At 43.8% G+C, this 72,089-nt stretch overlaps 2 protein-coding genes across 2 annotated transcripts; one reads left to right on the top strand and one right to left on the bottom strand.

The window, feature by feature from the left end:
- Positions 1-10,922: 10,922 nt before the first annotated feature.
- On the top strand, positions 10,923-16,009 carry MNX1 (motor neuron and pancreas homeobox 1). The gene is made up of 3 exons (XM_030549298.1): positions 10,923-11,517; positions 14,520-14,680; positions 15,704-16,009. Exons 1-3 carry the CDS (start codon positions 10,923-10,925, stop codon positions 16,007-16,009), a joined length of 1,062 nt encoding a protein of 353 aa, XP_030405158.1.
- A 20,975-nt stretch (positions 16,010-36,984) lies between these two features.
- Positions 36,985-67,711, bottom strand: NOM1 (nucleolar protein with MIF4G domain 1). Its single transcript, XM_030554188.1, has 11 exons — positions 66,821-67,711; positions 65,922-66,046; positions 64,405-64,600; positions 61,279-61,602; positions 60,561-60,671; positions 59,236-59,403; positions 58,523-58,644; positions 51,912-52,044; positions 42,301-42,432; positions 38,992-39,101; positions 36,985-37,719 (listed from the first exon to the last, which is right to left on the bottom strand). The coding sequence occupies exons 1-11, from the start codon at positions 67,709-67,711 to the stop codon at positions 37,542-37,544; spliced, it is 2,490 nt and encodes an 829-aa protein (XP_030410048.1). The 3' UTR covers positions 36,985-37,541.
- Positions 67,712-72,089: the final 4,378 nt, after the last annotated feature.

Here is a 72,089-nt window from a genome sequence, read left to right as displayed (position 1 = left end):
GCTCGTCCAGGGCCAGCAGCGCTGCTAGCTAAGCACCTTGTTGATGTTTGGGGCATTGCTATCTGCAAAGTGAACTTGTCAATAAAGCATCCCTACTGCATATACAATATCCTTAAATATTAGGATACTTTATTAGCCCCATTTCCTAACAATAATTTATTGCAATAAAACAGACACCCAAGGTCCTCTTAAATTGTCTTTTCATAATGAATAAATTTAAACTGGCTAATTAATATATAAACTAACCCAATTTGTCAAGTTGATTTGTATTTTAGTTAATTGTGAAAGTAATTACCACATGGGCAAATTAACAGCTTTCTGGAAATGACCAAGGCTGGGGTTTTATTTCCTTCCTGGGTGAAGAAAATTCATTTTTCCCAGCTCTTGATGTGATGAATAAAAGTCATAAATCTGGGTGATTGGTGCAGGCAGAGTCTAAATGGCTTCATATTTCATTTTAGGTTTAATAGAAATATTCATGCTCCGTTTTAATGAAATTAAATTGAAGGGGGATGGGTTGGAAGGCTAGCGGCTGGGCTTTAAAGGGGCAGCACGGAGTTTTGTGTTCTGAAGTTACTAGGCTCTAGCCGGTTGTAGTTATTTTAATGACACTAAGGAGTTTTTTTGTTTGTCTGAAAGCAGCTTGGGCGAGGCGGCTTTGAAGAAGGCTGGATAGATGCCCCTGGCAGAGAAAACCCGGTCCATGCCCATAGGGAATCAAGGGTCTGTAAAACTCGGAAGCTGCTCCGCAAAAGGGTATGATCCATCCCTTCCCACCCAACGCTATTTACATTTGAAAGGGCAGCTGGACACAAACAGCTTCCTCGCTCCCCTTAAATGTTAACGATCACGTGCGTGGCGGTATGGGGCCCGCCCGGGCTATAGGTAACCGTGTAATATCAACCCGCTTGTAATCTAGCGGCTCAGCCTACGGCTAGGTTCCATAAACAGGAACACGGTGGACACATAACTCTCCCCGACAAAGGGGGCTTTGACCCGGCCTCCCTCCCGCGCTGCCATCCAAACCCAGGAGTCCCAGGAAATGCTGCTCGGACAGGAGCTGCAAGTGATGGGGGGCGGGGGGTGAGAAGAGTTTATTTGAATTCACACCCTCTCAGTGACCCCCTGGCAGATTTCAAGGGGGAATCTGTATCTATTTATATTCTCAGTTGGAAGATATTCACCAAACCGGAACGGTCTCTCCCCAAAAACCACCCCACGTTAGATAAATCGGTACCTTCCACCCCCCAACAAATAGCAGGTTAACATCGGGCACCTTTAGAGTCTCTGCAGATGCCTGATACAGATCTGTAATAGCTGCATGCAAAAATAGCCGCCCCGCCTCCCTCCCCTTTCAGAGAGACTAGCGAATACAAGTGTTTAAAACTGAGAGCTATTGGGTTTTTTTGTGGGTCAGCACAGTCTGACTGGTTAAGTCAATCAAGGAGTCTGGTTTGACACTCGAACCATCTTCAGCCGGAGCTGCTCCTTAATGGAGCTGATCTGTGACTTGTTGATTTCCCCTGAGCAAATAAGGCTTTGATGCAGTCCCAGCGAGAGTGGTTAGCTGATGAATTGACAAAAACTAATCAGCTTTATTGGGAAACAGGTTAAGGGCAGCGGAGTGTCAATAATTCTCAGCCTGACCCCCTCATCCATTAAGAGAGGCAGGCTGATTAGACCAAGGAGACCCTTTGCTTTTTGCACTGAAATTGCTTTCATAAACTCACCATTATTAGCAGTCAATGCAAGCAGCTAATTTAGAGGAGACATCTCTGGGATGTCACATTTATCATGGAGGTTTATGTATCATTATCTCATTTACAGAATGTCGCAGTGTAATATGTGTTTTTGGCAATATTGCTGGCCCCGTGCCTACCATTGGTTATTTCTTGTAGAGAACATCTGGGCGCTTTGTGGATTTAATTTGATATAAAATAATTCAGTCTAGTCCCTTTAATACAAACCAAATTAACCCCACACCGGGCTGAGTAGACAGTCAGACAAGGCTCTCAATAGGAACCTTTGACATTTTAATTACTCCAGCTACTATTTTATTGTCTTTTATTAAAAGAGGCAACCGGCACCTTTATTAAAGAAGCCACAATGGTAAAACTGAGCCTGATTATCTTGCTCCTCTTAATCAGTGCACATAAGTGCTGAGCGCTGAACTCATCGGGACCAGAAGATAACATGGCCTTTGAGCAAGATTCACTCGCTAGGACCCACTTGGTCGTCTGTAGCTCTGCAGACACGTCAGACTGGACTGTAAATTCCACGCCTTGCCCCTGCTTTTAAAACGAATTGATACGCAGCTGCGAAGCTGCTACTGGGGGAAACAGAAGAGAACCTCCATTAAAGGAGACCACCCAGAGACGCCCTGAGAGGTGTCAGGCATCGTGCTATCTCCGCCGAGATAAAGCCCTGTTCCCCTTATTGTTTTCACCTGGGCAATATACTGGATCAACACAGGTGCAGGAATTCCTATTGCTCGCCACAACCTGCTCTAAAGGACACTTTGCACAATGCTCAGCTGTGAGTTGTCTGGACAGGAAGCCCTACCCCATTGATTCTGCTTTGATATACGAGTCTCCCCCCGAAATATACTCCTGACAGCCGGTATTCAATAAAATGTTCTGAAAAATCTAAATTTCCCTAAGCACGAAATATTAAACACGAGGGCGGAAACAGTGGTCTGGAAAGTGAGGTGGCCAGAAGGAAGCTCTTTGTTTCTGGCTGTGAGGGTCAGTGGGGATGGGCCCTGGTCTTTGGAGGCCTATTTTGTGTTTTCAGGTCGGAGGGCTACACCAGCCCTGCGTTGCCAAAGGGCTCATTGTTTAAATGGGGGAGCGGCCCGCACAGGAACCTGACAGAAGGCAGCTGAACTCCAAGGCCCTTTCCCAGCTGAGCTGAAGAGCTGCCAGGGGTCACAGGGGACCCTTTAACGAGTTCATTAGCCAGATTATCTCTGCAGGCAGCTCGGAGAGGGGAAGGCCGCTGAACTTGCTACTCTGGTTCTAGGAACTCGAAGCAAACTGGAGGGCACAGTTAGAAGGGGAATGTAGTAAAAACAATCCCCCTAGAAAGCTCTACAGGCCAATTTAGCTACTCCCAGATAGAAAGGGGCCCCGGCCTGTATAATGTCCATAGAGGAAGGTGCAATACAGTGAATGGAAAACAAACCCCAAAGGGGAGACGTTCGGTCCGAGTCCGGGTCCTGTAAATGGGAAGGCGTTCGTGGCTCTTGTTCGGGAGATGGTATTACAAGATGCCTCGAATGAGATTGTGTTTGGATTCCCTTTTCCCAGCTAGGCAGCTGCCGTTTCTGCCACATCAGCACAGCGAAATATACCAATTAACTGAAACTTCCTGTCATTATCTGCCTTGATTGAAAGATTTTAGTGCTACTATTCGCGTCTCAGAATAGGCCTGAAGTTCAATTCCTGGAGACGACTGTGTGCGGTGATACATTAGATTGGAAACTGACTATGGACACTCTCATATCTGGAAAGGCATATCAGATATCCAGCTAGAGAGGAACATTATCCAGTGCGTCTCTTCTGATGTGTTATGTAGACTAGGGATACATGGTATGAAAGTATCGGAGTATTTTTTCTTTTTCATTCTGTTAGCATTTTTTTCTTAGTACCTAAGTTGCCAACCACCTCCACTCTAGGCCAGTTTTCTAGCTGGGGGAACTGAGGCGCAAAACGGCTTGAGGTAATGACTTGACCCAAAGTCGCGCAGAGCAAGGACTGGAAGGAACCCAAGTCTCTCCTAGCCTCGCCCAGCGCTCGAACCTCTGGGCCATCCTTCCAGTCTATAGAGTTGGACATAGGTACTTTATACATAGCCAAAGGGACGCATGCTGGCCATGCATATTAGATACATCTCCAAAGGAGACCCACGAACAGAAAAGAGGCCAATTGCTGAGAGGGTTCAACTGTTTTAATTGCTCGGCATTCGGTCACATAAATTGGAGCATCAAAATGTTCGATGCGTTTCTGTCGCCTCTTATTGATGGTATTTTACAGAGCTGTTGTTATTTACTGCGGTTTCTGTAAAACCTGTCCTGGCTACCGATCTGGGTTAGACATTAGTTACATTCGTTTTGACAGTAACCTGAGTGTGGCTGTAAAATCATATTTTCTATTTTTTCCGCTAAGTGAATTCTCCCGCAGCTTTCCGCCTTTTTCAAATCAGGAAAAAGGCCCTAAAGTGTCACCGCAACATGATGTCCATCTCTGCAAAACAAATCATGTTGTGAATTAATTTTCATTTTACAACACTGAGCTGTTGTAGGCTGACATGCCTCATGCAACCACAAACTCCGCGCTCAGAAAAGATTTCACTGCAGGTGATTTCACATTGCGAAATCTCCAGATTCCTCATTTTAAATATTAGGTGCCAAAGCAATCCTCTATCCTTCAACAGCCCCCGTAATAGCATTAAGGATTGCTTAGCGCGTTAAATTAGAACCGTGTCAGCCCTGCAGAAATTGGAAACAAGAGAACATGTCAGTTTCACACTGTAACGGAGCAGAGTAGCTTCAGTTTGCAACTGGATCTGGCCAAAAAGAAATGCAAAACTGAACAATGAGGTGGAAAAGTGGTGTTGAATATGAATATATCTTATCCCAAAAGGCTAAAATATTTCTGGCCTGCGTTTATACTTTTTCATAATGTGTTAATCGACTGGGTCTACAACTCATCTTAAAGCGATTATTTCAATGCTCCGTTAGTCGGATCTGGCTGTATAGCCCCTGTAGTATTCAATAGAACAATGCGTGACAATGGAAACAGTCTGTCACTATGTAGGGCAACGGATATCTTGTTATTTTCCCCAGTCGACAACGTTTCGCATTAAAAGTGATCACTAACGATGTGAAAAGGACACAATGCAGTTTTTATTGCCTCAGTGGAATCTAATACCCCAGTCTGAATGTTAGCATAGGGTACCCTGGGTTCTCTGCCGTCCTTGTGCTGGTTTCTTCTGAGCTTGTATATCTTCCCGAGGCGACTAAAACTAACTAACCCGTGCACTTGCTACGCCGCTCTGTGCCTTGTAGGGATACCGGGTAGAGCATAAATTAAAGCGCAACTGTCATTTCTTCCTATTTGAATAGTTCCACCGACTAGACCAGGCTAACATTTAACATTTAAAAAAAAAACCCGTGCACGAGTGAACGGGCAAATTCAGCCATCTCGATGTTGTTCGGTCTTTGGTGTAGAAACGCTCTGGTAGAAGTGAGTGGTAGATTGACCAGAGCCGGGGCTACAGTCAGACACGTTCTGAGTCCGTTCCGCAGAGCCTGTGCGCTGGCGGGACTTTGCGGATTTCCGTGACCTGTGTCGGGTTTATGTCAGAGCTCACATCGCTAGATGTGCCGGGGCACACCCGGATTCCCGTGGGAGAAGGGGCTGGAACATTTGGGGCATGGCTTGGTTCTGGGAATCCTGCCCCTTCTTGCGATGAAGAGTTTTCCACTCAGACTTTTAGGGTCCGGCCCGATCCCGGGTTAGTGACTTAGGCTGGCCAGGCAGAACCACCCAGACTGGGTGAGACCCGTCCTAAAGAGGGAGCGATAAGGGTCCTTAAATGACAGTTGACAAGCCTGTCGCTGCAGCCCCCTGAGCCACAAGATTCACTGAATGCAGAGGTGACCCCCATGCTCCATGCAAAACCTTACAAAGGGTTTCCCTGTCCTTAATGACCTAACCCTTGATCCCTCGCTATGGGCCCAGTCTTGCTCCCACTGAGGTTAGTGGCAAAAGAGTCTTCATTGGACGGCGGAGGCCGTGCGCTGTTTTGCAAACTGTGGCTTTTAGCTGTTCACCCATCCCCACTGGTCTCAGATTTAGGCAACAATCTCTGTTTATGTTTCTAATCAACCGTTACAAGCCTCCTTACGTCAGGCACAGATGGGCCAAAGCAACAGCCATGGCCGACCCAGCGCAGATCGCCCACCAGGCAAGGGACTGATCCCAGCTCTGTCGGAAGGACCCAGGGCTGACAACGGGGGCGTTCGCGCTCCTGGTCTCGAATGGAGCGGGGGCTACAACCCGCTGGGGGCTCAGCGCCCCTCAGGATTATTTGGTGGTGCGTTTGTTGCAGGGGAGGCCCGGATCTAAAGCCTTCTGAAGCCAATGGAAAGACCCCTACTGGTTCCCGTGGCTTTGCTTCACAAACAAAAATAAAGCACCAGAAAGTAGCAGGTCTGAAGCAGGCAGTAAAGACGCGGGGGAAAACTCCCAAACTAACTGCTCCTTCCTGGGAAAGGGGAAATTGACTCTCAGAGCTGCCCGGCCCCTGGGTTTGGGAAGAGGGAGGAGACTCTGACATTTATCTTGGAAACATTCCCCCGCCCCCCCCGCGCCCAAAGCATGTATCCTCCTCATTGATGCAAATACAACTTGATAAATGTGGGGGGCGAGATGCAGCTTTTACGCACCAGAGGAGCCCCATTAAAGGATCGGGACCTCCTCGCTCCTCCTGATAATTCCTCCCCTGCCGCACTCCTCCCCTTGGGGGGGACTGTCTGGCCTGTGGGCTTCCCTTATATGTATTTAGCCTACCTGGGCATCAAAGTGGCCTTTAATACTTGACAGATCCCCATATGGACAGTAATAGTTTGTGATTTGTAGTACAGTAGTTTGCATGTGCCTCTGGCTTCATCCAATCCATGCTATTTCCATATTCAAAATGCTCGGAGCCGCACATACACAAACAACATATACCCCAAATAAAATATGGCCCGTAAGAAAGGGAGTACATTATACAAATGAACCAGTATGTTTTACAGACCAATAATTTAATGCCTGTGTCAAAGATACCCATAATCCAATCCTTCACAGGCAGCCAGGCCTGGGAGGCATGAGAAGAATTCTGATGCCATGGTTCTCCTGAGCATTAAGGTGTTATTCACAAACCTAGCAATCCAGACACCGGAGCAACACGCTTCCTGTACCCAGCTGTCCATTTCACACAGGGCATGGCCAGATAATAGGTACATGGACCACGACAGGCTGTTTGTGGTTTGCAAACAGATTCATTCAGTGGATTTTCTCGTTGAAGAGGTCTTTGGCTCACACAGGGTTAGTGAATGCAGGGCTGATTTAAAGGGGTTTAATTTTCTGAGGTGTGTGTGTTGGGGGGGTGTCCCGGGGATCAAAGGAATGGGATTGTCAGGAAGAAAATGACGGACTCGGATGACAAGTGGGAGAGGAAAGGGATGAAAGCATCATTACTACAAATAGAGCGACGGATTATTGTTTAATCATTGTCTGGAAGAAGGGGTGAGTCCCGTAAATGAGCCTTATAAATCGCTCTGCATCTCAATTAAACCAACATGCTATCACTGGGGGGCAGGGGAAGGGGAGAATGGTAGGAACGTTTTTCAGTTTCTTTAATTATTATTATTTTAGTACAATTTATGCGTGAAAAAGAATGACAGGCCCAAATGTGTGTGATGATCCAGAGTGATCCAGAGGAGTAGTCAGGGCAATGGGCCATTTGGGACAAGTGGAAATCGCAAGAGGCAGAGTGAAACCTGTCTCAAAATACCTCTCCCAGGAGCCACAAAGCTCAGTTGCTTAAGTGGTGCGCAGCATAGTCCTCCATGGTTACTCGGAGGTGTGAAGGGAGGGATAGCCCAGTAGGGCCCTGCCTTGTACCCTACAGGGGTAACTGTGCATTGAGTTATCGAAGTGCCATTTCTTAAATCGACGTGAAGTGTTTCCACACACCGCTCCGCAGAAATAAACCCAGTGCATAGGAAAGCTCCACGTACATCACAAATCCTTGAACACAAACCGCACCTCAGTAGCTGGTGACTTCCAATAGCTGCATACACCACCATTAATGGGATGAATACAATTAATTAGCTTGGCTGGGGGGAATTTTGAGTTTGGGGTGGTTATACTGACATTTTCCATCAGTGTCTCTCCGACCAAAACACATTGTTCCCAGTACTTTGCACACACAGAGCAATGCACCTCTGGTTACTAGATCGTGTTCAGACTGCATCACCCCCAGGGAAAAGAGAGAGAAAAGTCAGCTCTGTAACAATTGCTTATACAATTTTATTTTACTTTTAAGGTAGCTATTTTATTTGCCCGGTACCCTGCTGCCTGGGAAGTGCACGGGAATGGGAAAAGCATCTCTATCGGGAAAAATATATATATCTGAATTTCCTAGTAAAGGACGTTGCGCTTGTTAGTAGTGTTAAACAGAGGAGGAGCGAAAGCTAGAGACACGGGCAAGATATATTCGGTCATGTAGATCATCTCCCTACCAGTGCAAAGCTGTTTCCTGTTGGACACTTGTTAGTGTTTTGATTTAAATAAGCGATGACACTTCCCTGGAGAGGTCATTCTGAACAGCCTATGGGGGAGAGTTTGATGTATGGTAACATGACTACAACGTGATGTATTTTTAAAATGCTTCATACCTGCCTGGGTTGATATTACATGGCTTTGGGGCTATCCTGGCCTTTCTACGATCTCTAGTATCAGCTGCTTTCGGACCTCAAAAAAAAAAACCAACCTAACTAACAGGTGAAGCAAATATTTAATAAATACCTGTCCCTTGGAAACAGAGTCGTTTCACAATCCAGAGCTGCAATTATATGGAAATTAAGTCCTGTGCAGGTACAAAGTCAGACACATTATCACCAGCTCTTGCAAAAGCTTTTGAAGGGAGAATGTGTTTACTTTGTGACTCTTTCTTGTAGCAGCCTGACCTTCTGTTCACATTCCCATTTGCATTATGCCTCTTTTCGCTCTTAACCCCCTTCTAGAGCTTCAGGAAATTCTTACTTTGCAAAAGACTGTAAATCTGCCTCCCTCTCGCTTTTCCTTTTATATTTCGGTGTGTTTGCGTAAGATAAATAGGACTAATAACACTATTGACAAAACTAAATTTTGGTGGCAGGCTTGACTTCCTGACTTACAGATGTTTATTCTTTCCAACACGTTAAAAATCTGTTGGCAGCGCATATACTGTAAATATTTGAAGTGTCCAGGAATGATAGAAAACTAGAGTTTAATACACTGCATACCCCAGCTCGCGCTTTCGATATAGGCAAACATATATGTAGGGCTTTAAGGTGGAGAACTGAGTCCCCATTGCTGAGTATTAGCAGAGCTGCACTATGATTTTTTTTGGTCAATATTTTTCATTCCGATTATAAAAAACAGTGCTGACGTGTCTCACGCAGGCATAGAGAATTCGAGCCGCCCCCCCACACTTTTTTTTTCTCAAGATTTTACGTGGTCTTTTATTGTAAGGCAAGTTGCCAAATGAATGGTGTGGAAGGCAAAAGCTGTGGTCTGTGTAGGCATAGAAGGCGCATAAAACATTGTTGCTTTCTCATTGGCACGTTGTGTGACCGCTGATTTGTCACTTAATAATAGAAAACCACTGTAAAAGATCGTGCTTTTATTTCATCAGCAGCTAGTGCCTTCTCGTTCTCTGAAAGTACGTAGCAATTGCTATTCATTTTGCAAATGTGATCGCCAAAGCTATGCCATTTAACAAGGCCAAGAAAAATCCTTGCCTGTTATATTATCACTACCTGGTCATGCTGTAATTACACATATACACAGTGTTGTAAGCATACCGAGAACAAAGTAAGACAGTGCTTTCGGGCTCTTGGCGGAGCTGGGTTTTTGTTGCATAACTGTGAAAATAAAAATTCACTGGTTATACAGGTCAGACACCTGCATGAAAAGCCTGGGATCAGGAACAAATGCCGGTTTATGATGTCTGTTGTTATTTAAAGACTTGAAATAAATTTCACCCAGGTCCTCTTTTGTGGTCACCAAATTGACACATTAGATTAGAAACTGAATATAGGTGTGGATAGTATCACATCTGGAAAGAAATATTAGATAAATCCATATCCGGCTAGAGATGCATATTGTCCAATGTGTCATCCCAGATGGGTTATGTAGACTATGGATACATAGTATGGCAATGTCTGAGAACATATTTCATCTTATTTTGCCATGCCTGGCCCATTCACTACAAGAAAATAATTACAGGCCGCTTAAGGGGGGGATAGATTCCTTAAACCATCAAACGAACTGTACGAACATCTTACTTAAATCTTACACAGATTAAGGTAACATCACGTTAACTTCAGCGTGGGCTAAACAGACACAAGGGGAGAGAATCCTTCGAGCTGTCCATTGCGCCGCGATCCAGATGCTCGATCCACACACACACACACACACACACACACACACACACACTCTCTTGCTGTGGCACAAGACTCTTCATAGCAGGGTATGACTGTGGAGCGACTAACGCATCATTGCTGATGATCTTCAAACAGAATATGTTTGCGTTGCGATTATTGCACATTCTGCCTGGCTGGATTTATCTTCAGTCTTTAAAAACCTGGCCCAACCGAGGAATTTATTTTTGGGTTTTTGGTTTTTTTTTGTGGGTAGTGGGGAGGTAAATACAGAAGGTTCTCAAATCACTTTCCTTTCTCTGTGTTGCTCACCCCCCTCCCCCAGCCCCGGGAGACGTGCAAGCCTTTGCCTTCAACCTGCTCCAGAGGGCACAGAAATGAAGTGGGCAGGCCCATTCCCCAAGAGTTGACAGGTGTGCTGCAGGGCCAATCGCGGCTGGCAAACCCCGGTACCGGCCACCAATAGTGTTTCCTCCAGCCTCGGGGCCAATGGGAGCCGGATCTGAGCCTTCAAGTGAGTAGAGTTTGGAGCTGAGGTGCTTACTATCTGCCGAGAGACATTTTGCTGCGCTTGGTCTGAGGGGCTGGTCCTCTGGTCTAGGCAGAGCAGAGCAGAGCCCCAGCGCTGGGAGTGTGCAGACTCTCCCCGGGGCGCTGTGGGGTTGGGCGAGGGCTCTTACTGTTATTTATAGACTAAGGGAGTTGGTTTTTTAGAAACAATCCGATGGAAAAATCCAAAAATTTCCGGATCGATGCTCTCCTAGCAGTCGACCCTCCCAAAGCAGCCGCCGCCGCCTCCGCACAGACCTCACCGTTGGCCTTGGTCACCTCCCTCGCCAATACATCTGGCCACAGCAGCAGCAGTAACAGCAGCAGCTGCAGCCCCCCGTCCTCCTCCGAGCGCCACAGCGGCGGCTCCTCGGACTGCCTGCGGACTGAGAGCCCTTCGCCGCCGCGGATCCTCGCCGCGCATTGCGGGCTGGTGCCCAAGCCCGGGTTCCTGACCAGCACCAGCAGCACCAGCAGCCATCACCACCACCATCACTCCGCCGGGGGCATGGCCCTGGGACTGCACCAGGGGGGAGCGGGCATCCCCACCCAGGCTGCCCTCTACGGGCACCCCATGTACAGCTATTCGGCAGCCGCTCTGGCCGGGCAGCACCCCGCTTTGTCTTACTCCTACTCCCAGGTACAAGGGGCTCACCCTTCTCACCCTGCAGCAGACCCCATCAAACTCAGTGCCGGGACTTTTCAGCTGGATCAGTGGTTACGAGCATCCACAGCGGGCATGATCCTCCCCAAAATGCCGGACTTTAACTGTGAGTATCTCCTGCCCGGGGCGCTGGGTTTGTTATGATCTGTCGTTTTCCTTTGCGCCTATCGTCACCACTTCCTCGCCTGCCCTCCGCAATGCCCGAGCCAGGGGCCTACGGCAAGGAAACACTGATTCTCCCAGCCTTCCCTCGTAGTTAATGTCCCACCCCATTCAGCTAGCGCCGGAAAGGATTCGGTCAAGACTTTACCCGGCGGCGTGTGTAATAATAATATATATATTGTATTTGGTAATTATTGGCAGGAGGGAGGAAATAACTATTAACAATGGGAAGCTGGAACACGTTGCAGCTCATTATGGCCTGCACCTTAGCAATATATAATAGAATGATCTTTCTTGGTGACTGAAAAAGTTGACAAATCATCGTTCCATTCTAAGTTCTAATTCAAACTGTAGCGTGGGGAAAATTGTGCTAAATAATGAATGAGAACCGAATACCGGTGTATATGAAAATCTATGAAAACTGACGATATTTTTTTTGTTTATTTTTCTTCTGGATGGCAGATGGTTCCTGCTCATATTTGTTAATATTACGGTATAAAGAGTAGAAGGTACAACTTTACAGGGCTCTGTCAATTTCACCCAGAATGGTGCTTAGTCAGATCCTGTCATCCAGGCAAATTTCACAGACCTCTTCTTCGGGGAAGAGTTGATACTCTACTCTCTTAGATGGTTCCAGTGGGCATTCTGGGCTATAATTAAGTGTTTATTTGGTATAATTGACATAAGAAAGCTAAATAAATGCAATCACTTATATTTGAGTTTGTTTATAAAAACCGCTTTAAAAAAACAGAAACACTGACCTGTCCTAACAGCAGCTGGACAGCTAGGCCTCAATGGAGATGGGGACATTTCTTGCATCTCGGTGTTAGGCAAAGATCGTTTTCTTAGGTGTTAGCTCTATGTGGGAATTACTGGCTTAACAATAGGTTAGGTGTAGTTTTACTTAAATCGTGCCAGGAAAGAATTACGGGTTTGGGTTTTTTTTCATACACTCCCCACACATACAGACAAAAAAGTCCATTGTTTTCTCTTAAATAGGTTTGTTTAGACTAGGACATTCAAGAAGAAAAATAATTAGAAAAGCTGTCTGAATTCTTGCTCTTTCAAACAAAATGCACTAGTGAATAAATAGCCAAGAGGAAAGATAATGGAGGCCTAGAAAATCACACAGCAGTGAGAAAATCTCAGCTGCGTTACTGTTTGTATACCGGACACTGTCTTTTTTATTCTGGTCATTTTAGCAGGTTTGCTCCAAATGAGGTAGTAAAGGCAGGCTCCTCCTCCCCTCTCCTTTACAGGCTTTTAAGTTTCTAAAGCAAACGACAACAAAGAGGAGAGAATGTCCAAGAAATCACAGATCACACGTTATAGTCGCAACACATTCAAAATGATTGTGTTGCCTCTTAGAAAGAGCATAAATATAATCTACAACTACGGAGACTGGATTGGTTGTTTAAAAAGGATTTCAGCTCGCATGTTTCCAAATTGATGTTCTCATGTATGTGTCCATTAAATGTAACCGCAATATTTTAGAAGAATAATCTCGCCATCGGTTCTCTTTACTTCCAACTTTCAACCGAGTACAGTTTGACGCAGTCCCGATTTTGAATCCAGAAAACGCGCTGAGATTATAACATCTAATTGTACAGTTCGAAAATATTGTTGAAAATAGATATTTCCTATAAATAGTTACCTCACACGATTACTGAACAGTATTTCACGTCATGTTTCATGTCACGTTTGTCTCCTACTGGCTGCAAATATAATAGACATGCCAACTGAGATAATGAAGTAAAATAAATAACAAATGAAACTGATTGGAGAGAAACCTAATCAGCTGGAGGTTAGGGGGATTATTCCTTTGGCCAAGCTTCCACTGAACATTTTCCCAAAGTCACTTTGGAGTCTGTTTTAATTAAAGTTCTAATGTATTGTCAAGCTGGGAATTCGGGAGACTTGTTTAACTAAAGCAGGGGGCGTTAAAGTGAAATGAAGCAAATTGCTGTTCCCCTGAGAGACTGATATCATTTCACCGTGATCCCGGGTTCCTTTTATTGTCTAGCACTTGTTAGGCTCTTGGGAAATCAAGAAGTCCCTCTTGGGTCATAAATTTCCCTGCGGTAAATCTATGTGAAATTATGTAAATAGAGACGTCCATCTCCTATTGCCATCAGGCGTGGCTTGAAGTGTCTAAAATTTAGGGAAGGAGAATGTTTACTTTAAAGTGCCTTTAATGCTTCTATAGTAACAATTTGAGGACGGGAGGGTTTCCTTAACCCAGGCGAGCGGTCCGAGGGGCCGATTCAGCAGCTCTTTCCAAACAGCCCCCCAAGGACGGCACTATTAGATCACTCTGCTCCACTGCAAAGAAATTCCCCGGGATTTTACTCCGCCGTGCCAGTACATTTGCCGAGGGTGGGCCCGAAGGAGACTTGTCCCTGAGCACCGCGGGCTCAGGGCCGGGTGTGATGGATACCGGTCTGAAGCCAGGACTGCGGAGATGAGCTGCTAATTGGAAGTGGTCACCGTCTGGGTAGTTTTTCATTGTGGCATGTAGAAAGGTCACCGCTGGGGTTAGCTATGGGACGAGGGCATGCGGCGGGGAGCTTTTAATCACTTGTTCCTCTTCCTTTTCCTCCATTTTAAAAAAGAATTTCAAACCGATGTATTTTTTCTAACCTCCCCCCCTGCTGCCTCCCTCCCTCCTCTCTCCCTCGCAGGGGACCAGCAGTTCTCTCCTTTCCCCTTGGATCTAACTTGCCCTCACGGAGGCAGGTAGCCGCAGCCAGGGACACTAGAACGATTCCCTTTAATGCTGAAGGTACCTGGCCCCTGCTGTCCCAGCTCCGGCCCGTGAGAGCCGCCTGCCCCGGGAGGGTAGCGGGAGTCGGGCTGCTCCCCTCCGGCTGCCCCGGGAGGGTAGCGGGGGCCGGGCTGCTCCCCTCCGGCTGCCTGCGTTGTGCTGATGCGCCCTTTTGTCTCTAGCCCAGGCGCAGTCCAACCTGCTGGGGAAGTGCCGGCGACCCCGCACCGCCTTCACCAGCCAGCAGCTGCTGGAGCTGGAGCATCAGTTCAAACTGAACAAATACCTCTCCAGGCCCAAGCGCTTCGAGGTGGCCACGTCTCTCATGCTCACGGAGACCCAGGTGAGTGGCGGCTGCAGCGGCCCCTCCGGGCTCAGGGGAAGAGGCCCGGGGCTCAGGAACGCGGGATCGCTCAGCTCAGCCCCAGCCCGCCCCGGGCCACCGGGGCGCTTCCCAGCTCCGTCCCGGCGGCAGCGGAAGGGGCTCAAGCACCCGGGTTCAGGCTAGGCAGCTCCGGGGCCAGCCCGCGGCCCAAGTGCTCAGCCCCAGGCGGCTCCCTGGGCAGAATGGCCGCAAAGCCTAACCCCCTCCCGGGCTCCCTCCGCTCCCCCCACGGCCGCTGGGCTCTGCCTGCCCCCTCCCCGGCTCCCCTGCCACCGCTCCCCCCACGGCCGCTGGGCTCGGCCTGCCCCCTCCCGGGCTCCCCCTGCTCCCTCCACGGCCGCTGGGCTCGGCCTGCCCCCTCCCGGGCTCCCCCTGCTCCCTCCACGGCCGCTGGGCTCGGCCTGCCCCCTCCCGGGCTCCCCCTGCTCCCTCCACGGCCGCTGGGCTCGGCCTGCCCCCTCCCGGGCTCCCCCTGCTCCCCCCATGGCCACTGGGCTCTGCCTGCCCCCTCCCGGGCTCCCCCTGCTCCCCCCACGGCCGCTGGGCTCGGCCTGCCCCCTCCCGGGCTCCCCCTGCTCCCCCCACGGCCGCTGGGCTCGGCCTGCCCCCTCCCGGGCTCCCCCTGCTCCCCCCATGGCCACTGGGCTTTGCCTGGCGACCCTCGCAGCGAGGAGGCTGCGGGCCGCGCGGGGGTGTTTCCAGCCAGGCCAGCTGCACTGGGGGTTCGCAGCCCCGTCTTACCCCGGAGCTGTGGGGTCCCTTCTAACCAGTCCCCCGGCCCAGGGGAGGTGCTCAGTGGCGGGTGAAGGCTGGTCTGGGGCAGCGGGGGCTGCAGGCCGGAGAGTGGCCTGGGTACCGGAGAGGTATTGGGTGTGTGGGGGGGGGGCTGCAGATCACCGGGTTCTGGGGAGGGGTGAGGGCGGAGGTGTGTGCCCCCCCGGGGGTTGCGATTCCCCCCTCAGGCCCCGTCTCGCCCCGCAGGTGAAGATCTGGTTCCAGAACCGGCGCATGAAATGGAAGCGGAGTAAAAAGGCCAAGGAGCAGGCGGCACAGGAGGCAGAGAAGCAGAAGAGCGGACTGGGCGGCGAGGACAAGGCTGACGCGGAGCTGCTGCTGCCGGCCCCAGAGAAGAGCAGCGGCCGCCGGCTGCGGGAGCTCAGGGACAGCGACCCCGAGGAGGAGGAAGCCGGGCACTGCTGCCCCTACAACTCCTCCGACTGCTCCGAGGGTGAGGAGGAGGAGACACAGCCCCGCAGCAGGCAGCCGCCCCCCGGCCAGCCCCAGTGAGCCGGCAGGGGGCTCCCCTTCTCCCTGCTGCTGCTATCCTGTCCCAGACCTTTTAGCCATACTCCAGCCTGCCCACCCCCACCCAGCCACCTTCCAGACAGACCCCCGTGCCCACCCCTACCCCAGCCACCTTCCAGAAAGACCCCTCTGCCCATCCCCATCGCAGCCACTTCTGGACAGACCCTTCTGCCCACCCCCACCCCAGCCATCTTCCAGACAGACCCCGCTGCCCACGCCCACTCCAGCCACCTTCCAGACAGACCCCTCTGCCCATGTCTACCCCAACCACCTCCAGACAGACAAACCCCTCTGCCCACTCCTGCCCCCACCACCCCACACACCTCTGCCCACCCCATCCTTAAACCCCTTCCCCAGACCACTCACCCTTATCCTTGACCCCCCCTTTCCTCCACCATCCTCTACTCGGACCCTCGTGACACACATCTGCCCACTGCCCCATGCCGCCATCAGCACATATTCCTCTGCCCCATCCCTACACATCTGCTTTTGCTCCATCTCTGCAGCCTTTGGCCTCAGTGAAATGAGTCCCAAATGCAGCCACCTTCCTGCACAGGAGAAAGAACAGCTAATCTTACACCAGTACCTTTTATTTCTACATGGGAAATATTCGGTCTTCAGCTGCGCAAGCCCAGATCCATCATTGCTCTTTCGTGTCAGCATTTCAGCTGTCATGTAACAAACAAACAGAGAGACCAAACAGGTAATATTAGAGGTGAGCAGCTTTGGTAAGGTTTGGCTTTTTTTTTTTTAAAAGGCACATTGACAAAAGGATTCTTCTTCCTACGCATGGTAGAGAAGATTTACAGTTCACCACAGTGTTAAGAGACATTTAAAAAAAACTTGAATCCTACCCATGGAAACCCTGTTCTTTTGCTGAGTATTGGAAATGTTTTGTGCTTATTATATATCTGGAAAACTGTTTGTCATGAACGTTAAAATTGCTGGAAATCTCAAGACTGTACTGTCTTTATTTTTGTATATTGTATTTATAAAAAGGGGTATCTCTACTTATGCATGCTAAATTATTATCCAGCTTCTCCATCGTCCATGATGGTATGTAAAATAAACATTTTGTATTGAGCCTTATGTACGATTTTTTGTAGAGGAATAGGATTGGCTACCAGGGTCTAGAGTTTATACCGCGCCCGAAATCATCTCTTTTGTCACTTTATTATACACGTAAATATGTATATTTCATGGAAAAAATTGGAAGGAAATGATGTCTCTGAATCCATACACTACCTGATAGGGGCTGGAGGAAGGACCCTGGATGTATAGTTAAATAAATCGACTAGGCGTTGTATAATTTCCCGTGAAAGAGTTTTTTGCCAGATTGTTTCCCAAACTTAATTTAATTCGATCTAAATAATCTAAAGTTTATTTATGTACGCGTGTTCTACTAGGTCAGCAGTACCCAGAACATCGAGTGGTTTCCTCAGTTACACCTAATAGTACATTTATGAGGACAATTTATATTGAAAAAAAAACTATTTTCTTCCTCGTTTTTGCCTGTTGGGCCAGATTCAGATCTCGGTGTAAATCTGGAATAACTCCATTAAAATCTGGAGCGGAATACTGGATTTAACTGCAATGAGAAACTGCTCCAATTTGTTTTTTATTAAGCAGAAAATAAGAGGATACGGATTCATGCAAGGCGACTGCAGCTGTGTTTTAAAAAGAGTGGCTTTCTAATCTCTCCCTAGCTGCATTGTGAATCCAGCTCTGTTTCTGATTGCTTGTTGCTAAATACTCTTCCCTTTTGGTTTGGATTCCTCCCTGCCATGCAATTCAGCCGATTTGGCCTGGCCCTAAGGCCAGCTGGTAATAGCTCTCTCGGATCTGTGCAAATGTACAGCCGAGCAAACATTAGAAGAGAGTCAAACTGCGGAAACATTTCACAGGAGCGCTGCAAGGGCTGTGGATTAATAAACCTCTGCAATGTGGCTCATCAATCAGCAAGCTGCAGAAACTGCGAGCATGTGCCCTACACATGGAGGAAGGAATCCTAGCTGGGGACAGAGAGGACCGAGCCACGATCTGCATATGCGGGGTAGCTTTTCTTCCAGGTGTGCTTAGCAGGAGGCATGCACCTTCCGGAGCAAATCCGCAGCAGGATCCTGGCTACCCTAAACCGGGGAATTTATGCACCTACTGCTCAACGCAGCTATTGCATATTTAAAAAAACAGGCAGGGCTGTCAAACGCGGTGAACGAAACACGCTATTTTCATGGTCGCGTTTAAAACTCATTCCCTCTGGGACATGCATCATTTATGCCAATGGATTAAAGAGGCGAGCTCTTAATTGCTTCAATGGAAACACTATTTATATTGGCTAGTTAACACACCCCTGCATTCCAAGCACTGTTTCTATTGCGGAAATAAGGATGTTTAAACAGACTTTAAAATGATCAATATTGAATATAGGGTGAGATGGAGAACAACTGTCCTTTGATCAACATCTATCATTTTGCTATGGAGCCTTTTTGCTTTATCTTACCCTTCCCTCCCTTCACTATTTTAAATGCAAACATCTAACTCAAATCCTGGCTCATATCTTATTTGCTCCATCCCATACACAGCACACAGCGCCCCTTCCTTGCCTGAATGACTCTCCTCTCCTGGTGTATTGCCACGTGCTGTACAACCCCAACGTGTGGGAATGCTAGCGAAAAGTCCGAGCAGGAGTCAAGTACCCCTTCCAGTGCGAACTGCCCCCAGGGAAAAGGAAGCAATTAGGTTATTAGTGTTCAAGTGGGAAAAATTAAAAACCAACCGTCTGAAAGCCATGGCGCAGGAAGGAAACTGGAAAGCAGTGCTCATTTACAGGGATTGCACTAATTCATGGAAAGTTGTTGTTAGCCCCCGCAAGCGAAGTGGAAAGGAATGAAATGACCTACGGAGACAACAGCCCTTTCAAGAGATTGCAGGATGAAACCCATTCCCACTCCATTGTCTTTAACTACTGAATAACGAAAAAGCTAGAACGTTATTCGCTAGTTAAGCTGCCCACGTATAGCCCTGCTGTAATAATATTGCTGCATTTGGGAGCCTCCGGGCAGATTTCTGGTGGAGTCAGCAGAACTGTCGTCATTCAAACTCCTTAATAGCGGCGGATTTTCTCTCTCTAATAAATTTAATGGTCAATTCGCTCTTGTCACCGCGGCTCTTCCCCAAATCAATTATAGCAAATTTAAATATAATCACTGGCTCATCCTAACTGGGGGCCACAGCTAACAATTCATTCCCACTAATGAATTACTGTGCGTCTCTGCTCTCCTTTTAGTCTAACACCATCCCTCCCGGGCCGCTCAGAGATGCAAAAGGACACTAGCACCTGAGCGCCAGGGTAGAGACCAGAGGAGCACAGGAAGGTACCTAATTACCCTAGACTAGATTCTACATTTCCCGCTAGGCCAAATCCTGCTCTCCCTCACCCTGCTTTACATCCGGTCCGGAGTAACTCTGAATTTTTACATTAGAGGACCGACGAAGAAAATACCTCTGGGGGAGTTTTGCTTACCCAGGATCAGAGTAGAGTAAAAGTAGCGTTATGAACCCTGCTTGCTTTTCTCCCCATAGGACTCCGATTGTGGTCTCGTTTACACTGGTGTAACGCCATTGATTTTAACATAGTTACTCCCGGTTTACACCGCTCGGAATCAAGCCCAGTGATTTCAGTAAGGCAAGGAGGATTGGCTCACCAGGTCTTTGTTCTTTGCGTCCCTCCCCCACTCCCCAAGAATGGGAAAGACAAAACAGGTCGTCTGGGAATCCGGAGCAGCGTTCATCCTATCAGCTGGTGCTGCTAAGGTGCGCAGTCCCTCCATTCTGAGGTTGCAGAACTGCTCAGCAAACATGACATCTTGGCGAGCTTGCTATTTTGTACTTCTTCCCCAAAGACTCTCACCCTGACAGAGTTTTCAACTGTATCTGAATATGTAAATTCGGTCACAAAATTATTGCTCTCAGCTATATCCCCGGTTGCACGGAAGAATAATAGCCTATAAAATATGGAGTGTCCCCACTCCTGCACACCTTTTTAAAAGTGATTTTTTACAAACCGATGTTAACCTTTCAAATGAAAACAATATGGCCCATATAAATTACTTCTCTAAAGATGTGGCCATACAAGGCGTGTGAAATACAGTCTGATGCATGGATGAGGTTGCTACTAATGATGATAAGAAAAACAGTTTTAGGTCACTGAGCTATTCAGGTGTTGCTAAGTCGAAATGTAATCTATAAAGCATATCGTTTATGTATTAGTTTGGCACTCCGGCACCCTCGCTGCATTGGAGGGATATTAAATAAGTATTATACTCTGCCATATATATAGCTTAATAAAGTAGAAATCTGTTCAATGCACAACCTCCTTACATACAAATATGGAAGTATTTTAATGGGTTCCAGCATATAGAATATGACTTCAGTTTCCACATGTATTTTATACCATTCTCTATGCTCCAGGCTGTGGGATTTACATAATTTATAGACACACTGGATTTAGGAATACATTTCTTAATTTTATATACTCACTGTATCAATATTTGTGTGTGCGTGTATATATACACACAGGCAAACACCCAGTCCATAAATCCGATATATGGCCAATTCTAATTTTACACCCCAGAAAGACTATGAGGGTTGTCCAAGGCATAAAATAGCAGTTGAGTTTGTCTTTGTGTTTATATTACAAATACAAACTTTTCCAAAAGATACATAACAGAATAATTCCAAAGAATGAACAACCGATGAGATGTGAGTTTAGCATATGAAAGTTTTCATCCCCATGAAGTTAATTTATAGTTAAATACGTGATAATTAAACAGGAAAATAAACCTGACTGAGGCAGAAATTTACTGTTTGCCTAAGAGGTGTGTGTCCAAATGTGTTTCAAGAGTATAAAAAATAGCCTAGCAGGCTACAGGCAGCTATTCATGGACTATGTATCAAAGTCCTACCGGTGTATTGTGTCTTTCTCAATAAAACTAATCTCTTTAAAGCTCCAGCGTCTCACAAGAATACCTTCAGTGTTCCAGACTACAAGGACAAATATGTTTTTCAGATTCTGTTTTTACGGACGGATTAAAGTTTATTTTCCATAATAGGGCACCTAATAAAACCCATAAAGCTCTGTCAGACTTACAGCTGGTGGCCTCATTTAACACTTTCACTTCGTAAATCATTTTACAGCTTTCCAGGTGTTTCCAACACTGGAAGGGGGCGGGGGGTTTGTGGTTAAATCTACCTAAAATATGTATCTAAAGGTTTTAGTGGGTGTGTGAATTTGCATTATCATTTGGAAGGGGTTCAGAGAACGTGTTGCTCCCAACAGGCGAGAAATGGCTTCTATTAAAGATTTCCCCGGCCTGGCTTCAGAGTAACAATCCTTATTCCCAGGTGTGGTGTGATAAAAGCCTCGGAGCGATTAACAGTGAATCAATTAACAAATGCGCCACGCTCCACTAGCCTTATCTGAAACTGTCCCGCTAGACCAAGCGGCCGCCCAACAGGAGCCATCGGTGGCTAGCAAAGCAGCGGCGGCCCCAAGTGAGGAAAGCGATCGGCCGCCTGGCCCGATGCTCATCTCCGCTAGCCCGAGGTGTCCGCCCGGCTGGCGCTGGCCGCTGCCCCCTGCTGCTGCGCTCCGCGCTCCGGATTTGTGTACGGCGCAGGACAGCGCCCGGGGCCTTGGCAGTGAATCCCCGTCCCGCAGCGGGTGCACACTGGGGAAGCGCTGGCTCCGAGCGGCTCTCGCAGGCGGGGACTGTGCAGCGCTGCCTGCCCCGAGGTGCGGGGTGAGTTAGTGTCTGGGGGGGCTGCAGGCCGCGGCTGGTTTACCCAGCTGGGCAGGAACAAAGGCCCTGCCCCCGGCGCCTTATCCCCGCAGCCCCCCGGCCGGGTCAGCGTGGGCCCAGAGAAGGGTTCCCAGCTCCCCGCTGCGAGTCGCGGGGTCAGCCCGAGGGCTGGACACTGGCGGCAGCCGCCAGCGTGACCTCCAAGGGCAGGGCCTGGGGCGGCCCCCGTGGGGGGAAGCCAGGCCAAAGGGCACATCCGCCGCTGCGCGTCCTTTGCCGGGCCCTCCTCGGGGTGTTATTTTGACTTTGCAACTTAACGGGGAAGTTTGGCTCCAGGGTCTCGGTTTGAGGGTGCAGGGCCAGCTGGCAAGTTCACGCTTCCCCAAAGCCTGCAGTTTCCCCACTGGGCTTGTGATTCAGGCCCACCTCTTGCTAGAGCTACAATCCCGCGGTGCACGCAGGGCTGGAGAGGTGCAGACACACGTGGCCTCTAGTCCTCCCCCTCTCTGGTTTTAATTTCATTACTCGATCAGTCACCATCTAAGACAGGCTAGGCAACACGACTCTTAAAATGTCCATGGCTGTACCTGAGAGGCCCTGAGTATGAACAAAGACCTTTCATGAAATTTTATTTGAAACAACATTGTTTAGGCATGGATGTCATTAACCAGCAATTTCATACAAATTAAGTGTTATAACAAAAAAAATGAAAATAGGATCCATATGTTCTAGGTAATCCTGCTAAAAGTCCTCCAGTGGGAAATCATATAAAATCTATACCATCCTACCATGAAACCTAAATGAACAAAGTATTTTATCAATTAAAGGAATATGGATTATTTCTGAATTTTCAATTTTTATACTCGGCCAAGACTGTAACAGTTGCTATCTCTTGTTTTCATCTAGTTCTCAAAAAGGCACTTGAATAAATTTAATCTTTTTCTTTTATAACCCTTTCCCTTTAAGCTTAAGGGATCACAACATAGGCTCCATTTCTGCATTTGGATTTGTACAGGCTCTTGCACCCAAGTGGAGTCCATTGAAGGACCACTTCCTTTAATTCAGTTGCAGGATTGGGGCCTTACTACGTGGAGGGGCTATGGGTTAGATCATAGGTTCTCAATGTGGGGGTTAGTGTGACACTCAGTGGGTCACAGTCACCCTGCCCTTTCCATATTGTTAAATGGGGGAGGTGAAGTAGATCCCTTGTAGATGGGAATGGGCTACCAGGGAGTGCTGGTATGTTAAAAGTTTGACTGGATGACAGAATAGGTCTTTCCCAACTCTGATTTCTATGACTGCATGATGAGCCAACTCTGCAAAGACAATGCTTGCAGTGTCATCACCCAACGTTCACAGTAGCTATTATGAAATTAAAGATGTTAAATGTTTTATTAAAACTCAAAGGAATACCAAAGTAAAAATGGAAACAAATCCATTTTTAATTCCTCAGTTGTGCATAGCTGTTGCTGCACATATAGTATCTCTTTGGACCACTTTTGGAATTCCAACAGTATTGTGTCACAGGCACAAGAACTAGTGCAAAGGATAAAGTTTCAGCCTTCAGTCACAATATTGTCTCTTTTAGGGTGGCTGGATTGTTCAGGGGCTTTGGCAAGGGGATATGGAACCCTTCTCCTCTAGATCATTGCCTGAATTCCAGCCACAGCTGACAGTACAGGAATGTAGCCATTTGATAGTTATTCGAAGGCTTATGTGAAATGAGTATTGTGGTTTTAGTCTTGTTTTGTTTATTTTTAAAGTAAGTAGCGATATAGCAGGTAGGTGCTATTTTATAACTGTTAATGAGTAATTATAGTAGAGGGGAGAGGGACAGCTCAGTGGTTTGAGCATTGGCCTGCTAAACCCAGGGTTGTTAGTTTAATCCTTGAGGGGGCCACTTAGGGATCTGGGGCAAAAATCAGTACTTGGTCCTACTAGTGAAGGCAGGGGGCTGAACGTAATGACCTTTTGAGGTCCCTTCCAGTTCTAGGAGATTGGTATATCTCCAATTATAAAAATCATAAAACATAAGGTTGTCCACCATCACTAACCTTCTCTCCTTGGCTTGGCTGTAGCAGCCTTTTCCCCACAATCCCCCTGTTCCTTGGCTGGTGTAGGGAGAGATTCCTATCCAGGGCCGGCTCCAGGCACTAGCTAAGGAAGCCGGTGCTTGGGGCAGCCAATACAAAGAGGCAGCACTCCATCCGCTTTTGGGGCGGCACGTCCGGGTCTTCAGTGGTAATTTGGCAGCTGGTCCCTCAGTCCCTCTCTTCCTTTTTGAGCTGCTGTTGAAGTGCCACCGAAGAAGAAGAGAGGGAGTGAAGGACCCGCTGCCGAACTGCTGCTGAAGAGTGGAGCAGTGCGATTGAGTTGCCGCCCATCACCTTTTTTGTTGCTTGGATCGCCAGAAAATCCTGGAGCCAGCCCTGTTCCCATCCTGTTTCAATCTCCTTTAACCCTGAAGCTCAGTGTTCCAAACCAGTCAGGGATTTATAGATGATTATATAGATAAATATACCAATGGTGGAGCCCAGCATTCAACGTATGTCCTTTAAAAGGTTGGGGGAAGACATTGTAAGTTGTGCGGGGGCATCGTCCTGCACAAAACTATTTTGAAAACAGCTGCCATTTGGTGCAATCTGGCCCATTTCAAAGACAAAAAATACTGCTTTTTATACGTGTGTGTATGAGTCCCAGGGATAAGTCATCTCTGGCAGGGATGGTTTAGGCACCCCTGGCCTAAAAGGGCTATCAGCTCAGTCCAACCATCTCTTCAGTTTGGCAGCAGAATTTCAATTGATATTCCGGGGACAAGAATCCCCACTAGCACATGATTGCTTTTAATCCTGCTGCTTGTACACAGTTACTATGAGAGTTTGAGCAAGTCATTTAACCTGTCTCTGTCTTGGTTTCCACTTCTGCACAGCGGAGATAGTTCTTGTTCACCTATGTCTAGCACAGTTGCCAACTTTCAGGTGATCAATAAGCACCCTGACTTTCACAATAAGCCAAAAATGAAGCTAATCCAATTTCAAAACAAGCCAATCCCTAAGAACCCCAACACTCTATGTGACTAGATCCCCCTTGCGTGCAGTCTGGGACTGTGGTGGGCCCGCTGTGCACCTCTGACTCTCTCCTCCCCTTGCCTGTGCTTGCCGGGAGCCAATAAAAAGAAGCAACGAGCTACAAGCCAAAAAACTAGCCAACAAGCAACTCACAAGCCATTTAGGTCAACAACAAGCCCAATTTCTGCATTTGCTTTTTTTTCCGCAGGTTTGGCATGTCTGATGTCTAGTGCTTTGAGAGCCTCAGATGAAGGCAATACAAGTACAAAGTGGTGTTAATAATATTTAGTATATAGAGTTAAAAATAGCTAGAACTGAATAATGTGTAGTGTAACAATGTAGATACATATTTTGGCAATTGAAAAATGCGTATTTTCACCTGTATCCATCTTTAAAGTCCCTATTCAGACACTGCTTAATGTGGTGGAGATTTGAAATCAAGGTCCATAACAGATCATTCAGACACTGATGATTAGAGAGGAAGGATGATTTTTGTGCTTAAGGTGCTGGCTTTCCCACACACTTCCTGTGTGATCTTGGGAAAGTTACTTAAATGCTCTGTTCCCCATCTATAAAGTGGTGATAATAATACTCCCTTCATCTGTTTTATCTATTTAGGCTATAAGTTCTTTAGGGCAAGGACTGTCTCTTACTATTATTATCATTATTACAGTAGTGCCTAAGGCCCAGCCAAGAACAGGGCCCCATTGTGCCAGGTGCTGTACAAACAGCATGGCAGACTGTCCCTGCTCCAGAGAACTTACAATGTAAATAGTCAAGACAGATGCGCATGGTGGGAGAAGAGGTAGAACACACAAGCAGAGTAAACCATGTGATGGCAGCAAATGGCACAGTTCCATGATATTTTTTTTGGGGGGGGGATGAGGGGTTTACTTAGAAGAGGATCAGCTAGAGAAAGCTGGAAGGGGGAGAGCACAGATTGTGACAAGGCCATTTATATATTATAGACCAGCTACTGATATCATTTGCTTTAGAAAACAAAGCTGTTTAGCAATTGAATAATTGAAAAAGCACCTAAAAGTTATTTTCCCAGTCTCCTAACTTTAGAATTGCTGAATGGACTTAAAATGCTGCAATTAACTTGTAGGCTAAGAATGTATAAATCAAGCTTTGGACTGGAGTGAATTTTTATAGCAGAGTGATGGGAAATTGTCTTGGAAAAGCTGATGGACCCTTCTCTGGCACAGCAATAATAGACCCCCATAGTATGAAAGGAGTGAAAAGGGTCCTATCTAATTATTATAGGTGAGCTGTAAAGCTAAATGTAAACCCAAGGAACATGTGGTGTGACCGAACATCCTTTACTAACAGGGCTTTGGGGGGAACTAAGCACAGACATAACAAATCTTTTCAATATTAACATCCCTTTTTCTCCATGAATTTCTCTATTTTGATAAAGATGTCCCAGAGCCAGGGGTTAAAATGCAGGGGTGTAGAGTAGAGTGCAGCAGCTCCCCCTTCTCTGCTAAAAGCAGAGGGAAATCTCCCTTTTCCCTGCCTGGCTTGGGGTAAGCAGCCTTCCTTTAGAGCTCACCTCTTTGGCTAATGGAGGGAGACCTACCTTTCCTGTTTCAGTGTAATTTATTTAACCGCTGCCCAGAATGTTTCCTTCTGTGGCATCGCTGATATTAGAAGCCTCTTGTAATCCTCCAACTGCTTTGGCATAAACTGACAAATGCTAGAGCATCCTGTGGAAGGGAGTGTTGATTTTGCTGTTTGGTTGTGAAAATATCATTTTAATTCCCCACTCACAAAACCCAGCTAATGAGGCATCCAGCAATGAAATCTTGGATTGAGGTCCATTTTCAATTTATCTTTATTGTAACTCCTGATCTGCCTTTTCTATAAGGTCTGATTAGGGTGATTGTATTTCCTAAAGGGAAAACGGGCCATCCAGTGGAGCTGGCCCCAGCCACTTGCCCAAGGCCCCCCGGGGGGCTGGTCCCAGCTGCTTGCTTGAGGCACCCCTCCCCCCAGATTGTCACTGGTCACTCAAACCCTATTGGGCCTCTGCTCAAGGCTGTCACTGGTCACTCAAACCCTGCCATGGCTCCCCCCCAACAGCTGAGGCTGTCACTACATATTGGTTGCTGAAACCCCCCTGACCCCCCACTCAAGGTTGTCACTGGTCACTTGAACCATGTCGGACCCCCACGCACTGGAACTCTTCCTCCCCACCCTTCAGCCCAGTCTCCCCTCTGCATGGGGCTGGCATCTCCGTTCACCCCCTGCACGTTGCTCCGCACCCCACTTTTTTGGCAAAAGTGGGCATTTGTCCCATTTGCTCTTGCCAAGTTGATCTGCTGCGATCAGCTCCATCTTTGGTGGGGGAAATAAAGTGCATCTAGAAAGACTTAATATGAATGGATATAGGTTTATAAAGTGAAATGAGTAAATATAGGGAAAGAAAAATTCTAGTAAATCCTTTGGGGGGGTAATTTTCTCCTGTGTGTGTGTTTGTTCAGCACCTAGCATAGTAGGAACCCAGTCATAATATAAATATGTAATAATAACAATAATTAAGTAGGAAAAGTCTAAATATCTTCCAGGACTAACTCCTATACATAATAGTGTGTATGAATAATTACAGAACCTCAATTACAAACATCTCAGAAACAGAGGTTGTTCGTAACTCCTGAACAGAATGTTACGGTTGTTCTTTCAAAAGTTTACAACTGAACGTTGACTTAGTACAGCTTTGAAACTTTACTATATAGAAGAAAAATGATGCTTTTAACCATCTTAAACAGAAAGTTTTCTTACTTTGTCAAATCCTTTTTTAAACTTTCCCTTTATATTTTTAATAGTTTACACTTAACCCAGTGCTGCACTGTATTTGCCTCAGCTTGGCAGGGTCCCCCTTCAGTCTCCAGCCTCAGGAGTGAGCAGAAGGAGTCTATCTTCTCCAGTGACTGCAGTCCGGCTGAGCTCCAGGATCAGCCCTTTATACTTCCTGTCCTGCCTCTTAACTTCTGATGGGAGGGGTGAGCACGGCCTGGCTCCACTCACCTGGGTTCAGGGAATGGTTCTTCCCCCTCTGGCTAATGGGGGGACCACTCCACCTCACTACAATGCCCTAACCCCTGGACTGTAAAATCATTCTCTCCCTTTCTCTGGGCCAATGACAAGTATTTATCCAAAGTGAAAGAGCTTCAACAGGAGACACTGAGGGTGACCTGTGTCACGATATCTCATAGCTTAATGGCTAGAGCATTCTCCTGAGTTGTAGGAGACCCTTGTTCAAATCCTTTCTCACCTCTTCAGACAGAGAGGGGAACTGAACCTGGGTTTCCCATGTCTCTGGGGAGTGCTAACCACTAGGCTAAAAGTTATAAAGTGGGCTGTGGCACCACCATCTTTCACTCTTCCAGCCAGATTTTGACTAGGATCCCATCTGGTGGTCTCTGAATACCCCTAGCCAATTGGGATCCATGGGTGAGATAGGCTGAGGAAAACCTACCTTTCCCCAATTTGTGGATTGCTCTGGGGCTTACAAGGAGATAAGCACCTGGATGCCTAGAGTGAGGCAATAGTGCACATGCTCTGAGGCAGAAACATGGAAACCCGGGGAACTTTTATTACAAAAACTTAGACACTAAGAACGTGTCTACACTGCACCGCAGTTTGGACTACAGGGGTGTAAATTACAGTGTGCCCCAAAGGTTGCATTGTAACTCCCCCCTGTGGACACTGCAGGCACAAACTAGAAGGTTCCTAGTTCACATTAATGTAGTTCTTTTTCTTCAACAGGACTACACTAATGTGAACTAGGAACCCTTTTAGTTTGCATACGCAGTATCCATGTGGGGGTGGGTTATAGTGCAGCACTGTGGGGTAGGCTGGTCTTAACACCCCTATCGACCAAGCTGTGGAGTGTTGTAGACATATCCTAAGTGAGGTTAGACACCTCCAGGGCTAGAGGGCAGCCAAGCGGGGTTTTGGGGGTGGTTAACTCTAGGGTTTAAGCGCCTATGTATCTTTGTGGATCTGAGCCCAAGGTATCACTTGGTGTAAATAAGGGTTTGCAAATCAGACCTTTGTGATCTTAAAAAGAGCCCTTTAACTTGCAGGCCTGGGGATAATTTTCAAAGGAAATATATAAGCAGGTAAATGTACCAGTTTTGTTGATGGCTCACAAGAGGTGAAATCCTGGCCGCACTCTAGCCAGCAACACAACTCCCATTGATTCCAGTGGATTCAGGATTTCACCCAGTGTAGCTGTAGCTCCTTCTTTCTTGCTGGTTTCAAACCTCAGATAAAACAATTGAACCAAATTCATAAGTAGCGGCAGCTTTCAAGCCTGCTTGTCACATTCAGCTTACTGGGTGAGTGGCAATGAATTTGCAAGCTTTTCCAAGCAGGCCTTGGGGGAGCAGGTCACCAGTCTGACTCTTTGGTGAACAGCTCCCTGGAGCTCCACTCAAAAGCTTTTAATCATTGTAAGCAATGCTTGAAATTCATGATTGCTTTTTACTCAGTCGCCTGCTTCCTAATCTTTGCTACCTGGCTGCTGCACTCAAACTACCCCAGATTGCACCTAAAACCAAAACCAAATGACCCATCACAGCTGCCCACACAGCTTCATAAAAACAAACCATTCACCTTGAGAAAGAGAGAAACAAAACAAATAAAATAGGTGAACTGAATGACACACAAAAAATTAATCCAAAAATGGTGTAAAATTCTGAAGGAGGAGGAAATGTGAACTTGTGATTAAGGTAGCAGACTGGGATGTGGGAGATAAATCATAGTATATCACATTTGGAAGGGACCTCAGGAGATCATTTAGTCCAACCCACTGCTCAAAGCAGGAGTAATCCCCAAATGACCCCCTCAAGGATTGAACTCACAACTCTAGGTTTAGCAGGCCAATGCTCAAACCACTGAGCTATCCCTCTCCCTTGTGCTGTATGACTTTGGGCAAATGTCTTAACTTCTCTGGCTCCATGTACATTATCCAAATGCACTGTTCCATCCAGCTAAGCCTTCCTACCGCCATTGACTCTGCAACGGTTCACTATGTTCACGTCACAGCTCTGTATTTTTTGGTAGAATGGCTGCAATGTATTTTCACACACAGCACTTGATACAGCAAAACAACAAAGTACCTAGGCCACAGTTTCTTGTGCAGCTCTGTCCTCCAGAACAGGTGCATTAAATTATGGCATAGCAATAGGTGACGATAACCCAGCAGCAAAATGTTGGTTTTATTATGAGTTTATAACACTTTTTTTTTAATCTCTAAAAATGTCAGCGATGGAGCATCCAGAGGTGGGTGAGGGATGCAGAGAGTCATTTTCAGAACCTTTTGGGAGTGACAACCTGTGAAAAAGTTGTACGTAACTTTTTTGGGAAAAAACAACCATGAAAATTTTGTCTCATTTCATATTTTGAAAATTTTCTGGGGTAAAAAATGGGATGAAATTTTCAATAAAATTGTTATGAACAATGTTGTGCTCCCCTCCTCCTTTTTGCAGGACATTCAAATTAGCAAGATCTACATTTGCCTAGTCACAAGGGGCTGGGCCAGTGATTGGTTCCAGCTTGGTTAATGATCCACACTTGCATCCTGAAAAGCTCCACTCTCACTTCACAACTTCAGGATGGCACAGTGGTGAAGGGTGGGGGGACAAGAGGCTTCCTCCAGCCTTCTGTCCCAGAGCATTATGCCCAGACTCTAATTATGATAGGCGCTGCCACAGTTGCAGGGGAAGGAGGTTGCTTTTAACTTTTTTTGGTGTGTGTAATTTGATTAAATATTTGACCTTTTTAATATTACTCCTTTTTCTAAATGGACTGATAGCTTCCTTCACTGTGTATTTCATACATGGATGGAGAGATAGAATTCCCTTTGGAGACAAGGCCAGGTGGAACCTTGCCATTGACAACAGGATCCAGGCCCTGGCTAAACTTCAGGGATCTCAATCTCTTGTAGAAGCAGCAAAGAAGCCTGAACTCAGGTTCAGGTTCAGGTTTTTAGGTAAAAGAGGAAATAATTTTAAAGAACGTGTTCATCAAAGGCATTTATTTGTGATTTTTAACACCTACTCTTTTGTTTCAAGCATGATTTAGGATCTTATACAAGTTTTTAGTATTTATTTACTTACTTTATAGGTTTCAGTTTACCTAATTTGAAATCTTTGAAACAGATTTAAATAAGTTAGGACCTTTGTCTTTGGATTGTAAAACTCCTAAATAAATATATTTAAAGTGCATAAGAGGATTTGCTGTCAACTACCCATTCTTAAGCTCCTTGCCCTTGGGTGGTTCTTACATTTCATTCTATAACTTAAAGGAGCTTAAGGAAGCCAAGTGAAACTAGACCCTGAGGTGTGCATGAATCCATCGGTGGAAGGCTACTGTAATTCACTTCTCAGGGTCGGCGCTTCCATTTAGGCAACCTAGGCGGTCGCCTAGGGCACCGGGATTTGGGAGGGCGGCAGACTGCTCCGGTGGACCTCCCGCAGGCGTGCCTGCGGACGGTCCGCTGGTCCCGCGGCTCCCGTGGAGCATCTACAGGCACGCCTGTGGCAAGTCCATCGGAGCCACAGGACCAGCGGACTGTCCGCAGGGAGCCTGCAGCAGGTCCACCGGAGCCGCGGGACCGGCGAGCCGGCCCTACGCCTAGGGTGCCAAAAACCCTTGCGCCGCTCTTGCTTCTTCTTAAAATAAGAATGCAGCCTGCAACAGGTTTTGGTATAGAACAGCTGTTTTATAGGGGCAGCTGTGATGTGTATGCCTCTAGGCCCTGAGGTAAGCTAAGCTTTATTGGAGGGAGAGAGAAAGTTCCTTCAGGAGATGAAATCACAGAAGGTGACATATGGTAGAAGTCAGATACTTCCATCTACAATTTCCCAATATCAGGCCAATGCAAACACCCCTCACCCCGCCCCCCACAAAAATAGATATAGATCAATCTAGACCCAACCTTTGGAAAACCTACCATAAAGGTCAGATTATCTCATTAAAACAGAGACTAGACTCTGGTCATCCCCAACATCAAAAGATCCCATCTTGTTTCATATACACAAGGGATGTGGTCAGCCATACTAAGCTATGCTGGATTGTGTGCAATAAATTATATTAGAACAACACTTTTCAGTTGTATATTTATTTAGCATTAAAGACCTGTCACAAAAGAAAAGTATTTGGTCTACTTTTCCTCCCAGGCAGTAACCTTTAACATATGAAGTTATGAAGAACAATACAAATCAAACCATGCCAGATGTGTTTTAAGTGCGTATTGAGTTGCACACCTTTGCCAAAGGCAGATATGACAGCCAGGCTTGTGATTATGATTTCAGAACAGAATTGATATCAGCTATCATCCCTTTTGCACAGGACAATGGAAAAACAGAAAGCTGAAAAGCCTGCAGAAACTTAGGCCATTCAGGTATAGCGTTAAAACCCGCCAAAGGGATTTGCGGATGATTTATCAGTGCAACACTCCAGCCAAAGCTGGAAAACAGACTTTATTGCTCTGTTAATTTTGATACAAAAACCAGGAAAGGGTTTTAAACCTCATTGTCTACTTAAAAAAAAAAGGGGGGGGGGGGCTGAAATGGTGATAATAGATCTGTGTGGATTATACTACTTAGGTTGAAGACTGAAATATTCTGCAATATATCTAACAATGAAACATCACCCGTATGGTTTGACTCAATCTAAAGCAAATCTCACAGGATTTTCCATTAGTTTTTCAGGTGTAAGAGCCAGAATTACAATAGTGGTATGGTTTTCTAATATACTGTATTTTCCATTAGTCTGAAAATCATATTATATTCATGGAATAATAAAACCTTAGCCTCTCAGAAAGGATTTTGGCCATTTTATAAAAAAGCAATTTTGTTTCATTCAAATGAACAGGAAACATGTTTCAGTTTTTACTTTGACTAAAGATGAAGAAAAGCCAGCAGGTGTTAAATATTGTACTATTTAAAAATGAGTGAAGCTATATTCTGTGATGCACAAAGTGGAAGGAAAGTGCTGAAGAATGTATAACTTCCACAGCAGACTCCTGCTGGTGTCCAGTTTTGGAGAAACCCACTTTCTTTCTGCAGTAATACCACAGACAACCTTGTTAAGAATAAGAGGTGCCTTTGCGCAGTGAACTTTACTGGGAAGAAAAAGGTGTTCGTTATTGTTCAGTGTTTTCCTTTTCAAAATTTCATTCTATACTTGGGACAATACCACAACACAGAATTGGCAGCAGGTAAATTCATGTGTACATGTCTGGAGATGCAGATGAGGCATCCCCAAAGGTACTCACTCCCAGCAGGTCATAGCAGTCTTGCCTTTGGGACCATGCAAAACCATTGTTTGAACTGCACACACCACACAGAATTTAAGATATCATACCTATATCCTAGAACTTTCAAATCTCAGTTGATTTCGTTCACCAGTTCAGTGTGTTTGGTCAAATTCTCTGAAGGCAACTTTTGTTGCTCTCTGAGCATTGCAATGCGGAACAGCACATTTCAGCAACTTCCCCTGCAAATTCATGTTTTCAAAAGATTCTTAGAATATGCCGCATCAGCATGTTTTTTGACAAAAGTCCAAAAGTTGTATGCAAAACTGCTTCTTGCTGGAAACAGAAGCAGTAGCTATGCTGTATGTCAAGAGGCGCAAACAGCAGTTCTGTATAATAAATGATAGTTCAGGAAAGAAAAGTCTCAGTTATAAAAAATAAAATAAAAACAGATTGTAACTTTAAACTGTAAGGTTAAAGCCAGCACCCTTAATTGCAGTAGCAATTGTGGCTCCTGGCAGCTGCAGCAAGTTAATGTATTCAGAACCATAAAACGCTAGGCAGCGTTTCCATTGGTAATAGAGGATATTCACTTTTGACTACAAATGGAGCAATTGGACAAGGAAGTAACAGCCTGTCACATTTTGATTATTTTAAAGGGGAACATTTAAATTTTCTTTAAGAACAAGGCAAATTCCAGCTGGAATAACGTGTGTTTACATGTTTAGATTCATTACATATTAAACCACAACTATGTTAACATTTTCCTCTCTGCCCACCCCAAAAGCAAATAAATTAATAGGCAATTGCTGTGGCCTAAATTGAGTGCTTCTGTAAATAGCTCGGTTCCATGCATTTCACAGCAGCCTGAATCTCTCTACAGTTACACCAGTTTTATGTCAGTGTAACTCCAGCTGCAGAAACGGGGACTTGAGGCTTGGCACTGTCACTCCCAAGGGAACTATCTGCATCTCAGCATTTGACAGTGTGGCTGTGTTAAAGGGATGCCCGCGGCTTGAAATCAAGTAAAAAAGTAGTCAAGTATCAGAGGGGTAGCCGTGTTAGTCTGATAAAGTGGGTATTCACCCACGAAAGCTTATGCTCCAATATGTTATTAGTCTATAAGGTGCCACAGGAGACTCAACCTACTTTGTAAAAAAAGTAGGTTGAGGTGTGGCTTCAGTCACATCTTCCTGTTTTAACATCCCCCCCACCCCCTTTCACCTGTTGTTACATGAAAGACTCACACAAACAATAGGAAATGGACTGATTATACAGTATATAATCAGTATATATACTGTATATAGTATATAAAGTACTGCCAATAGCCTAAAGTAAACTGAAGAAAGCAAAAACATTTCTCTCTCTCTGAGTGATTGTGGGTGTTACCTGTCACAATACTAGCTACAATATTTTCAGTCAGAGCTGAAAATTTTAAGTTGATTGTTTCTTTGATTTTCTTTGTGCACTGCTCCATGCATCTTGTCCTTCCCAAATGAAGGCAATAACAACCTCAGTAATGGCCCCAATGGCTGTTCTGGGTGGCATCTACTGTTCAGTTGAGCTGGAGAGAATTTCTTCCAAAATTTTATTTTTTTTTATTTTATTTTTCAACAAGACTGACAAACAATAAAAAAGGAAATTGAGCATTTTCTTGTTTTCAACCATTTCTACTGTCCAGTGAATTGAGACTTTACTGGGAACCAATTGCAATGAAACACATTTATGCTAGGCTCTTAGCTAAAATCAAATTTTTTGGACAGAGGCAAATCTGAGGGAGCCTTACACACTGATATCAAAACACAGAAATCAGAGTGACTAAGTAGTAACTAAAATATTGTGTCATGGATCCCAAAGCACTTTATCAAGCATCAAAGAGACAACTAAGTCAGTATTTCCAGGAGAGCTGGAGAAAAGTGTATTTTTTATGAGTAGGCCCAGTCCTTCCAAAAAAGAGCTATGGATCTTTAACATCCATAGAGTAGAGAGGGCACCTTCAAACACCACCACACTCTTTGTACTTGAAATGGTACATTGGTGTGTTTAGACAGTAGGCTCCTTGGGGGCAGGGACTGTCTTTATAGCACCAGGCACTATTGGTATTCAGAATAATTAATCAACAATATAAATGTCATAACGCATTCTTTGTTTACACCTGTAGGAAGATGGGTTAGGTTCACCCCACTGGGATTTATTGCATATGCACTGCTATAGCATCTGGGGGCATGAACCTATGGTTCCAAGGAGAGTACTTCGAACATATGTTTAGATCACTAAGCCATGGATGCAGCCTAATGGTCTCAGAATAATCTTTGTTTTTTGGCACAAAAAATGAAGAAATCTACTACAGGTGGCAAAAACAATCATGAAACTATGGTTTTGTCTAATATAAATGAGACAAGGTAGGTCAGGGCAATACTTTTATTGGACCAACTTCTGTTGGTGAAAGAGACAAGCTTTTGAGCTACAAAGAGCTCTTCTCTGTGTCATAGCTAACCACAAGATGGAACAGATAGTTTATCATTAATAATTAATACATATTGTGAGAGATCAGTCAAGGTGAAATGGCCAGTTAACACCTTTGCAGTGATAGGACAAAAAAAGGGGAGTTAGTGGGTTACAGATTGTTGTAATAAACCATAAATCCAGTGTCTTTATTAAGATCATGATTTTTAGTGACTAGCAAATTTATGAATTTAAGCTCCCAGGCTCATCTTTTGAAGGGTTTGTGCAAGTTTCCTTTGACAAGAAGGACTGAGAAGTCAGATACAGAGTGATCGTTTTGTGAAAAGTGTTCACCAACAAGTGGTAGGATGTTTTTGTCTTATTTTTCTGAGAGTTCATTTGAGAGCACAGTGATTGTCTGGTTTCACCCACATACTTGTCATTGGAGCATTTAATGCACTGGATAAGGTACACTACACGCTGTGACAGGCATGTGTGGGACCCATGGATATTACAGAGTGTATTGGAGAGGGGCGTGGTATTGATCATTAGCAGTGGAGATATGTCTGTTGGTTTTGCATCTGTTATGGCAGGGTCTGATGACACTGAGTTGGTGGGTCCTGGTCTGTTCTACTGTGTATTTAGTTGTGAGCACCTTTCTCTGACCTGAAGAAGGGCTCCATGCAGCTCGAAAGCTTTATTGGAACAACATAAATTGGTCCATTAAAATATATTACCTCACCACCTTGTCTCCCAAATATCCTGGGACAAACATGGCTACAACACTGCAAACAAACAACATATAATATAAATAACAGACTTCACCCAGTCCACAAGAGATGAGCTGTTATGCAAAGAAAATCAGAGGGACCTTCAAACAGCTGGATGGATAGCAGAGTAGGTATCAACTGAAGTAGTCTCTTTTGGAAGATAGTTTGAAAGCCTGATACGGAACTGATGGCTATTGCTTGCTCTCTATTAATAGTATAATCTGAATTTAAAAGTTTCATTATATCTCAAACAGTAAACAGCTGGCAAAATTTTAATCTAGAAGGCAGCAAAACAAGCACCATAAAGCACAATAAAATTGCACTAGGCAATTATGTTAAAGTATTAGCATAAATTATGCTGTGATATTTGAACCCAATATAACCGAATAAGTTAGGTCTTCAGTCAGTCCACCAAGGTTTATAATGGAAACATCAAAAGATCTTTTCCTGATGGAGATGCAGGTAACCAAATCATAGAGTTAATACATCTCTTTCAACCCTAGTCTTCTATAATTCTATGATTCAATTTTATTTAAAACTGAGGAGTAGTTACAAGACTTACTCCCCAAAGACTGCACCCTCTAGTGGCCTATTTTACAACAGATAAAATACAATTACTTTATTAAAAAGCTTTCACATTAAAATCATAGACCATAATATAGCACAGAAACAAAATTCAGTTTTATTTATTCTGTGAAAAAGTGAACAGGTCTGAATATCAACACAATCTTACTCCATGACCTTGCAGGAATTAGGAAGGCTAGAAGCTTGGGGTTGCTGAACACTACCAACTTGCTGACTGATAAGTGGTATTAACTAAACTTTAAAGGAAACTCAGCTATCTTGCCTGATGATAACAGGCAACATGAAGTATACAGAGTGTAGGTGTATGGGGAAGACAACAGATTTTAAGCCACTGAACAACAATGTATAAAGATAAATACTTTCTTCCTTCAGTATTTTATGTTTCTATTTCCCCCCAAACTTGAAACCATTTTTTAGGAGTGTACAATCCTACATCACCTCAAAATAGGGGGTCCTTTGCAGCATTACAATCCTGCTCAGCATCTCAAGTCTTTAGTCTGTGAAAAACATTGTCAAGGTCACCTTTGTGGTTTCATGAAGTCCTTATTTTCCATGCAAGCTTATTTGAAAATAAAACTATAGTTTTAATCTGGATTCTCTGGCTTGCAAAGTCTCGCTTACTAATTCAACTCTTTCTTTTAGTAAGCTGGCTTCTTCAGCACTTTCGTGTGCTTGTACGTTCTTCAGGAAAAAGTGGGAAAGGAAAAGCTTCAAACCTTCACGCAACATTCCTAATTTTGGGTTGTCAGTTAACCTGAAAAAGACCGACACACAAATCAGAAATAATTCCAGTTTCCTACTTTCCAACTGAACAATGTTATAAATTCTCTTATTAACAAGCGCAGGCCTCCACTGGTTTGGCAAACAGTTGAACATACTTCACATGCAACCTATTTCTCAAAAGGCAGTTTGTAATTTTAAAGTATTTTTTAAGAGACTTGACTTAAAATATTAGTTAGGGCATAGTCAAAAATGTAAGCAACGTGTGGCAAACCTCCCACACATTTTAATGGATGGAATAAAATTTGAAAGACAGTACATGGCAATACAGACTTTCCACTTTATGTGTAGTTCTACAAATGTAAACATTATCTTTTACTACGTTAGTATTTTTGGCAGATCTAATTCCACAGAATATACACTATTATCTCTTCCCTTATTAAATATTTATATGGCACCATTTCCATGGCTCTTTAGAAACAAACTCAAAAAGCAAAGTTCCTTCCTGGAACAGCTTACACACTAAGGCCATGACTGCAGTACAAATACACAACATGTCAGGAGACCAGATTACCTGTGACCCTTATTCAGCACTGTTCCAATATGAGAACTTAAAAGCATTTTGACTGTAACCAAACTAATGTCATGGTCGCTTATACACAGCCGTCCATTGTGGGTATACAAGTGGAAGAATCAGGTCTAAATTTTAACCACTTCAGTGCGATTAAGACATTTCCTCTGATTACCTCTAAAAGGTGTTCAGTTAATAACTCAGGCCCCTTTAATATGAAGAATAGAGATTTCTAGATAAAATGCTGCAATGCTAGAGAGTGTTAACTTTCCCCTGATTAATTCCATTCTTTGCTTCTGCAACAGGGACATGTCGTAGCAAGAATAACTCTGCAATGTAACTGAATTCTAGTTCCACACATAGGGTAAAGATTTTTGGGGTGGTTGGTATGTCAGCTTAGAGCATTAACAGATTTATTGTTCTTGCCTGACAGCGATAGTTGATGTATTAAGTATTTCAAAATTTGTATTAACGTTGTATGTAAAATTCTATAATATATTTATACTGCAGTAGCACCTACAGACCACCATTAAAACAAGGGCAGCATTGTGCCAGGTACTGTACAAACACATAAGAAGAGATAGACTTTTCACAAGGAAGCTTGCCTTGTCAGAAGTGAGGTGTCAAGGGCTTGGGGTAAGCAATGGATAATCAAAATAAATACAATAAGCAAATCCCTTGTGTGTCCAATCACTGCTCACCAAATGTTCTCTGGGAAGATCAACGATCACTTACCTTCCAAAAATGGTGGTAAGTTCTTCCACGTCTGTTTTTATTAATAGTATAGATAACACTTGCCGCAAGAAGTGGACTTTGGGTTTATCTAGTTCACTGAATTCAACTACCTAGTTAACAAGACAGCAAATATTAGACTTAACACTGAAGACCTAATTAACATACTTAGGATGCTTTAACATGTCTCATTCAGTAACTTATTATTATGCTCATTGCAGTGGCATCCAGGACCAGAGATAAAAAAATAAACCAATCATAAATTAAAAAAAATATGCCTTGCATAATTTGAGAGTTTAGAGATGAAAAGCGAAGAATAATCACGGTCGTTCAATCCAAAACACCTACTGACCTCACATAGCTATTGAACAAGAGCGGCAACAGAACAGAATCTTGGGGAATCTGGCATGAGTGCGCACGCTGATTGCATGAGCAATCGTCCAACACTGCCTTCTAAAACCTCGCAGGAAGGATTGAAGCCACTGAATACCAACCTGGTCACCTCTACCCGATATATTAAGGCAACCAGATACCCAAGAGATAGGTACCTTCAAAGTATTTAAGACAGAGTGGACCCAAAAGTGAATCCAAAACACACTTAATGCACAATAGTATTTTTAAACAATATATTTATTTACAGACATTACAATACTCATCACTGCAATATCTGAGTGCCCACAAAGGCTGCTGGCAGATGCACTAAAAATCAGCATAGGCACCTGTGATGTTGCACTCCCATGTGATTTTATGAAAATATGCTAATGAGTATGAATATAATGTAACTGGAATATGCTTGATGCAAAAGGTCTCTCGTAAGGTATCATTACAAAGCTTATAATCTACTGAGTGTGTTCATCCTATTTGTATAAATGTATCATTCTTGTATCTGAAACTAGAAATATGAAATATAACTCTGAGGTCCTATTGTTATTATGCAAAGTGTGGGCCATTAATGGCGGTTTAGAATCTTGATGGCTCCCATTAACCAGGACAACTGACCGTAGATGGCTCTGTTTATTTGCAAGCCTTCCTGTGAGTCAGGCCTGGAAGAATGTCAGCTGGTACTGGAATCCATATTAAACCTGGTGCTTTTCCATTTAGAAGGAGAAATGGGGACCCAGAGAGAGAAAAAATTCATGCTTTGTGCAAAGGTATATAAGGGGGTGGAATAGAACAAAGGGGACTGCAGTAATGAGAAATCCCCTAGCGACCACCTGAGCTAGATCTAATAAGAACTGTACCGGGGAAAGGATTGGGCTCAGGCTAGAAAGGAGCCTAGCCTGTGAAAAAAGCTTATTGGAACATCTCTGAGGGTGAGATTGTATCTCTAATCAGTTTTTTAATGTATTAGGTTTAGATTTGTGTGTTTTGTTTTATTTTGCTTGGTAAATTACTTTGTTCTATCTGTTATTACTTGGAATCACTTAAATCGTACTTTTAATATTTAATAAAATCACTTTTGTTTATTAATTGACCCAGAGTAAGTAATTAATACCTGGGGGAGCAAACAGCTGTGCATATCTCTCTATCACTGTTATAGAGGGCGGACAAGTTATGAGTTTACCCTGTATAAGCTTTATAGAAAGTAAAACAGATTTGGGGTTTGGATCCCATTGGGAACTGGGTATCTGGCTGCTGGAGACAGGAGCACTTCTTAAGCTGTTTTCAGTTAAATCTACAGCTTTTTGGGGACGTGGTTCAGACCTGGGTCTGTGTTTGCAGCAGGCTAGCGTGTCTGGCTCAAAAAGGCACAGTTCTGAAGTCCCAAGCTGGCAGGGAAAATGGATTCAGAGGTAGTCTCAGCACATCAGGTATCAGTCCCAAGGGGGTCTCTGTGACCCAACTCGTCACAGCACCACACTTCTGTCCATATTAAGAATATTAATGCAGTGGCTATACCATACCCAGACTTCAGACTGAATGAGTTAGGATCTTAGGGCTCATCTATAGAGAAGTTGGACTTCTTTACCTATACTGGTACAGTTAAAGTGGTACAACTCCCTTAGTATAGATGCTGTTATACCAGTATAAAAGCTGCTTTTTTCAGTACAGCTTGTTCCTGTAAGGGAAGTGAAAAAAACACCCCCAAGTGCTGCAGTGTGCCCGTACAGACAGTGCACCAGCACTCCCAGCACTGACAGCGATTCCCCTTCTGGAGGTGATTTTTTTATGACGCGACTACTAACGTTGATAGTGAAGACGTGCACTATGTTATACCAGTTTAAGGCACCTTTATACCAGTAAAACTGCAACCATGCTAGGGGTTGTACTGGTATAGCTTTCAGAAAAATTATCACCCTCCTGCCCCCAGCTGACAGTCACACCACTACAAAAGCTGTGGGTAGGCCAGGCTGACGAAATCAGTGGAACCCAGGTTCCACCCACAGCCTTCCTCAAAACAGGAAGGTTCGAGATAAGAAAGTAATAATCAAGGTCATTAGTATCAGGTGATGTTTTTTTGAGCAAGGTTTTAACCACGGTTTCAAAGGTTTGGCATCTTGCCCTCCCAAAAGGAAAGCAGTAACAATCCTTATCAGTAATGGCCCCAAACTGCACTGCTGGCTTTCAGCAGCTATAAGGAGCATGTGTCTGTCTGGTAGGGAATAGCCAGCAACTCCACCAGGACATCCAATATATGAAAAAGGGTGAAATTCCACCAGTAAAGACAGGATGAGGTTGGGAGGGGAAAAGTGTATTTCTTTAAACTCAAATTCTCTTTTAAAAAAGGAACAATTAATAATTTACTGTTGTCTGCAATAGCCCAAATTCTGTTTATCTTCCAGACAGCCATCTTAAGTACTTCTGTGACTTCCATTACCAGGGTAGCTGAGCGCCTCACAGTCTTTTTAAATTACTTTAATCTCACAACCCCTCTGTGAGACATGGAAGTGATACTATCCACATTGTACAGATGGAAACTATAGGATAGAGAGATTAAGTGACTTGTCCAGGGTTACACAGGAAATCTGTAGCAAGTCAGGGAATTGAACCTGGGTGTTGCAAGTCCCAGACTACCACCTTAACCACTGGGCCACAGTTCTTTTAAAAATAAATAAATAAAAAGTAAATTAATCTAATCTGTCTGGCGATTAGAACCACTTGTATGAAACTAAATCAGATCCCTACATTTGGGGCAGTTTTAGAAAACAGGCAAGTAAAGTTCACCTTAGCTAGGAAGTGCGGAATAATTTGTTTTAAAACTAAATAAGCAGCTCCAATAGAGATTAGATAACAAGGAACACGCACACATTTACCATAAAACTAACGAATGAGGTGGACGTGCACAAATACTTTAATAGAGACTATGCTGACCTTGAGGACTGATAGGGAGAGTGATTTTGTCTTTAGCAAGTGGGCCAACAGAGAAACCAGGTTGGAGAAAGTAGTGGTTGACAGATTTCCCAAATCTCGGATTTTGTCCCATATACTGAACTGGAATGTCATCTAGGTGTCAGAACAAAAACAAATACAAAATAAAAATTGAAGTCCAATTAAAATAATATTATGTAATATCACAACAGGCTCTCAAAGCTACCTTGGCACCTTTTCCATTCAGCTACTAAGTACAAAACACATTATTACGCTTATTTAATAAGGCTGTTTGATCATTTGCAATGCATTGGAAGCCAAAATGAAAGAGATGTTACTTACCTTGTATAGTAACTGGAGTACTTTGAGACGTGTATCCTTCTGGGTCCTCTACTGGGGGTGCGCACTTGCCTTCCATTGGAGATTTTCCGCAGCAACGCCCTTTCAGTTTGCACATGCACCCTCTGCATTCTCATGCTTCATACCAAGGATATATAGGGCTGCATGGGCGAACTGCCCTCAATTCCTTCTGTATCTCAAAGCCCCAAGAAGATCAGATGGAGGGTGGGTTGTGGAGCACTGACAGGGGCAAACATCTTGAAGAACTCCAGTTATTGTACAAGGAAGTAACCTCTCGCTCTTCTTTGAGTAGTGTCCCTAAAGGTGCTCTTTGTGAGGTGACCCATTAGTAGTACCCCCTAAAGGAAGTGGGGGCGTCAGAACTTAGCTGAAGGCTGTATGTAGGACTGCAGAGCCAAAGGGAGCTCAGGAAGGTTTAGTGTCTGGAGAAAGTGTGAATCAAAGCCCATGTATTAGCCTTGCTTTTTTCCATTAACAGACATACTTTAGCAGGGCTATAGACACAGTATGATCTCATGGAAGGGGCAGGGTACATTAGCCACAAAACAGGAGAGTATGCAACCAGAAACCCACTTAGAAAGCCTTTGGATAGTCACCTTTAGTTCTGTCCACCATAAAAACAACCAATCTCACAAAGGTCTAGTCTTGTCCTGATAATAAGTCAATGCTCTCCTGATAGCTAAGTTATGAAGGACAGCTTCCTGTTTTGACTGATGAGGCTTGAGGTAGAATACCAGGAGATAAATAATACAGTAACTCCTCACTTAACGTTGTTCCAGTTAATGTTGTTTCGTTGCTATGCTGCTATTAGGGAACAAGCTCATTTAAAGTTGCACAATGCTCCCTTGGCAACTGCCTGCTTTGTCCCCTGCTTGCAAAATTCTCTGGAAGAGCAGCCCCTCCTTGTGGGGATCAGAACTAGGGGGGGTCGGCAGCCCCTCCCACCATCAGCTCCCCTAAATCCCCTGCAAGGGGATTTAGGGGAGCTGATGGTGGGAGGGGCTGCCGGCAGCTGCTCAGCTGCAGTTCAGCTGTCTCTCCTCAACTGCCGTGTTGCTCCTGCCCTGCCCTCTACCTTGGAGCTGCTCCCAGGAGATTACTGCTTGCTGGCAGATGGGAGGAGAGGAATGCTGATATCAGGATGTCCCCCTGCCTCCCTCCCGCCCCATATCCCCTCTCCACAAAGCAGAAGAGGGGGACAGGGTTCAGGGACAGAAAGGAGGGAGCTTGCTGGAAGCTGTTGCTTTCTGTCTGAACTGGCTGATCTGCTTAAAAGGGCAACATACTTGAAATGCGTCAGCATACTTAACGGGGCAATGCACATCTTTTTCTCCCTCTCACTCATGCACGCACCCCTCAGAACTTTGGAAAGTCAGCACCTGTGCAGCCATGCATGTGCTGTCAGGAGGAGAAAGTGGTGCGCTCCAGCTTGATAGCGTGGGCTCATCATCATGTTCAGTTTTTGCAGGGAAATGTTTGCAGCTACTGCCCTGCATCTATTGTGTTTCCTCCCTCCTGCCTCAGTCCATGCTGCCTTGTAGAATGTGAGGCTACATTAACAACCTATTAACCCTTGAGGGTTCAGCTGAGTACTAGTTCATCATTTAGCAGCAAGGCATTCCCTGGGAAATATTTCATCCTCCTACTCCACCACCTCAACCAAGCTTCACAATCATTCATTGTTGTGCACAATATTAAACTGTTTGTTTAAAATTGTTTAAAAGTTATACTGTATATGTATATATCTTTTGTCTGGTGAAAAAAATTTTCCCAGGAACCCAACCCCCCCATTTACATTAATTCTTATGGGGTAATTAGATTCGCTTAACATCGTTTAGCTTAAAGTCGCATTTTTCAGGAACATAACTACAACGTTAAGTGAGGAATTACTGTAGATTGATATGAAAATCTGAAGTATCCGTGGATAAAAAAGGTGGATGTGGCTGACGAGAAAATTTTTATCTTTGAAGAAGACAGTATAAGGAGAGTTAGCCATTAAAGCTTCCAGTTCTGCACCTCAGGCAATGGTAATAGCCACTAGGAATGCAGTTTTCATAGACAGGCTCATAAGTGAACAAGTTAACAGTTAGAAGGGTGGCTTCTTCAAAGCTCTGAGAACTAAATTAGAAGTCCCAAGTGGGAATAAGGTGTCTAACATTAGAGAAGAGGTTTTATAGACCCTTTATATATATCAATGTTACAAGGGAAGCAAACACTTAGAAACCTTTTACTGGAGAATAGAATGCTGTGATGGCAGCTTGGTGAACTTTAATGGAACTGTGTTTTCTTCAAAGTAAGCAAGCATTCTAACACCTCGGAGATGGGCGAGTCAATAGGAGACAAACTATGGTGAGTATGCTAGTGGCAAAACCTTTTCCATTTCTGAAGGTAAGTCTTTCTGGTAGAACCTTTTCTACCATTCAGCAGAATCTCCTGAACTGCTGTGGAGCAAGACTGTTCTAGCACTGAGAACCATCAGGTGCTAGGCACTGAGTTGAAATGTATTCAGATTGAGCTAAGGACATTCCCAGAGTCCTGTGTGAGAAGACTGGGTGTCAGTGGAAGATTGATGGCCAGTCAAAAGGAAAGATTTGCCAGGTTGGTGCAATCAAGATGACCGTGGCTTTGTCCTGCTTGACTTTGTTTAGGTTAGGACCCTGTGGATCAGCGAGTGTGGGGAAAATGTGTATAGGCAATTCTTTGCCCAGGAGGTGAGAAAAGCATTCCACCAGAGAATGGTGGCAACCCAAGCCTCCTCTTGAACAGAAATATGTGCATTTCTAATCAGCTGTGGTGACAAAAAGATCTGCTTTTGGATATCCCCAGGTTAAAAATTGTTTGAGTACAGATTTGTTTAGTTCTCACTCATGATTTTGAGCAAAGCGCTTGCTGAAGTTGTTGGCTATGGTGTTTTGGACACTGGATAGGTTGACTGGTGAGATCAAGATATCATGGGCTATGCACCTGTCACGGCCTCTGCAGAGAGGGAAAGGGCTCTTGCTACCCCTTGTCAATTAATATAATACATACTGGCCTTATTTTCTGTCGTTATGTGAAATGATTGTCCTTGAATCACGGATAGGAAGTGGAGACAGGCATGTCTGACAGCTCTGTTCCAGAACATTGATGTGTAAGGTGGATTCTTGGACAGACCATCTGCCCTGGAAATTATAGTCCCTCCTCAAATGGGGAGCTCATCTTCAGGACATGTCAGAAACTAAAATGTGAGTGGATGGAGGGTGGTTGAAGGGGACTCCAGGGAATATGCTTTGTCTGAAGTTTTTCACCATTGCAGGGAAATCAGAATATGACAGATAAAGAGCAGTTTGTTTAGACTGTCCCTGTTGGGTGTATAAACTGACCTGAACCAGGCTTGGAAGCAATGCAGGTGCAGTTGAGCATGAAGCATGAGAAAGGGTACACTCTGCCATATGCCTGAGAAGTTGCAGGCATGATCTGGCAGTGACCTGAGGACTGATCTGAACTTGTGCAATCAGTCGTGACAGTGCAAGAAACCTCTGGCAGATAACCTCTGGCTGTGGCGGCATCTAGAATGGCCCATATAAACTCTATCCTTTGTGCAGATAGGACAACATGAGGGATGACAACATGAATCTCACTCAGCTGGAGGTTGAGACTGACCACTGCTAATTAGACACTAGTGTAAGAATGTCCCGGAGGAGCCAGTCATTGAGGTAAAGGAAAACAATTAACTTCCCCTGATGAAGTTATGCAACTGCCACAACTTCTGTGAACATTCTGGGAACAGTGGCTAACTCAAAGGGAAGGATGCAATATTGGTAATGGTCCTGCCCCACCAAGAAGAATAGAAATTTCTTGTGAGAAGGGTGTACTGTGATATGAAAATACACATCCTGAAGGTCAAGGGTTGTAAAGTAGTAGATCTAGAGAAAGAACAATGTCACTATCTTGAATTTCTGTACCTTGACAAAGGTATTCAGCATCCACAGATCTAGAATTGGTCTCCATCCACCCTTCTTTTTTGAGAATCAAAAAGTATTTGGAATAAAGCCCTCTTGTGTTAAATGGAGTACATCAAAATTATAACCTCCAAGGCCCATGTGTTGAAGATAATCTGCATCCACGAGGTGTGAAAATGGGAGAGAGGATCACCAAAAGGTAGAAAATTGAGTAAAGTAAGATGGTGCAGCAGCAGGTCTGGATGAGAAGATTGTTCATGGCTCTCAACTGAGAAGTCAAAAGGAACATTTGGCCATCGTCAGCTGCTAATCAAAGTTGCTGTAGCAGTTGAAAATTATCCTTTTGAAATGTGGGTTTTTTTCTAGGTGGCTCTGGTGGTCTGTGAAAATGGAGAACTGGGAAGGGCATGATCTCTGCGCCATCTGAGATTGACTAAACCTCTTTTTATTTGCAGGCATATATATGCCCAGCAAATGAAGGATCACTCTGGAGTCCTTCAAGGCATGCAGCAAATCATCCGTAGTGTCACTGAATAACTTTAGACCACCAAAAGCGAGGTCCTCTACTGTGTTCTGGACTTCAGTCCTCAGGATTTCCCTGTGAAGCAATGATGCCCTGTAGCACAGATCCTGTGGATCCGTGACATGTCCCAGCTTTTAAACAGACCTGTAGAGGAAACCCCTTAGATATGGGTCAGTTTCAGCCAGTCCTTTTAACAACCCATGCATTCCACCCCAGAAAGTTACAGAACACAAACACCTCATGTCTCTTGCTCTGCCCCAAGAGTAGATTTAACTCTTCTGCAACCACTAGGTAACAATGCAAAGTATAGAGGGAAACTGATAATCATAATCTTAATAGTATTACAAAAATGCCTCACTTTGTCACATCCTGTACATGACTACTGTTGTAGCAATGGAATGAGCTGCCCTATCAGCTGAATCCTAAGAGATCTGCGGGGTTGTTCCAGCCAAGGGCTGCCCTTCTGCAATGATGGCTTGAAATGGTTCTTTGTGCTTTTGCGGTAGATGTTCAATAAAAGAGCTAAACTTCATATAATTAATGTGATTGTATTTTTTCAGAATCTCCTGATAGTTAGCAGTTGGGAACTGTAGGGTCACAGAAGAGTAACTCTTGATCCCCAAAAGATCCAAGCGCTTGTCAAGGGATATAGGCTTTCAATGATGTTGCCTATGATGCTCATTTACTCTAGTGATGGATGCAGAATTTGGTGTGGAGTGGGAAAACAAAAACCTTTGAGCCCCTAGTTGGGACATAATACTTTTTATCTGGTCTTTTTGCAGGGGGTGGAAGGGAGGGCAGTAGTAGTCTTTCATTTATAGGAAGCCCATGCTGATGATGGTGTGTGCACAATGTCATGTAATTAGTGTTGTCTCTCCTGCTCTTCTTCTAACTGGATCTGAAGGGTGTCTGTCACATTCTTCATCAGATCTTGAAACTTTGAAATCATCAATATGAAACGGTGAGGTGGATGACAGCTTCATCTGGAGAGGAAGAAGTACTATTAGACTGTGGCTTAGCCTCCTCATCTGATCTACTTTCCTGGTCCTTGAATGTATCCTCCTGCCTTAAAGATTGCTGTGGAGGAACAGAAGGAGTTGGAGAGTGTTGTCAAAGGATGATCTACATGAGCACTGAGCACTTCAGAAAACTCTTGCTGGTAAGCTGCCAAGGATCTCAGTATGTCCACTGGGAGGATCATACAGGAATGGAGGGGGCATGCAGGGTGGGATGTTTGGCAGGCTTTGATGGTAGAAGCCTGGAAAAGTCCCTCAACGGTGCAGGTTCCAGATAGCCAACACAGTCAGATGGTTAGCAAGTTTCAGGAGTTTAACTTAAAGAGAAGATTAAGGGATGACTTGATTACAGTCTATAAGTGTCTACATGGGGAACAAATAAAATGGGTTCTTAAATCAAACAGAGAAAGATATAATACGATCCAATTGCTGGAAGCTAAAACTAGACAAATTCAGACTGGACACAAGGTGTAACTTTAACAGTGAGAGTAATTAATTATTGGAACAACTTGGTTGTGGTGGATTCTCCATCACTGACCATGTTTAAATCAAGATAGGATTTTTTCCTAAAAGATGCTCTAGAAATTATTTTGGGGATATTCTCTGGTCTGTGTTATACAAGAGATAAGACTAGATGATCAGAATGGTCCCTTCGGGCCTTGAAATCTACAAAGGAGTAACTGGCCATCTTTTAGAACACATTGGTACTGGCAAAAGGTGGGGTACCACAGATCATACTGGTTGTGGTACTGAGAGTCTCAAACTCAACAGAGGAGACTCATGCTCCTCGGAAATGAGCAGATTCTTTGTGAACCTGAACTCTTGCAGTACCAAGTGAGGTTATATTGAGACCTGGTGAGACCCAGTCAGAGGTGTAAGGTACTGAGGGTTGTATTTACTGTTCTGGTACTTGCTCAGCTGATGATCTAGGTACCAGTGAGGTGGTGAAAGATGAAGAGTGCACTGCCTTCTTAGTAGAGTGCATAGATTTGGTAGTCTCTCACCCAAGTTTCAGTGGTACCAAAGCTTTGGTACAATGGAAGCGGACAAAGACTTAGGCATAGAGAATACCTCAGTATTGAGACCTCTGCAGACATTTTGCAGAGTGGAGGGTCTCCGGCTTGGTAAACCTTTATGAGTGATCTTTCTGAGGAGACCTGGCACTCATCTTGGAGGAAGATTTTTCAGATTCACCTGTAGATTTCTGCTTTACGGTCCTGAGAACGAGCAAACCACGGAAGCTGATGGAGCACTGTGGTGATTCAGAGGCATGTGCGTGTGTGTGTGGTGAGGCGTTCCGAGCCCAGATCTGCTGCAGGACGAACGGAGCACTCCATCATAAGGAGCTGGAGCTTTTTCCTCTGTGTTTCTTCGAGCAGCTCTTGAAGCTAGTGCAAATTTTGCACTTAGATGGTACATGTGTATCCCTGAGGCAGTGGGTACAGCACAAATGGCCATCAATCACTTGGGAGGGTTCCCGGCAAGTTGGGCAAGTTTTGAAGCCTGGGGATCTACACATATCCCACAAAAGAGAATTCCTAAGGAAGGACCTTGCTGAGGACGAGGGGGAGGCAAGCCCAAACCCAGCAAAAAACAAAAAAGGAATTACCTAGCCTTCAAAAAAACAGGAACAAAATAAAGTAAAATAATTAAAGAATAATAAAATAAAGTAAGCAGAGATCTAAAATTGACCAGAAAAGTAGAAGCTGCACTTAGGTGGGCACAAAAAATTGCTCCAGCTCAGGCTGAGGCTGAAAAAGAACTGAAGGCAGTTCACCCGCACAGCCCTATATATCTTCAAGTATGGGGCATGAAGATCCACAAGGTGCATGTGTAAGCTGATTGGGCACTGCTACTGAAAAATCTTGGATTGAAGGCTATGCACACCTCAAGTGCAAGTAGGGACACTACTCAAAACAGTAGCAAACTTATGTTAGAAGTTGCTTTGTAGCTTGGAGATGATACAGGTAGTGTTTAACAATCACAGAATTAAAATATACATCTATATGTAAATCCAAAAGAAAAACCTGCAAGTGGTCCAATCAGTTTACATAAAAGCCTACTGAAAATGAAGCACACTTAACATATATATTTTTTTCATTTTTGTAAAAACGCTATCAAACCTCTCATCTCTAACTCCTCCATCCCACAAGCAACATGTTTTAGAAGATACCAAAATAGACATGCTAACTGCAATACATAATTTATCCTGCTTACACAAATTCCATGGACAAATACCTGCTTAAGCCCTGTCTTAAATGGGGCTGTGTGTGGATCCAGGGGTCTTCTCCCAGTCCCTCAGGATAGGAGCCTTCACTTTGATTTACATACTTTGATATATATATATATATATTAGGGATTAGATAGAAGATTTTAAGGCCCATTTTTTCTGACTATGTTACATATTTTGTTCATCCAGTTACATTTGATGCATTAAAGTATATCTCTAGGACTAAACTCTTGCAATACTATTACCTTTTATTGGTTAAACATACATTCTGGAACTTTATACATATAAAACAGGATATTTTTGTTGAAAAAGCAAACCATGCACAAAAATATTCATCATAGTGTTACTTTCTTCATATGTTCTTTGTCAAAACACCAAAAGGTTCTACTCTGTGTAACAGACCTTTATAGTGACAGTTACTATTCATGTTTTTTTTCCTTAAGAATAATAGCAATCTTGTAACTGCAGTAGAAAGACAGAAGCACCTCTGAATGGTTCAGTTTTTACAATTCTACCTACAATCCCTGAAAAGCAGCAGGGGTTTATTCTGGATGCAAAGAATTCTCTTTTAGGATATTTACACCTTCCTTTTCCATCACACAGTTTCCTTACTTTAGATCCTTCCCAAAGGCCCATTGTAACATACTGACCTACCCTTCTGGCAAGGGCATAGACACAGGTGGGCCACAGCTCACCCAATTAGCACCCAGGCCCACCCAAATCTGATATAAAAAAGATTGAACCAGATTGCTAAGAGAGCAGCCTTTTAGAGGCAGCAGCAGCTTTACATATTGCTCTGCTCGACTCTGCTTCCCCATCAACACAAGCTCAAATTCTGCCCCGTCATCTAGTCACTGGTCCCCAATTGGCTCTCAGTTCCAAAACTATCAGCTAAATAAGGTTCTGGCCAGCCATTCACCCCCAATGTGGAGGGCTTAACTCTGACAATGGGAAGGAAGTAACCAGAGCTGAGTGGTGTGGGATGGAGACGGCGCTTGTGTTGATGGGGAACAGAGCAAAGCCCAGGACTGGGAGCAGAAGGCCATGTGTCAGGTCGCAATGCCACTTATTGGCCTGACCCACCTGTTGGTCACTCTCACAGGGGATGTGCTTCGGTTACAGGGAAAGGGCTCCCAAGTGGCTCTGCACTGGCAGAAGTGCAACCCGCCTTGCCCCCAGACATGGGGGGATGGGTGGCCTCAATCAAATATACAACATAATAATATACAATATAAATGATTTGCTGTGATGGCAGACCTTTGTTCACTGCCCACCACCACAAGTTGGGTCCCACCCAAATTTCCACTTCTAGCTATACCCCTACCTTCTGGCCAGAAATGGCTCAATAAGCTTCCTTAAGTGATGAGCTAGTCATCAGATTCTATTTATTTATAATAGTTGTGTAGGCCGAGAGACTTTTTCTGTGGGATTGTATGATGCAATAAATCTGTACAGCCAGAGTGACAAACCTCTAATAATAGAAATCCCAAAAGAATCTCAACTTCAACAGTACCACAACAAGGTAGGAACAGATCTTAGTTTACCTGAAATCTTCTATCGTATTCACAAAACTTGTTAGCCAAATATGCATAGAAGGGGTTATATGCCTTCTCCTGTAGGCAACAGTCAATGAGTACATGAACAATCTCTCTCTCTTGCTTATCTTTAAGTCCAAGCCTGCAATATCAGTAACAGTAAAAAATAATGAATTGAGTTTAAACGAAATCTAACTGCCCTAAAGTAAGAGCCACTGGCAATTTCTCTAAACTAAGACTATTCTATTGCAACTGAAATGGAATCCTTAAAGGTTTAAATTGAAATAAGCTGTCAGCAGTAAAGGCCAACCCAGTTTCGTTATGGAGAATAACACTATGTATGCAGCATGATGGAGTGACCCAAACAATCCCAGGCAAGAGGGGAATGACAGACATGCTATCAGTTTCTGTGCAGGAAAATGCAGGTGACATTCCACATTTGCACTTCCTGTCAGAAAGTGATAAGGACTGGCACTGCAATCATGGATAGCCAATCTGTCCTCCCATCTTCGGGAGGAGTCGTATTACTGTGGCAAGAGATGAGGCCTGGAGAACTGAGATGAACTGTACAGGGAAGACGACAAGGAATGAGCTAAAAGCCTTGGGATCCCCATTCAAATTGGCTAATAGACTTTACTGTGATTTTGGGAGGAAATAGCTGCTTTCACATACATCCTTGGCAGAGTTAATGGGGACAGACAGGTACCTGGAGCCCTTAAGTTCTATGAAAAAGCTATGACTGAGAAAGAAAACCTCTTTAAAACCCTTTTTGGTTGATGATATGAACCTTTTTATCTCTTTGTCACCAAGTCAAATCTACTCCAGATAGTGACTGAAAATAGTGATTAGATGGTGGCTAGGTTATCTAAGTGAAGTGAGTTTGGTGGTTTCAGTCCAGTTCCTGATAGAAAACATCTATTTTAAGAACACCAACAATAATTACAAAAGCACAATCTGTACTTATTGGCAAACTCGTTGGCTGTCTCAGCAGAAAGACCAATGACTTAATTGCCTTCTCACTCGTACAGCTGGCCCAACTAAAAGAGGATTCAGACACACTGGCAAGGAACAGTACCTTGTGCTGCACCTGTTCTGCAATTAAATATGATTTAGTCTTGAGTGCTGTCAAACATTTGGCAGCACTAAAACCAATTTAAAAGAAAAATGCTTAGTGTTATAATATAAAGAGTGTCAGTCACAAAAATTATTTGTATTGCTTTGAGATTGGACTTTCATCTGGCATTCATGTGGCTGAAACGTCCTGTCTGCCTAATTTTAGAATATAAGCTCCGCTGGGTCTCCCCTGTTTTATACAACACAGTGCAACCAAATTTTAGTTAGTAAGGATCTAAGTAAATCTTAGATGGTTGTGTACTTCTCAGAAGATCAGCCACTGCATTTGTGCATACAAGGTTTACAATGAAAATACCATCACACAACCAAGATTAGAATTTAGGTTTATATAATACACATCTGGGTCTTTTTTTTTTAAATCACGTGTTTGTAGGAAGCTAAGACTTCAAGTTTGGTTGTCCAATGAGAAAGCATGATTGTCCCAATTTTCAGGCTGTGGTCTCATTCTCTCAAGTAAATGAAAATGAAATTTTGTTACCGCTTTGATTGTCTGAAATAATTTTTCTGCATTGTTTGTTCTGTTTTGGGCTATTGGGACAGGGTTTCTCATTTTAATTCTCTTTAGTTAATGTGTCTGGCTCTTGGTTAGTCTTATATGTTTAGTATTGTACTCATTTTCAAACGTTTTAGAATGCCATTACCAGTACCAGTTTGAGAAAATCAGAACTGAGACTAGGTTTTCAACTGAAGTAAAAAGTCTGACACACAGATAATATAATGGATTTTGATACTCTGGTTTGATACGTAGACTTGATCATACAGAACACCACTCTAGTCCTCACCTAATCCTACTAGATTTTGCTGTTCAGTAGTTTGTTAAAAGTGTATGTGTGCACACCCATTTGATATGGATTTCACAGATTTAAGTGTAATTTTAGAAGCAACCATTGATTCATAGCACTCTTCTTTTCCGAACTCTTTAACTCTGTTACCATTACCATTTGCACATGGTCATGGTGTGCTAACAGTGAATGGTGCCAGCTGTAGCCCTGTGAATCTGTATTCCTATGTTTAGTGGCAGCTTGAAGCATACAGATCTGATTTTTCTGCTGTTTTGCCTTTGAAGACCTAGGGTATGGCTACACTCGAAACTTCAAAGCGCAAGTGTGAGTGTGGTCGCAGTGCCAGCGCTGGGAGAGAGCTCTCCCAGTGCTGCACATACTCCACCTCCTCATGGGGATTAGCTTGCAGTGCTGGGAGCTGTGCTCCCAGCGCTGCGGCACTGTTTACACTGGCGCTTTACAGCGCTGTATCTTGCAGTGCTCAGGGGGTGTTTTTTCACACCCCGAGTGAGGAGGTTGCAGCGCTGTAAAGCACCAGTATAGCCAAGGCCCTAGACATTTTTCCCCTTTCAAATATAAAAGCCAGGATGATCGTTCACTGCTGTGAGTTCCAGCATAAAACAGTTTAGCTTTTGTAAAGCCACAAACAACAAAAGATTCTCACCATAAAAAAGAGGATTGAGTCGAAATGCTGATTAAGTCCACCATGAAATACATAATGCTCACAAATATGCATGTCTTGATCTCCTTACAGATAGGCACAATAGTAAGAGGCCAATACAGCTCTATCAGGAGCTCTTCAATGACATAGAAATCCTACAAAATGTGGAAACATGGCTAAATTGCTAAGGATGAGTACAAAAGAATAGCACAAACCCTTAGGGACAAATCAGAAAGGCTAAAACACAAAAAGAGTTACATCTAGCAAAGATGTAAAAAGGACAAATAAGACGAGGGTCTTTAAATACATTAAGAGCAAGAGAAAGATGAAGGAAAGGGTAGGTCCTCTCCTTATCAGGGAAAGAGAGCTAATAATGGACAACATCAAGGCTGAGGTTTTAATACCTATCTTGCTTCAGTCTTCTTTAAAAGGTTATTTGTGACCAGATACTTAACACAATTAATATCAACAACAAGGGGTAGTGGTGGGAGGAATGCAAGCCAAAATAGTGAAAGAACAGGCTAAAGAGTATTTGGATAAGTTAGATACATTCAAGTTAGCAGGGCCTGATGAAATTCACCCTAAAGTACTTAAGGAACTAGCTGTAGTAATATCGGAACTGTTACCAAATACCTTTGAGAACTCATGAAGAACAGGTGAAGTCCCAGAGAACTGAAGAAGGGCAAACATTGTACCTATCTTTAAAAAGGGGAACAAAGAGGACCCACGGAATTATAGACTAGTCAGACTAACTTCAATACCTAGAAAGATACTGGAACAAACTACTCAAAAATAAATTTGTAAGCACCTAAAGAATAACAGGGTTATAAGTAACAGTCTGTACCCTGTGTTCACTCCTTTTATAGAATTATGATAAAGCTTGTAACAAAGCATGCTTTGTGAGGTATCATTGAAAAACTCATCATTTGCTGATCATTATTATCCTGATAAAATAGGTGGGCCTACATTGTATGTAAAGATATTAAATTCTACTGTCGGAAATTACTAAGACGCGTTTCAAGTCTGAAGAGCAGTGACAAAGCAGTTCCCCAGAAACAAAAGGCTAGCTGACACCTCAGCCAAGTGTCAAAAAAATCATTCTTTGGCAGGAAAGAGGGTGTGGACAAAAAAAAAAAAATTCTACATCTTGACAAAAACAGCTTGGGATTCCTGTCTACACAGACATTCTGTCTCCTGAGCCTTAGCTGGAGATGATTCTTGAAGAGAAAAAACTGTAAGAAGGGAGAGCCAAACGCCCCAAATTACTCCTCTCTTTCTCTCTACCCAAGGCATTCACAACATCTGAAGAACAAAAGAAACAACTTTTGGACTGGGGGAGGACCCATGACTGAAAGTAATTCAGCCGGTAAGATTACTGAAGCATGTCGTGAGAGAGACCTTTGCTTTGAATTCACTTAGCTTGTTAAGTTAGGAAATAGTTGTATTTTACTTTTATTTTCTTATAATCAGTTCTGACTTTTTGCCTCATTACTTTTAGTCACTCAAAATCTCTCTTTTGTAGCTGATAAATTTGTTTTATTTTTGATCTAAACCACTATATTTGAATTCAAGTGTTTAGGAAATGCCATTTTGGGATAACAGGATTTGTGCATATCATTTTCTAATAATAAAATGACAGACTTTATATGAGCTTGTATTATCCAGTAGCGAGCTGGGCAATACAAGACGCACATTACTGCTGAAAAGTCTGGGACTCGGAATTTGATGGTGTTGCTCTGTAGTGTAATTCATCGGTGCCTGGCTATAAAATTCATACAATCTAATAGTGATTTACATGCTTGAGGCTGGGTGTGAGCAGACAAGCAGTAGTAGCTCTCACAGTGAAGCAGTGTAAAAGGCACCCTAGGCTGGAGAATTGAGGTAAGACAGCTGTTCAGTAGTCCAGATTATATCCTAGATAATGTCACAGAGACCACATGGATTTGTCAACAACAAATCATGCTAAACCAATCTAATGTCTTTCTGTAACAGCATTACTGGCCCAGTCCTACATCACATTCTCATAGGGAGATGTGGTCCATATGAAATTACTGTAAGATGGATCCACAACTGATTGAAAAAACATACACAAAAAGTAGTTATCAATGGTTCGCTGTCAAACCGTGAGGACGTATCTAGTGTGGTCCTGCAGGGCTCTGTCCTGCCTCCAGTACTATTCAATATTTTCATTAATGTCTTGGATAATGTGGCGGATAATATGCTAGCACTGTGGAGGACAGGATAAGAAATCAAAATGAACGTAACAAATTGGAGAACTGGTCTGAAATCAACAAGATGAAATAACTGGCTGGGCAGTAGTACTGCAGAAAAGGATCTAGGAATTATAGCAGATCACAAAATGAGAGTCAACAATGTGATGCAGTTGCAAAAAAGGCTAATATCATTCTGGGGTGCATTAACACAACTGCAGTATGTAAGACAGGAGAGGTAATTGTAGGAAAGTAGGAAAAACTTTCTAATGATAACATAGTTAAACACTGGAATGGACTTCCAAGAAAGGCTGTGGAATCCCCATCACTGAAAGTTTTTAAGAAGAGGTCAAACAAACGTCATTCAGGGATGGTCTAGACATGCTTGGGTTTGCCTCAGTGCAGGGGGCTTAACTAGAAGACCTCTCAAAGGCCCTTACACCCCTATATTTCTATGATTCCACCACAGAAACCTAGATACTGCTGAAGTAGCTCACAGCAGCAGCAAAAGCTTGAGATTAACTCCCAAAAGGCATTGGCAAATAGTAAAACATATTTGAAAAATTTTGAAAACATATTTCAAAATAAATTGAAACTTTTAAAAGACAAGGATGGTCTTTTTCGATATTCAGAACTACAAGACTAAAGTTGTGGTTAATGCAGTACACAACATGACACTTTATTTAACTGGTGCGCAGGCCAAGTTTAAACAGCCTATATTCACTGCTACTTCACCTAAATTCTGGCCAGAAAGTTTCTGAGTCATATTACAGTAAAAGCATATTATCCTGCACCGGTTAGGCAAAAATTCCGGATAACTAAGGGGGCTGGGGCATGGGAGAGGGTGTGCGGCACAGCTCTGGGAGGGAATTTGGGTGAGGAAGGGGGCTCAGGGCAGGGGCATAGGAGAGGTTTTGGGGTGCTGGATCCAGGCAGCGCTCCCCGCATGCAGCTCCCCACAAGTGGCGACATGTCCCTGCTGCTCCTAGGCAGAGGTGCAGCCAGGTGGCTCTGTGCATTGTCCCCACCCCGCCCAAGCGCTAGCTCTGCAGCTCCCATTGGCCGGGGACTGTGGCCAATGGGAGCTGTGGGGGCAGCACCTGCAGGTGGAGGCAGCGCTCAGAGCTGCTTGGCGACGCCTCCACCTAGGAGCATTAGGGACAGGTTGCTGCTTGTGAGGAACCGCCAAGGTGAGCGCTGCCTGGATCCGGCACCCCAAAATGCCAGTTTCTAGAGTTTTCCGGTTTATAAAGTGCTGGAAAACCGTGAGTATCACAATTCCTAAAAATGTTTTAATTCTCTATGTGACAGCATCAGCAGGTCTACGTCAACTTCACAAATCTGTCGTACACCCATTGTATTTGTCAGTGGCTCCATCAGCTAGCACAATAATAAGCATAGCTTTCTGTATAGATTTCTCAGACACTTCCATAAGGGACTGACCGACAAGGAAATTTAGATTTCTATAATTCTGGAAAACAAGTTTATGTTTATCATAATCATTATTTTAGCATATTCTTCTATGCCACATCCTTTCTGATTACTTGGCCCAGAGGCTTCAGCTGGTATTAACACATACCTCTGGGGAAAAAAACACAACAACCCACTCCTTACTCCTGAGTCAGACCAGTTTTCTTTGCTCCATTCTCACTTTGTCTCTCTGGGCACCCTCCCATCTGACGAGACTAGCCGTTCTATGCTGCTCTGCCTGATGTCACTTACCCTGTGCACAACTTCCCCTGCTCTCCCTGACTGGCAAGAAGGCAACATGAAAAGTTTCCAGCCCAGAAAGCACTTCTATTTGTCCCTAGGTTTCAACTGGTGTGTACTTACTTCAAAAGTTTTTCAAATGCATCCAAAAAGTCTTCACTACTCATCAAGACACAAAATATATTTCTCCTGATGTCCGTGTTCATTCTCTGCTTACGAGCAAGCTCCAACATCTTTGAACTCATCTGAAAAGAAACATATTTTTAAAGAAACATTTACTAACTATGCATTTTATTTTGCACTTGCTATAGGAAACCTATTTCAGTGAAACTTTTCTGATATGATTATATATACATACCTTGAATGAGTTGTGAAGCAACAGTTCAAAGACCTAGTGCCCTTACCACTGGAGATGAATATAAGGAGTATCAGGACTTGGCCTCCAAGCAGTGAGATCAGATAACTGACCAGTGAAACTGGACTGAAAGTGATGAAATGCGTAGTCCTTCTCTAAAAGGCCATCATGCCCTTCTCACCATATTTCTATGCACTTTTAAAAACACTTCAGCCACATGATTTCTAGGGGGACAGCTGGCTCTACCTATAAGACTTCAGACTGTGGAATCCATTTCCAATTTGAGTTTGCCTTTTCCATTTCACCTGACAATACACCACAAAATCTTTTACAAATCCACAAGGTGGAAAAGAGAATTTCAGGGCCAGGACAAGCGTAAGTCCAAATACTAGCCACAGTATCACAAGGATATTTGTTCATGTTTCTCAAAGACAAAATTGCTTTGGCTCTTTCAATGATTAATAACTGTCTTCATATTTACCTTTCCCACAGGCAGTTTGTGCTGAGTCTTGCTGCTAGTACTATCAATCATTGGTGCTCCGCTCCAAGATGACCCTACTATCCACCAACGGCCAATCTGGTCAGCATTGAGGAGAGATTCCAATGACACACGAAGTTGAGTCTCTCTTCCAGAGCCACAGTTATGAACCTTTTATAACAATAAAAAGTTTTCAGTTCTAAAAAGCCTTTTTTTCCTAACAAAGGTTTTAGATCATGGCATAATTTAACAAGTTTCCCGACTATGCTCTCAGACGTTTCTCCCCACAACCCCTCTCTCCAAACAAAATCTGCCAAAATCAACATACTTCTCATTTATTTTGATTTACAAAATAAGAGAGTGCCTAAACCCAGTAGCTCTTGAAATTTTAAAAAAAAGAATTCCAACCAAAAAGACAAATCCAATAGGTTATCTCCATCCACCAACTCAACACCTTCGTTCAAATTCTAATTTGGAGTTGCAAGTTAAAAATAAACTGTAATGTCCTATTTTCTAATGGACATTTTTGTTCACATAAAATCACCAAAAGTTTTGGTACAGTTAATACTTGATCAAGAAATGAGAGTAAGGGAAGAGATGTTACACGTGCACTAGCAGAGCTGTGTAAAAAGGTTCTACAGCACCTGCTTGCAACATGTCTGTCTCTAGCCTACTGTATTAAATTCCTGACTTGTGTGTACTGTATTTACACAAATTTGAGGAAAAAAAGCCCAACGGTGAACCAGAAGAGTGGCATAATGGTGTAAGCCTGAGGTCTGAGATACATGGACTCTCTAGAACCAAACTAAAATCCCGAGGAGGGTGGCAGCTTCTCAATCTACAGAAGTACATATTTTACTTGTGAGGTTTTTCAGGTAAGATCTTAAAAATTAATGGCCTGATTCTTATAAATGCTGAGCATTCACAAATCCTGCTGAAGTCAATGGGAGTTGCAGGAACTCAACACCAGGGATGATATCTTGGTCTGCTCTGCACAAACATCAAAAGCACAGGGATTTGTCTCAGTGTCCTTGGATAAAAAATGTCTTCTTTCTCTAAATGTTTTGCAGTGTGTTGGGCGCTGACTAACATCAAGAGATGGCTGCATTTCAGTGGTGTAAAGTCATTTGGAATTCTTGGGGACAAAAGGCACTTTTCACAGCGTATTGTTCAATCTTCACTGTTACACAAATTCCAAAATAATATTAGCAGGTCATCTGGTCTATACTATATTACTAATAGCTTAAAAAAGCATCTTACAATTACTTCCAAAAGTATGATTTAGGAAAAGTAACAACGCCTAACAACATACTAAAAAACGTTTTTACCAGTGTTCTCAGCAGCTTGCGCAGCTTCTCAACTGGCTCAGGGTCATACCCTGGGATTTTCCGCATGTCATTGTTTTTTAGTGCCAGCATAGTCTCTAGCATAAAGCGAATCTACGGGTAAAAGAAACAACATTTTTCCAGCATGTCTGCCAAACTGTTATTTAACAAGTGGAAAATTTATCTTGAATGTATTACTGCACATGCATAAGCATCTCACCTAGCAATACATTCTGGTCTAGCTTATGACATCACAAATAAAGAACACTAGCTAAAAAACAATATTCATTTTAACTTCCACTACATGTATTTGTACTGAGTTTAGATTTAAATCTAATTTTGCTAACCAATACCACAGCTGTTGAATTATTTTGGACTTTTAAGTGTACAAATTATATTATTCCATGAAGTAGCTGCATCATCAGTTGCATAACACACAAAGCAGACAGCTATTTCAGGGTATGTTGGTGTCCATTCTCTGAGAACAAACTTCTAAGAGCACATTATTTTCTATATGTTAAGTAAGCTAATGCAACAATAATCTAATTGGATGCTAATACTATTTTAAGGTCTAATCAGACTACCGCGTGAAACAATTTTAGTAGATAAACTAATACAAAAATTAAACAATTTGGCCAATTAACAGATTTAACCAAGTCCTTGATTAATTCTGTTCATGCTGGGCAGTTTGTGCCCAAATGTTTCCAAAATGCATACGTACCCTAGACTGGTCCTGAAATTTCTTCCCCACTGCATTTGCTTTGTTCTGGGCCTCACTAATCAGATCCTTCAGGGCCAAAGCATCATCTTTTCTCAAGGAAAAGCCCACATTTTTCAGAAGGAGCAGAATCAGTTCAATGTCCTTTTCTGTAAAAGTGCTAACAAGTCTCTTGAGAATATCAAAGATCAGCAGCGAATGCACTACGTGAAAGTTATACAGATGGCCAATCAAAGCAAACAGGTTATCGCATTCTTTCCCTTCAGCATCACTTTTATAGAATTCCTCAAATTTCCTCACCACAGCTTCCAAAAAGTGAGCACCAACCTGGCAACAGTTGTATGAAAAGAAAAAAAATATTAGAAAGAAATTAAGCATTTTGCATATGTGGATTTCCCTCCCTCGATTTTACCTCCAAAAAGCAATGAGAAACAAGCAAACAAAAAATTAGCTTATAGGAAAACGGTTGTTCCCATCAGCCAACATTGATATTCTATATTTAAATATTCCAAAGGACTCTAAGCTATCAGTTCCATACATAGTTTTTAAGAACCATACTATTTGCCTCGTGTCCATTTCACTTTACTTGATATTATATATTTACACATAAAATCCAGTTATCTTTTTATACCTTTATTTGGTAGTAAAAGCAGGTTTGATGAAATCAAGCTAATGACTTACTAAAAAGATTTGTTTAAACAAAGAAAACTGGAAACATTTCTCACTGCAACATAGATTGTCATGCTCCCAGCTGCCAGAGAATGCTACCCATTATTACTCTCAGTTCAGGCTACGTTTTAGACATGGGTATTTTTAGTAAAAGTTACAAGGCAGTAAACAAAAATTCATGGCCCGTGACCTGCGCCTCCTCCCCACAGCAGCAGCAGCAGAGTTTGGGTGTGGGAGGGGGCTGGGGCCCGGTATGAGATGAGGCAGGCTTTGGGCAGCGCTTACCTGGGTGGCTCCCTGGAAGCGGCAACATCCCCCTCGCTCAGCTGCCAGGTGAAGGCATGGATAGGCACCTCTGCAAGGTGCCTCCGCCTGCAGGCACTGCCCCAATGGGAGCTGTGGGGGCAGTGCCTGCAGGCAGAGGCAGCGCCTCCATCTAGCAGCTGAGCGAGGAGGGTGTCACCATTTCCATGGAGCTGCAAGGTAAGCGCGGCCCAGAGCCTGCCTCACCTCGTCCCCCAACCCCTTGCCCCATCCCAAATTCTGCTGCTAGAGTGGAGGGGAAGAGGAAGTGAAGGGAGAGGGAGGAGGGCGAGTTACACAATTAAAAAACTGTTATTATGTTAATGTTGCAGTTAAAATCAGTCAGGAAATGTGTAAAAGTTAAGGTTCCAACAGCAATGCTGACTTGGTTGCATTACAATTCCAGAATGGTTTAAGGCGTACATTTTATGGCACACTAATGTGTCAAGCTGCATGTTCAATAAGAACGAACAGGAGTATTATGCATATGTTGCATAGCCATATAAACATTGCTACAGGACCTTAACTTTTGCATTTTCTGAATCAATTTTAACTGTAACGTTAATGTTACCTTATCACAGTTTTGTGCATTTAATATCCTGTATCTTTTTCAAAGAACAAACTTGAGTGCTTAATAATGAATTTAAGTAATCCCAATTAGATTCTAAAATCTACATTACAACTAAATCAATGGTATATGCGAGAGTCTAGAAACTGGTTGACTACATTTAATAGTTTTAAACTTATAAAAAGATGGGGGTTACTATTAAAACAGCACCAAAATTTTCAAGTCAAAAGTGGGATAAGAACCACCCTTTAAAGCAAGTGTAAACAACCTATGTCATGCATGCCGAAGGCAGCACACGAGCTGATTTTCAGTGGCATTCACATTGCCTGTGTCCTGGCCACTGATCTGGGGGGGGCTCTGCATTTTAATTTAATTTTAAAGAAAGCTTCTTAAACATTTTAAAAACCTTATTTACTTCACATACAACAATAGTTTAGTTATATATTATAGACTTACAGAAAGAGACCTTCTAAAAACATTAAAATGTATTACTGGCACGCAAAACCTTAAATTAGAGTGAATAAATGAAGACTCTGCACACCACTTTTGAAAGGCTGCCGATCCCTGCTTTAAAGCAACAAAAGGAGTAAAAATAAATGTACTATAATGCAAATGTTGCACGTAGAAAAGTTAACATGGTCGTACCCCTCTGATATTTAGCTTGGTTTTAAAAACAGCTAATACAGAAATATTTCCACCTCATCAGGTCAACACATTACAGACGCAAGAACTACTTGAACGTATCTTTTATATGGGTTCTTTCAATTATGTTTCTGCATTACAGTATCAGAATAAAGCTTTATGGGAACAGCATCTTGAAACAGCTCATTGTCTCTTGGCACAAGTTGCAGTGAAATTATCTAAACTCCTGTAATAACTTCCCTTTGACATTACTGTTCCAACATGTCCTTCATAAGTTTATTTTGACCTGATATTGTCAAGCCTGAAAATACAACCCTCAAACGGTTGCTTGATGTGTGTCAAATGCTCTGATCCAGCAAACACTTATAGCTGCAAGCCACCCCACTGACTTCAATGGGACTACTCACACGCATGCATAAGTGTATGTAGGATCGGGCTTTAGTGGGGCTCCTCAGATGCAGGTGGATTTTTTACTCTATAATGGTTTTAATGAATTCTGTAGTTGGATATATAGGACTCAAGAATGATGTTCTAAAGTAGCCATAGAATAAGACTGGATAATTCTAACTAAAGATGGGAAAAATAGTAGCTTTAAGAAAGTTTTCAACACTACAGATAGATGCAAGTAGGAATATAAGGCACTAATGGTCTCAATGAGATCAGTTAAGCTTTATAAAGGTGACCAATAATTTACAGAAGTAAATACTCACTCAGGGGCAGTAACAAGTGTAAGGGCCTGTCACTTGTGAGAGCCGCCTACTAAATCATAACTGCAACCACAAGTCAGCCCAGATTGCCATATAATGAGGTATAATTTCAGTGATACTGTATACTTACTGTCTAACAATTTCAGAAACTGCATATTCAAAAAAGAACCTGGATAAAGCACCATAGAAAGTGTTGTGCAACATGATTAGAAAATAAAACAAGCCCAGGCAAATAGTTACCTCAATTCCCACTGTATGATGAAGAATGCTGACCAAAAGGACATGCTCCATCATCAATCTAACTGGCATCATGGCTGCAGTAACACAAGCATTCATAAGAACATCTGTTAGAGTTTCATTCATGTCCTTTCTACTGTTAGTCATGTATAGCTCTTCCAACTGTCCACTTATGGAGGCCAAATTTGGTTCACTCAACCTATTGGGAAATAAAATTCAGTGTTTGCTTTAGTTTTCCATTTCTTCTTACTCAGTACATACCCTCACTTTTTAATAAAATTTAATATTACTTTTAATCCAAAACAACAAATGTTTTATTTTTAATCTTTTATTCAACTAGTAGCTCAAAAAGAAAAAAGGGACGAATATTTGAAACAGATTTTGGATCTTTCCTGTTCATCAAAATAATTCAGATACACAAATATATAGTTCACATCTTCTTAGGAGATATTGTATATAAAAATGAAGTAGTCGTATTCGCAAAGAGTTGATGAAGTACTCAGTGCCTGCTGAGCAGTGATGTGCAAAAGACCATAACATACCGTATCTAAAATCCAAAAGCACTCAGCGTCATGTTTGTAATTTATTCAGTGTAGTTATAGTGAATTCTTATTCTGCATATCAATGGACCATAGCCTGCGTACCAGTCTGAGACCCACTGGCACAGACTAAAATTAATGTCAACTGAATGTTTTTATATAAAAGCCACAAATAAATATATGGTAATGTGCAATTATTACTGTAAACCTATTCTTCAATAGTATAAGATACACACTTCAGGGCGGCTGCAGGCCTCAGCATGCCAAGTGCGTGCTTGGGGCGGCAAGCCGCGGGGGGGCGCTCTGCCGGTCGCCACAAGAGCGGCAGGCAGGCTGCTTCAGTGGCTTGCCTGCGGAGGGTCCGCTGGTCCTGTGGCTTCAGTGGACCTCCCACAGGCGTGCCTGCGGGGGGGCCACTGGTCCCACGGAGCCTGCGGGAGGTCCGCTGAAGCCGCGGGACCAGCAGACTGTCTGCAGGCAAGCCGCCAAAGGCAGCCTGCCTGCCGTGCTTGGGGTGGCAAAATCCCTAGAGCCGCCCCTGACACACTTCTCCTGAGATTCAGAGCTCAGCAGTTTTAATAGTATTTTTTAATGCTCTGACTACTTTCATGTGCAAATTGTACAAAGTCAGGGCCTGATTCTACAATTTTTTTTTTCAATCACGCATAGTCCCACTGGTGTCCACGGAATTATGTTTGGCTACGACATCTAACAATGTTTGTGGAATTCAACTCAAAGTTTTAAATTCACTTATCGATTAATACACATCTTCTTTAATAGATTTTTCAATTTCTATAAATGTACTTTTGCCAAAATAATTGAGAATAAAAAAGATACTGTCAAAGATGGCATCCACAAAATTTTACTTTTATTTAAAAAATCAGTTTGCAAGAAATAAGTCATATCCACTCCCCTCTTTGGCTTGAGCAGTGGTTGCTGTAAACACAGCCTAATAATCAAACAACTTTCACATTACATTACCTGTTAATTAGTCCTTTTACTGTTTTCTTCAGTCTTCCCAGTTCTTCTCTCTTTTTGTCATCCATTGTCTCGTCAACTCTTCTCACTGGAGGGGGGACATACTTCATAGCTCTATGGCAAAGACGCTTATCAAAAGAGAAAAACAAGAAAATAAGGCAGTATGCTATAAAAAAAATCTTATTTAAAAATAAATCACTTGAAAATATCTTTTAATTAAGTATAAGAAATGGAGTTATTAAATATACCATAGGTTTATTTCTAATTGTAATGCAACACTCATAGTAGAAAATTATGCTAAAGGAGCTAATCTGAACAGCATCCAAAAAAGAAACATGCAACAGCTTATCCTTAGGATCAATTCAAATCAAGGTCCCAATTCTCCAAGTTATTCAAGTGCAAAACTCCCATAAACCTCAACGGGAATTATGCAAGCCTTACAAAAAGTGTGCTTGGCCCCAAATGTACCATCTGTGTTCACCGATGCACAATTCAATACTGTAGCTGATACATCCTCTATCAGGGATGGGATAAATGGTCTGATAGGCCTTTTCCATTGCTAGCTACTGTAGTCCTACTGGCATGCTGAAACAATGACAGCAAAATCAAAACAAGAACCTCCATGTACATTTCAAGATTTACCAATGTTCATGCTGCAGGGCATCGCCCTATTCCCATACCATCAGGATATGTCCTGTAATACATAGCATAAAATTGTCCCCAATTCACCAGTCTAACTTGGCTTTTTGGCTCTGTGACAAGACTGAACATAGCATGTCTTGGCTAGGGCAATTTCCAATCCCTTACAAAACTCAGATCTGAGGTGAAACTTCATGTGAAGGATGCAAAATTGTATTTGAAAAGCACGAAGCTATTTGATGCAAAACCTGCCCTCAACGTACCTTCTCTTCTCTGGAGGTCTTGGCTTTACAGGGTTTATGGTCGCCACCATCCTCTGGGGACATGGGCAACTTTCTGCTTACTTTCCGCTCATCCTCCCAGTTTCCTTCCATATCTGTCTCCTCTGAAGTTTCTAAAGTGTCCTCCATCCTCCCCTCCTCTTCTTCCTCCTTCCCATCTAGCTCCCCCTCCTGATCATCATCTAGGGACTCCAGATCTAGATCCTCCTTATCAACTTCATCCTTCCTCTCATCCTGATCTAGGCGCCCCTCATCAGCCGCCGCCGCCTCCTCCTCCTCGCCGCTCTCCTCATACAGGCCGGAGAGGGTGGTCTCGGGCTCCAGCGCCCCCAGCACGTAGCCCAGCCCGTCCCGGGCGAAGCTCTGCGGCACGGAGGAGGCGCCCGCCTTCCTGCGCTTGCTGAGCCCCAGGCGCCGCTCCAGCCGCTGGATCTCCTTCTCCTCCTCCTCGTTGGCGGCCAGCAAGGCCCGTTTCCGCGCAGAGGCCGCAGCAGCGGCGCTAAGGCCCTTCTGGGGAAGCCGCTTCGCTTCCTCGCGGGGGCGCTGCTGGCGCTGAGGTCCCGGGGGCGGCGAGGCCGGGACCGCCACGGGGAGGGGGCATCGCTCCACGCCCCGCGCGTGCTCGCCCCGGCCAGCCCCTGGCTCCTCGCAGTGCACGCGGCGGCGGCGGCTCCGCTTGAGCCTGCGCTTCTCCTTCCTCAGCTCGCGGTGGTGCCTCCTGCCCCGGCCCCCCGCGGGCTGGAGCCCGGGCTGCGGAGGGGAGTGGCCCCCGGCCGCCTGCACGAACTCCTGCACCGCCAGCCGCAGCTTCTGCAGCCTGCCTGGCTGCCGGCTCCCGCCGCGGCCACCCCGAGCCCCTGCCGCCCGCGTCATGCTCCTCGCGGCCGGGCCCACGGTCACGCTCCGCACAGCCTGGGCGCCGCCATCTCGGCGAGGCAGCAGCCAGCCCCTTCCGGCCCGCTGGGCCGCGGCCTGGGGCGGCAGCGCCACCTGCTGGGGCGGCAGGGCGGGCCTGTAGCGCGGGACTCGTAGCCCTTAGCGCCGCCAGCGAGGACCTAGCGGAGGAGGCCCGGGGACCCCTTGTCCCTGCCCCGCATCGCCCTCCAGGCCGCCACCCGCTGCTGCCCGGGACCGTCTCCAGGCGAGGGCCGCCACAGCCCGTCCTTGGGAGCTCCCTGCCCTGCTTACACACACGGCTGAAGAATCTGGAGGCCTGTGGCCTGGTACTAGGGATCCAGGCCGCCTGTGGCAGCCCACGTGAATCCTTCCGCGCCCCCATCTCTACACAGGCCAGGCATCTTCCACTGATCTGCCCCTGGAGTCCTGCTTACAGCGAGCGCAGCATCTCGCTATGGCACCGGGAGTCTGGGACACCAACAGGGTTGTACTTCCTTTCTCCAAGTACCGCCTGTGGGTACCAGCAGGGAGACGGGGGTCTAGGCCTGCCCCTGGCTAAAGGCCCTCCCTCAACTGAGCAGGAAGGACCAATGAAACCAGGTCACAACTGAACAGTGGGGGCAACAAATGGAAAAGGACAGGGATGGGAGTGGAGGTCATAAGGTGAAAAGCAGGGGAACAGAAGGAGACACTAAGCAGAGCAGTCCCAACACTGCCCACTTTTCCTCAAAGGCATCTGTGGAGTTAGTGGACACCACCTAGAGAAATGCTGTTCGTTGGCATGACTTCACAAGGGAGTGGAAATAGGCCCCAGAGTCGCAGAGCATGCCCCCATCCCCTAATACAAATTCCTCCTCCTGGGATGGTGGATGGCCATCTTGGCCAGCACTAGGAGACTGATCAGAAGATCCTGCAATTTGTGGGGCCACAGATGGGGTGTGCCAGGATCAAGCGGTGTGGGAAGAAGTGCAGCCAGAAACTCAGAAATGGCAGAGGAACCAGAAGAGGGTCTGTAATCTGATACACTCTACGTCAAGGGTAGGCAACCTATGGCACCCGTGGCAAAGGCGGCACATGAGCTGATTTTCAGTGGCACTCACACTGCCAGGGTCCTGGCCACCAGTCCGGGAGCTCTGTATGTTAATTTAATTTTAAATGAAGCTTCTTAAACATTTAAAAAACCTTATTTACTTTACATACAATAGTTTAGTTATATATTATAGACTTTTATAGAAGGATACCTTCTAAAAATGTTCAAATGTATTACTGGCACACGAAACCTTAAATCAGAGTGAATAAACGAAGACTCAGCACACCACTTGTGAAAGGTTGTCGACCCCTACTCTGCGTAGATGTGTGCCAGGGTCTCCCTCTCACTGCAAAAGGGACAGGTGTTAGGGGAATTTGTGAATGCCAGATACACACCTGTGGTTATGGCTCAGTGAAAGAGCTGCCAACTTATATCCTTGGATTTTAAAACCACACCTGTAGAGAACATTTTAGCAGTTCATTGCCTTAACCACTTGGCTACCTAGTGACCCATTTTCTCCAGGCAGTGGAGTAGTTTGGAGCAACCACTGCTAGCTCCAAAGCAGTTTAAACATTGTTTCTCTTCTGAAACACTGGTGAACCCAGGTTGCTCGTCTACACGTGCAAACAAACTGTTCTGAGAACCAGGTCAACTGCTCTTATTGCTGATGCCCACTGTGAGCAAGGGATACTTTTCCTACTGCAGATAAGACTTTATCGTGCAGAGCATGTACCTTACGCCATATCATTACCAGTAAAAGTTGAGCCTTAGACTTAGAAGAGTCTTTTCAGGAAAAATCTGAGATTGAGCTTTACTCACAACAGAAAGCAAAGCAATTTATAGCATCCCTTCACTACAGCAGATTTGTAACATTATAACCCCCCCTGTTTAAGTGGGTTAAATAGTAGTTAAAGGTAGAACTTGGACAGACCAGAAACATGAAGGTCTCTAATAAGAGAAGAGGTAGTGCAAACTTGAGGTTGGAGCCTAGAGGATTATTTGGGGGAGGGGGAGGACTCACTTTCGTGGACCCTGCCTACTGTTTTACCCAGCTGTTCCTTCCTGAGCCTCTGTCCTCTCACTCTGTCCCCGAGCCTTCTGACTGCTTGCTCCAGGAAAGGGAATGGGAGAACTAAGAGTGGAGGAAGAGAGACAATATCTTTGCATTTGGTACTAGCACACAGCAGCCCCAGTAGTTGGGTGGAGTCCCTGCTGCTTTTTGTTAGTTACCTTATTAAGTTGGAACTGGTTCAGGCATGCAAGAATCTTTTACAGACATTTTGCATTTTCTGTTTTCAAGGTTATAAATAAAAGAAGTGGGAGAGGAGTTTCAGGCTCCATCTAGACATTTTATCTAACCCCACATGTGGGGCCTGTTCCTCTAATTTGAGAGAGCCTGACGGATAAAAGGGAAGTTCACTAGCCATGCCTTTGGTGTCACTGCTGAGACTGCCAATAAGAAGACCAGTTGCCAGCTTTGTATTATTTTTATCCCTTGCACGTATCCTGCAAGTGGACTCTTTGTACCCGGGCTCCTGGCCCATCTCTCTAAGGTCTTGTCCAGGCAAGTGCTGAATGAATATTTGTATCCATTAATCTCTCATTAATTTCCAGAAGATGATTTTGATCCCTTCTGTGCATTTTCCCATTTTTAGTCATTACATCATACGTCCTACATGCCACTTGCTTCAGAATGCAGCTCTCTTGTTCCAAGATTGAAAGGCCTTTATGCATAATACATTTCTCCTTCAGTGGCACAAGATGTTCTCTTAATTTGTCAAAGCATTTCCTTTGTTATATTTTAAACTATATTTTTATGCGCAAATTACTTGTTATTCTGCTCATGCATGCAAACCTCCTGTGCCATTTGCATCCTATTAATAGTTTTTCTGGCAATAATCTGTATTCCAGAAGCCTGGGATGCTAGACTAATATAGCTGATTAAGGAATGAGTAAACATTTGATGCCTTTTTCCAGCCATCTCTTAAAAATTTGTATCCTCCTTCTGTCTAGTCATGTACTTTGGCATTCTGGGGACTAGTAATGACTCAAAATTGTGATCATATAGTCTGTCCTTCTGTGTAACAGAGACCATAGAACTTTCCCAAGATAATTCCTAGGGTATATCTTTTAGAAAAAAAATCTAATGTGATTTTAAAATTGTCAGTGATGGAGAATTCTCCACAACCCTCAGTAAATGTTTCCAGTGAATATTTACTCTCACAAATTATGCCGTCTCTCAAAAGAGTCTCAAAGAAAGCAAAACTACTCAATAACTGAGTTTTTTCCTCACTTCATATTTCAGTACAAAGTCTGGAAGGAATATTTTGACTGAATGATATGTTACATTCAGAAATCTGAATGAAAATGAGCATTTAGCTTTGGCATTTATTTATATATATATATATCAATAAAAAATGGAATGATGTTTGTAAAGCTAAAATATCCACCTTGTCAGAATTAAAAAAAAAGTAAAATTTCAAATAAAACCAAACATCAACAATTAAGTTGAACATTGCACTAAACAAAGTAGTATTTTTTTCATGAACTAATTTGCTAGTTTTGCACGTCTCTGACAGCATGCTTGAACTAATAAATTGATGCACATATTTCAAATAGTTTGCTAAAATGCTATGGATCATTGTTTTATGATTATTGTTGATGTACTTCTATTGCTAGTGAATATAGACTTCACAGTGCATTAGAGTATGAACAATATGATATGGCAGTCCCTGGCAAACTGAACTACTAGTGATTAAAAATTCCCTTGTGCTTAATAGTTTCATTACCCTTTCTAACTTTCCTGCCATACATAAGCACCCATCATACTTTCCAACCATCACGCCCAGATTAGCAATCAGAGCAACATTATAAATTGTGGGAGCATTTTGTGGGGTGGACTTCATATAGATAGTGACACCAGCAACAGACAGCAAGTAGCAGAGACATGATGACATGATTCTCTGGAAAGGACTTCACACAGAGGTGGTGTTCTTGTGTGTTTCTGCTTGCTATTGAGGTCTTCTTCATCAGTAAACTTTCTCTGACAAACTATTTTTCTGGATTTTTAGATTGATCTCTAGAAAGGGAGAGTTTTCCTTCAACCTTAGTTTCTGGTACTCTCTCCTGACTACCATACCAGATGGCATGGTGATGGTGCCATGTAATTACCTAAGATATATAGATGTTGGCTCTTTTTTTAATTTGTCATTGTGAACCTCTTAGTATTTCTAACGACAGAAAAAGGTTCAAGCAGCATTAGTGGAGGAAAAGGGCTTCTTCTAAATATGCAAGAGTACCACTTTGTGTCAGAAAAAGTACAAA

The sequence above is a fragment of the Gopherus evgoodei genome, chromosome 2 (assembly GCF_007399415.2).
Source record: "Gopherus evgoodei ecotype Sinaloan lineage chromosome 2, rGopEvg1_v1.p, whole genome shotgun sequence".
Classification (NCBI taxonomy): Eukaryota; Metazoa; Chordata; order Testudines; family Testudinidae; genus Gopherus; species Gopherus evgoodei.
Note: the sequence above shows the minus strand (reverse complement) of the source record. Positions and strands in the feature narration are given on the sequence as shown.

Bases quoted from the DNA above. Each gene is read 5' to 3' on its own strand.
- MNX1 (XM_030549298.1), top strand. From the start codon at position 10,923: ATGGAAAAATCCAAAAATTTCCGGATCGATGCTCTCCTAGCAGTCGAC. The intron at 11,518-14,519 runs GTGAGTATCTCC...TTTTGTCTCTAG, and splicing joins CAAAATGCCGGACTTTAACT to CCCAGGCGCAGTCCAACCTG. The intron at 14,681-15,703 runs GTGAGTGGCGGC...CTCGCCCCGCAG, and splicing joins TCATGCTCACGGAGACCCAG to GTGAAGATCTGGTTCCAGAA.
- NOM1 (XM_030554188.1), bottom strand. From the start codon at position 67,711: ATGACGCGGGCGGCAGGGGCTCGGGGTGGCCGCGGCGGGAGCCGGCAG. The intron at 59,404-60,560 runs GTAAAAACGTTT...TTGTTATAAAAG, and splicing joins GCAAGCTGCTGAGAACACTG to GTTCATAACTGTGGCTCTGG. The intron at 37,720-38,991 runs GTAAGTGATCGT...GGTCTTTTTCAG, and splicing joins CTTACCACCATTTTTGGAAG to GTTAACTGACAACCCAAAAT.